General features: G+C 38.3%; 1 protein-coding gene and 5 long non-coding RNA genes across 8 annotated transcripts in view; 4 read left to right on the plus strand and 2 right to left on the minus strand.

The window, feature by feature from the left end:
• The first annotated feature begins 14697 nt into the window (after nucleotides 1-14697).
• LOC122990509 lies at nucleotides 14698-20027 on the plus strand. The gene is made up of 3 exons (XR_006405387.1): nucleotides 14698-15018; nucleotides 15307-15442; nucleotides 16042-20027. It is a non-coding gene; the product is annotated as an uncharacterized LOC122990509 (long non-coding RNA).
• A 10227-nt stretch (nucleotides 20028-30254) lies between these two features.
• LOC122989811 lies at nucleotides 30255-38652 on the minus strand. The gene is made up of 3 exons (XR_006405173.1): nucleotides 38640-38652; nucleotides 35990-35992; nucleotides 30255-30387 (listed from the first exon to the last, which is right to left on the minus strand). It is a non-coding gene; the product is annotated as an uncharacterized LOC122989811 (long non-coding RNA).
• Nucleotides 32312-41123, plus strand: LOC122989810. The gene is made up of 3 exons (XR_006405172.1): nucleotides 32312-32322; nucleotides 33664-33673; nucleotides 40732-41123. It is a non-coding gene; the product is annotated as an uncharacterized LOC122989810 (long non-coding RNA).
• A 2426-nt stretch (nucleotides 41124-43549) lies between these two features.
• Nucleotides 43550-47482, plus strand: zgc:113176 (uncharacterized protein LOC554708 homolog). The gene is given in 4 exon segments (XM_044364536.1): nucleotides 43550-44637; nucleotides 45006-45178; nucleotides 45787-46051; nucleotides 46927-47482. Coding segments are annotated over 3 exon segments (603 nt in total). The 5' UTR covers nucleotides 43550-44637; nucleotides 45006-45010; the 3' UTR covers nucleotides 47097-47482.
• A 6503-nt stretch (nucleotides 47483-53985) lies between these two features.
• Nucleotides 53986-59299, plus strand: LOC122991041. Its single transcript, XR_006405518.1, has 3 exons — nucleotides 53986-54083; nucleotides 58799-58952; nucleotides 59095-59299. It is a non-coding gene; the product is annotated as an uncharacterized LOC122991041 (long non-coding RNA).
• A 6151-nt stretch (nucleotides 59300-65450) lies between these two features.
• LOC122991040 overlaps nucleotides 65451-72089 on the minus strand; it is a 7993-nt gene continuing 1354 nt past the window's right edge. The window contains exons 1-5 of one of the 3 annotated variants that reach the window (XR_006405517.1): nucleotides 71920-72089; nucleotides 70977-71292; nucleotides 70702-70833; nucleotides 69907-70028; nucleotides 65451-69801 (exon numbers count right to left, since the gene is read on the minus strand). The exon at nucleotides 71920-72089 is cut by the window's right edge and continues 1354 nt beyond it. This is a non-coding gene — a long non-coding RNA (uncharacterized LOC122991040). Of the gene's footprint in view, nucleotides 69802-69906; nucleotides 70029-70701; nucleotides 70834-70958 lie in introns of all 3 variants that reach the window. The other 2 variants (XR_006405515.1, XR_006405516.1) reach the window with 2 other exon arrangements.

Consider the following 72089-nt stretch of genomic DNA (forward strand, 5'->3'; position numbering starts at 1 on the left):
GAACATAGATCGATAGGTAATTTGAGAGCTTTGCCCTCAGGCTCACCTCCCTTCACCATGACTGTCTGATACAATGTCTACATTATTGGTGATGCTAAATCAATTTGTCCATCAATCTCCCAAACCACCTTAGACCCCGAGATACTTCAATCCTTCATTTGGGGCAGTAACTCACTCCCCACCTGAATATGGCAATCACATGCTTTCCTGTAGGGTACCATGGTCTCTATTTAGAACTGTTAATAGTAATCATCAGCATCAGTCCGTGTTATATTCCTGGAGTTTGTAATTTTTGTTAGAGTAACATAACATATGTTTGTGTTAAATCCACTAAATAAGAAAGTTCCACCATCTGCTGTCTTAAAAAATTACCTGCATTGGGTAGTGAAACCATGGGATTATGGGTAATCCTCAAAGGACCAGAGGATAAGCCCTTGAGGTCACATGACTCTGAATGAGCATGGAGAGAAGTACAATATGTCAACTTAACTGTAAATCACATAAAAGCTGAGTTTTACTTGGATGAATATAGTTTATTTCAGAATAAGTTTGTCATGGTTTATTTAGGTATTTATTAGTTTTCTGGATTTTATTGAAGAGTAAAATTTCTGCATTCCCAGGTACTCGCTAGTGATCATTAATATCTGGTGCTGAATTAACATCCTGCTGTTTAAAGCAGCTGGTTTAATCCACTGGAATAAACAGGAGAAACCACACAGAGGTCACATTAAGTCACTCACATACAGTAAATTACATGACAATACTATAACCAACACTAACTACGTTGCAATAGAACAGATTGTTGATTAGCTAACCACACTTACAGGTAATCTGCCTCACATTGATTATCTACTGCTTATTGTTTTAAAAAAGTGCTTACCTTGTGTCTCACTTGTGCTCTTCTTCATTCTTTAGGTAACGTAGCTAAATTCTAACAAACTCCTTGCTTCTTGTTGATTGCCGAAGTTTTGCCACTGAAAACTGTCAGTCAGTACCAGTTGGAAACCACAGTGGGAAAACAAAAAAGGACCCTCCACACACAAGCACACATAACTTTGTTTATGTAAGTCTAAGAGTTATATCACCTTGTTTTTGAATGTGAAGATTAATCAGTAGACACCAGTCAACTGGGCCCTGAATACCCACCTCTTAAGTGGTTAATAAAGGGCTACACTGCGTCACAAGTCCTCCGCCTCAACAAGAGCCCTTCAGCATTTATGTGAGTGCAGCAGTTTTGGAAAAAAGCTTTTGAATGTGCAATTCAATTTAGTTCAAGGTGGATGATCCTGCTCAAGAGGAGTGACTTCCACTTTGTTTGAGATGAGGGTGACATGCTGTGTTTTTCCACAACTTTTGTGAATAAAACTTTGTATGTAAATTCCATATGGATGGATGAAACAGCTGGCTTAGGAAAAGCTCTGCCCTAAACACAAGCACCAGCTCAACTTCACACAAGTGGCCAAAAACAGCAGCAGGAGACATGATGTGATGCTGTCGTCTGATTTACTGAAAGCTGGCTTCATTTCTGTCCAGCTCAATCTGCATTTTACACTTTTGTGTTAGATATAATTCTGCGCGAATTGTCTTAACAGAGACCAGTTTTACACCTCTAACCTGTATTTTGAAATTTGTGGCCACTGAAGAGTTTGCTCTTACTGAAGTCATTTCAAGTTAAATTAATCTTTTAAAAACATTTATTTTGATGTTCACTTCCATAAGGCATTCCTTAGGCACTACCTTTATCACCATGTGTTCTTGTAATATACTTCAGCTTGCTTGATAGCTGAATAATTTGATACAAATACATTGTTTAGTATACAGTATTTATAATAGAGTTAGAATAGAGTGTTTTTCTCCATTTTGTGTTCCCATTTCAGTTTTCTTTAAACAACATCGAAACAACATGTGTGCAGGATAGTGAAAGAATCATTTGGTCGAAAATGGCAAACTGCAATTTGTTGTGAGCAAGAGAGTGGCTATTAGGCTGTTTTGTAATCCACTTTATCAGGTTTTAGTGCAGAGCCACAGTCCTGAACTGATGTTTGCCTCACTCTGGTGAATTTCACTTACTGTGTTTATATATTTTACTTACTCCTTTGTAGAGTCTACAGTCCACGTTGCTCTCATGTCTCCATCCACCATCTCATATTAATGTATTTTTCCTTTTCCACACAGATTGCAGTATACATTAGCATAGCAAACTTTTTAATGGATTCCATTTCTATACACTTGAGATTTTGTTTTCTAACTGTTGCCCATTGCCCATACCTATGGTTAAAGTTGCAATAAATGATATTTAGCCGTATTAATTGTCAGAAAACAACCATTTGCTATGCAGAGATATCGCAGAGTAATGGCGTCCTTACCAGTGAATGAAGTCACACTCCCTCTGTGTGTTGTTATATAAGCATCTCTGTTTTTTGTTTTGGTAGCCTTAGTAGCCGCGTGTGCATGTGAGTGTGCATGTTCGTACATGTGAGTCCCTCCATGTCCATTTCCAAGATGATTCTCAAATTACAGCTAACCAGTACACTAAAATATGTTTATGAAAGCATTTGAGGTGAGAAATGGGCAATACAGTAACAGAATCTTGATCCATATTTGATCAGCACCGCCTAGTTTGACAGTTTGATCTGAGTTTCGTGAGTTGTCGGCGTTCTTTTTTTCCCAACTTTGAGTAAACGCCACACACATTTGTTTTGATCTGAGATGTTGGTGCTATAGTGCAACATCTAGTAGCTGAATGACGTGTATTGCAAATTCTAGCTAATTTTTGTCTCTCATGACCTTAAAATCTTTATATGTTGGTGGAAATAGTCATTATGTGTGGGTTGTCTTTTCAATACTCTTAAGTCTGAAGAGTAACCACTCACTAATGACACTATTGATATAAGTGCTACATCATGGTCACCTATCAGGACAAAGATTTGCATGTCTTCACAAGGCTAATTACCTCCCTTTTTACTTTTGCCCCCACTAACGATTTCTGGCTGTCTTCTGTGACGTCTGTGAATAACGCTCAGACTTCCCTCATTGTTTCTTTTTTGTCACTATTTTCAAAAAATGTTCATCCAGGTGTTTACTCTCTCTTTAACTTAGAAACTTTCTCTGTTTAGAAACCCTATAATGTAAAGAAAACTGTTACAGCAGCTTTGTTTTATGTGTGAGCAGCAGAGATGATAAGAGGTCAGTCACTATTAAGCTTGCATAGTCCATGTATATGCAAATACAAGTCTTTTTTTGTGATCAAAGTTTTATTGAAATTCAAGTTATGCATTGATAACCAGTAAAGTGTTCAGCGAGGGAAGGTCAAAACGTTACATATGGAGGAGCAGTTATGATACAATTAAGTTACAAATATTCTTGGATTTTACTTAAGGCTCTTGTCTAGGATAATCACATGACCACTGAGATTTTGTGAGAGTATCTGAAGGACTCCAACGCAATGCCATTTCTCTTTTTTTTTTTTTTGTTGCCGTTAGGCCGAATAGTAAGTTACTTTTTTATATTGTGATATACTTAGCAAAGACAAGTCATTCAGGAGCAAAATAGTGGGGGTGCATGGCACTTCACAGTCCACAATCTTTGTCAATAAGGAGCAAAGCACTTTCCAAAAGAGAGACACATCCTTACAAGTCCAAAACATGTGCATAAAAGAGTTTCATTAAGAAACTTTTCTTGGGAGTGAGATAGGTTTGATGTAAGAAGTTAAGGTGGATCTGCTGATGATTGGGATTTCTGGAGTTATCAGTTACACATTTCCAAATGGTATTCCAGTCCAGTGGCTCATTCTCTGTCAGGTGTTCAAGGTCTTTGGCCCATACCTGTTCGATATACAGAGGTTTAAAAGAAGATACAGAAAACAACAAGTACAGTTTTGATACTAACCCCTTTGTTTGACCTCATGTATTCAAAATAGAATGCAGGTGATGTGTTTTCAGTGGTTCATTCCATGGAACACTGTATGCTTTTAGTGATTGTCTTCATTGAAAATATAGAAAAAATGATGACCCAGGTAAGTCATAGGTAACACAAATATTAAATTACCTCAGACCATTCTCGTTTAAGATATCTGCTAGTTTATGTACACCTTTGCTTGACAATGTTGCTAATGAACAAACCCCCCGACAAGGAACTGAAATCTGCGAAGGTACTTATAATGTGAGGGATAGATGTAGGAGCTTTATCGACATAATAAAATGTCGTCAGCATATAGGGAAATTGCGGGACTGGTATTATTACAAGTAATTGGAAAAATAGATTAATGTTCTCTAAGAGTTTGTGCAAATGGTTCGAATAACAGGGCAAATAGAGGGACTGAAGGGGCAGGCTTGACAACAGGAGCGTATGATGTGAAATTGGGGGGAGCAATACCACCAGTAACAATCATAGCTGTAGGGTTTTTATAGAGTAGTTGAGTTTTTTTAATGAATTTTGCCCACAATCCAAATTGTTTCAGTACTTCTCAAAGATAAATGCTTTTTCCACATCAAGGCTAAAAACAGCACTTGGAGATGCAATATCTTTTGCAGCATGTATAATATGCAGAAATCGTGCATATTATCAGAGGGTAATCCGAGCGAACGCTTTGATCTTGGTAGTAAGGATGGAGAGAGGTCTACAATTGCTACATAGAGTAGGGTCCTTTATAGGGGTTTATTATACAGATAATAGAGCTAAATTTATATTTTTAAAAAGCTATCTTTTCAATAGAACAGTTTATCATATCAAATAGAAACTGACCTGACAGATCCCAAAAAGTGGAATAAAATTCTGAGGGAATACTGTCCCATCCGGGTGATTTACCCTATTTCATCCCTGCAATAGCTTAATAGCAAAAGGGAATTTCAGAGGATACAGTTTAGAATAAAATGAGTGAAATTCTGAGTTTATCTCTTTAAGATCCACCAAAACTTTCTGGTCTGGATCCACTGAAATAAAAATTTCTTCTGGATCTGTGAATCATAAGTCTGGTCTAGCTCTTAAGGGAATTTAATTTAATTTTATTAGATTCAATTTGTTTTTTCTTATCCTCTGAGAAGGCGATATTTTGCTGGTCATGCTCCAAAGAGTTTAGAGTAGCCTCATAAAATTAATTTGGCAAAGTCTAGTTTTATTGAGATGAGAGGAATAGGAAACTGTTGTGTTTCTTATACAACCTTTAATGGCACTCCAAAGAATATGTGGGTCATTAGTGGACCCAGCATTTTCAGAAATAAAATCTTGTGGCTCTAATGGGTGTATGGTCAAGCAAATACAAGTCTTAGCACTGTGGCTGCTGGCTGTGTTTATACTAATCTTCTTCTTTCAAACTGCCAGCAGCTTTTGAAAATTAAAATCAACATGTAAAAAAGTGGAAGTGAAAAGAAAGTATCTGATTTGGAAAATGTTGCACCCTTGGCATGTTTTAGTGCTTTGTGAGGAAAACTTTACCCTTTTCTTTAGCAGAGCACTACTGATATGACTACAATTCTGGTGCCAGGTTTGAGCTCAGTAAGCATAATGTGGACCTACAAATGTTTGCTTCATGCAAGAACAGTGCAATAAATATATTCTATTTCCCCAACCACGCAACTTCATTCCACAAATTTTATGAAACCATGTTGAGAAATAATGCCAATTGTGTGCCCAAATTTGCTGATGAGCAATGAGCTTTGTGGAGAGAAAAATGAAACAGACCATTATTTCTCAATTAAAATCTGTTTTATGAAGGATAATAGATAAAAAGAGAGACAAAATAAATTAGTTACTATACTGTAATAACACAGATGATAAACTCAGCACAATCTCCATTCCCACAGCGTGAACTGACTCAGCTCAACAACACAATCATGTTATACTCCGTTCTTTCTGTTGAAATTAGTTTCTCACTCAGTGATTCAATCATTATTACCGCTTTGCTTTTATTATGTTAAGCTGCTTTTAATCAGGCTTAACAATTCCTTCAGTTTTGTATTCACAATGAAAGACTCTGAGCAAAGGAAAGGGAATATGCCCCCTAAATTCTTTAAGAGGCGTTCAATGTGAAATATAAAATATAGGAAAAATGATGGAAGTTCTGAGGAGGAACTTCCAACTGAAGTTTTGAGTCAATATTTTAAGGTACCCTGTGGAGTTTTGCTTATGCTTTCACTGTTTGTGTGCATTGTTGAGGCTTAATAAATGTGTTGAATGTAGTTCATTCCTCATATAAGTTTCGAAACCTCTATTTGCTTCTTTTCCTTTGTTGAAACATATGTTTGGCTTGGTACTTTTCAGCTGTTTTCAGTTAGTTGAATACTGAGAAACCATCAGCAGGACTGTAATGCATCTGTCTACATTTACATCATCTGGCACACCATTATCCTCACTATGATCAACGCCTGGCTCCTCTACAAGAGGGACTGCAAAGCTCTCAAGATTTCTAGGAAATCGATACTGAACAAGGGGCAGTTTCAGGCAACTAACATCTTCTCTCATCCTGGTGAGAATGCATTTCTGCTATTTACCATCATACTTTATAATACTATGATAAATAATAATTTATAATACTATGATAAAAATATACTTTACTGCAAATTAAAACAATTGGCCTTCAAATGAGTGCATGTTAATTTTGGGCAGATTATGTCTTTATTTGAGGAAATAAAGGCCCCAGTATTTGAAAATCTATGTATTCAGAAATGAAGGGCAAAAACTCTCTCCACTCCCATTTTCTGCAATACAGTGTCTTTCACTGTCAACTACCTCTCACTGTTTCTTGGGCAGACAAATCATGTCTAATTTAGCTGCCTTGAAAATGAGGCTTCTTCCTGTTTCTCACTCTGTTCCCTCTTTTACCACTGCTCTTCTCATAAATACAGAAACAACTTGATGTCGCAGACCATTTTAGTCAGCATCTTCTTATTCTTTGTGTCTTTGGGTTCTTAAGCAGCTTCATTAATTTTTAAGAAACATCATACAGTGCAGACTCTCTCATAAATCAAATATGTGGTTAGTTGAATAACTGAAAGGGTTTGACTTACAGTTGTTGTTACATACACCACATATGAAGACACAGGAGGACATGCAGGACTTAAAAAACTTTTTAAAAAGGAAAAGGTCAATTCTGGTATGTCATTATTGTTGGGTGCATTTAAAATAGAAGAAAGAGAGCTTTAAAAGGACTGGTTTATAAAAGGGGTCTGTATTTTTTAACAAACAGATCAAGTAGAGCGTCCAAATCACAAAAAAATAGAGATTATATTTCTTTTCTTTTTATTTACATTTATAATGTGTCTGTCTCTCTCTTTCTCTGTTTTTCTCTCTCATAGACACAAAAAACAACAACAAAGGACAAGTGTTTTTCTTTTCCTGTTTCTTTACTCCCTGGTTCTTAAGAAGCTCTGGGCTCCCAGCAAGCTACTGTATCTGCGATTGTGCAGAACACTGTGATGTCAGTGAAGAAAACAGGAAGTTAATGATCACAAGTCTTATTATCTTTTGGGGAGAAAATCTTCAGGGATCTGCTTTGTAAGTTTCTAAGTTGATGTCTTAGACATTAATCTTTTAACTGGAGTAGGAAAGTTAAGAATGTACTTTTTTTTATTTAATCTCAAAAATGTCTGACAAAATCCTTATCTCTAGCTATTATTTGGACTGCGCTACAAAGGAGATCTTAATGGAATGGAATTTAAAGTTAATCTTAAGAACATACAAGCCTATGTGACAAAGGCTGCCACATCATGTGAACCATAAGCACATTTGAATGTATGAGTAATACACACAATGGTGCCTTGTCCTTTAGGAAATTTACAGTTAGCAGGTGATGGTTTTGATCCATCAACGTCCAGGTTATGGCCTAGCGCTCTGCTGTCAGTCTGCCAAAATGGGAGTAGCACCCACAATACCTCACTGACAAATCATTTAATTACCTTTTGGTGCAATCTGGCTTCTAGTTTCATGCCGGCACAGAGTTTGCAGTGGTGACAATGCATTCAAAAGGCCATTTTCCTCAGTCCATTATTTTACGCTTGCACCTGTTAAGTCATTTTCTGGCTCCAAAACAACCTATCTCTGCCAAGGTGGGTGTGGTGAAAAACCATAGGTTTTCTAAGCAGATCAGACCAGATCAGATCAGTGCAGTGTAAGTGCAAAGAGCAATTTTCATGGCTCTACTTGGCAAAAGCACAGACACAAAAATCTCCTAAATCAAATAAACATTAATAAATACATGTTTCTTTTGGTATTTTTTTTTTTTTTTTAGCAAATATCTGTTAATCTCCCAGATTTAAATTGTTCAAGGCAGACTCTGTACCAGGAGAACTCATCGCTCAACTAAAGGAAGGAATCTCTGTATGTCTGTATGTATGTCCTTTGCGTATCTCTTAAACCAGTCATCCAATCGACTCCACACTTGGCTTGAGTATGACTGGAGACCCAAGCTAGTGCAGTGTAATTCCATAATTCCAGAGACATGGGGTGGGTGTCTCACCCAAGAGATGAATTGACCTTTCCAACTCTCCCACTGGGGGTTGACCAGTGACACTCACCAGATCAACCCAAGTGCTTTCAAAAATCCTTCCTAAGAGACCATGGCTGACAAAATGAAAATTATCGCCTGAACTAAGAGCATTTCAATGACCCTTGGGTCCAGAGAAAGGACACTAACCATATCTCCTGAGAGACTGCTGGACTTTTAAGACTCCCCTTTTTGCTTATGTACACATGAATTGCAATAAACTTGAGAAATACATTCCTTAGTTAACTTCTCACTGGTAAAGATCCTATTTCAGCCAAGTTTTAATTAATGCAAATTAAGTTGTATAATCAGTATGTAAATCAGATAACAGTGATCAGCAAATGTTTTCCTACAGAATGATATAATTTTGATAGCTGTGGATAATATGTGGATGAAATATTAAAATTCAGATTTATTACATTTCTTATCATGTAACAACACTTCCCTCTATTGATTAAGTCTTTTTAACACTAAAGAGTATGGATTGTTTCATGAACTACCTTCATGTTATTTGGGATCACCTATTGTTTTAATCATTGTGCATTTACTATAGTGTTAGAGATATAACATGTTTCTGAATGTTTAATCGAGTCACTAATTAAGAATGTCATGCTGAATGTTTTAATTTTATAAAGTAAGAGTTATGTAGAAAGTTTAATCTAGACACTACAAAAATGTTATGTTCAAAGTCACCTAATTGTAACTTCAACTTTTATTTCACTATGGTACTAGATGTCTAGATTGTTTGAAAAGTTAAATCAATGAAGGCTGAATGTCTGAATATCATGAGATAAGCGTTAACGTGATGTGAATGTGTAATGGGTTTTTTCTGAATGGTTTGACAATATACTGTTGTCTATAATTTTGACATGAAGGTGGGCCATAGTGACGCTTTAAGTGTGATCATGTGCGTAAACCCTAAGTTTAATTCCCTAAAAATCATAACTCTGCCATTTCAGTAACACCACATTTCTCCTTGGAAAACAAAAATTAATATTCATTTGAACTTTGGTGTGAAAATCTTTCAAACATGCCCATAACTCCGTCTGCCTTGGCTCCACAAAACTAAGGACTCCACCTCAGGCTGACCCTCCTCATCAGTAAGAAATTATCTATTTTATATTATGTTTTCCTTGAACGTCTTGTTCTTTTGTTTTTTAACTAAAATTATGCAAACTTTTAATCTTCAACTGAAACTCATTCAGTTTATTCTTTTTCATTAACATTATAATTTTTGTAACCCTAAGTTTGAAGCTATTTTTCCTTTTGAAGTTGTGCTGACCCATGTAAAGTTTTACTAAAGCCTGAATAAAGATTGTGTGTAGTCAGAAAAGTTTATACTCAAAGATCACCAAGGCCCTGTTTATACCTGGTATTAACATCTGTCTTGGGTGAACTGATCACAAGTGGACAGCTCTAAATACAGGTGTAAATGCACCCAAGACGCACTGAGGACAGATTGAGATCCGATCACTCAGACCACATTCGGAGCTGGTCTTGGCCGCATGTGGCCACATTCATTTAGCAATGTAAATGCAATGCTTCCCGGACCACATTGAAGGACCGCCTACTCAACTGACGTCCTTTACTTTCCAGCAGACTAGGTGGGGAATTGCATTGCTTCCTCCCGGTCCAAAGCAGTTCAACTTGTTTGATAACAGAATAAACAGATTCATTTGTCTTTCATGTGAATTAAAAAATGTAATCCACCTCCCGTTTTTTCCTTTTTTTCCCTGTTCCCCTAACCGGTTTCCCTCTTCAAATCGACAGTTAGAAGAGATGGATGTTAATACCAGGTGTAAACAGGGCCAAAGACTCAACAAAGCCTGAACTCAGTCATGGCCCATTGCTCCCCTTGTGTTTGGGTGTATGGTCTTTAAGGTAGACAAGCTTCTGTCTCAGCGTGTTTCTGGGTTTGAAAAACACATGGGTGCAGCGCTTGTTGAAGATCCTTTTTAGTCTCACTGATACTCCAGCCACGTATGGAATGACAATGTTGTTGCATTTGTTCTTTTCTTCTCTACATGCTGTTTTGGCATTCTTGATCTTGTTTGCATTTTTCAAGTCCAGTTTGGGTAATCACATGCTTTTAGGGCTTCCTTGCGGTATTTGTGTCATGGAGTAGCAGGGACAAGTGGACCCAAATGCAGAGACTGGAAAGCAGGGCTGAAGAAAACTATTTTTATTTGGCGTGAGCATCAAAACAAAAGCTGACAGAACAGGAATCCGCGTGAACAGGACAGGACAGAACAGACTTGACTAAACAGGACAGACCAAGACTCAACAGAAAACCAGACCTTAAATACAAACTAAACTAATCAGGGAATGGAGGACAGGTGACTAGACACAAGGGCAGGCTGGGAGTGAACGGCTGAGGGAAACACAGGGAGCAGGGCAGGGCTGACGAGACTGATACAGGGCAGGTGTGGGGAGGACGCAGAGCAGGGCCGGGCTAACGAGGGTAACGCATGGTAGGTGAGAGGAGGAGCACATGAACACAGGAGGAGAAAACACAGGGAAACCAGAAAACCAAAAAACACAATAAGCATCGTCTGACCAATAAAGGCAACCCAACTGACAGAAAGTCTCTCAGAAAGTCCAACTCAGAACAGAAAAAGTCTGAGGGCATCTGATGGATAATGACAACCATGGAATTCAAGAGAACAAAAACACAGAGTCCGAACATAACAGAATGTCCTGGCAGGATGTGACAATTTGTGCTCCCTCTATTTGGCCTCGCATTCACAGCACATTCACATTCTCAGCCTGGTGATTCAGGGTTGTGATGACCCCTATGTCTGTGTTCCAGTGGGTGGTGAGAGTCTGGGTCTCTTCTATACTTCTATGTGAAAACTTCTGTCCTCTTCAATGAGCACTGCACAGTTCAAACTACTGTTTCTAACATCCTCCTGTGTGCACTTGATGTTGCTGTTCACTGAGTTGATGTGTTCTGTGAAGATTAGTACTTCCTGGGTTTTTATTTTGACCCATGTGTCATCCAAGTATCTGAACCAATGGTTAGGTGCTGTTCCCCTGAAGGAGTCCAGGGCTCTGCTTTCTACTTCCTCCATATTGAAGAAGCCTTTTGTATGAGAGGTGAAGTTAGCTTGGATGACCGAGAATCTGACATTTTGAAAAAATAAAAGTTTTCCCAGAGAGAGTCAACAAAACCATGTTTATAGTAAAATCGACACAGCATAATGACCATTGTCTGTAACAAAGGTAAGACACAGGAGAATGTGAGTAACGGTTAAGAAGTTGTGGAAACCAAAGATGTCTTGTTGATGGGTAAAGTTTATAATAATTATAATAAACTTTATTTGTATAGCAAATGTTTTTTTAAACAATGTTTACAAAGTGCTTTACGTACAATAAAACCCAAGAAGAAAATGATGTAAAATTACCCCAATACAATAAATAATAGAGCTTAATAACAGAAAAATAGAAAATAAAAAATTAACAAAAATAGTATTACTAAAAATAGGAATAAAAGGTCATACGACAAACAAACAGATGGAACTTTACAGAAAACACAAAGACCACTCATTTGGCTCCCGATACCCGAACTGCAGTGCATGAGGAGTGACTCACATAAAGGCCTGTCTATATAAGTGTGTATTAGAAGGGATTTAAAAGATGAAACTGATTTAGCTAGCCAAACTTCCTCAGGCAGGTCATTCTACAGTCTAGGTGCCTTAATAGAGAAAGCGCAGTCACCTTTAGTCTTGAGCCTGGACTGTGGAACAGCCAAGAGGGCCTTACTTGAGGATTGTAGGCTAGAGTTTAGAGGATGTTTCGCTCAATCTAACTCTGACTACTGGCCGATCTTACAAGCCTCGTTTTATTTCCTTGAGAAGAAGAAACACAGGTTGTTTCATTGTCAATGTTTCCTCAGCTTCCTCTCAATTTCCTTTATTTTAATGTTAAATTAGGTGCTGTGCACACAAATTTGAGGAGGATTTGTTTACACATACACACAGTCATGTCATGTGACCCACACAGCACACTGTTCACCACCCACTGCAATGTTTTCACATCCCAATTCCCTTCTAATTTATGGTATTCAGCAGCCCGCAAAAGGTCAAAGTCAATATGTCAACAATTCATTCTGTCCATTCATCAAGTCAAATCTCACAAACACATGGAGCTTGACCTTCATTTCCCATACAGTTTCTATTAAAAAACATAATTCACCACATATTTTCATTGCTCTGCCCCGGTGTTAACTGACAAAATCCCATTTAAAAAAAGACAAAATGTTGCTATATTTTACTGGCAAGTCACCTGGCAAATGCCAGATGAAGGTGTTTTCATTATTGTTTATCTGGTTAGTATAATAATGGTGCTGAGATTCAGTTTGTTATGAAGAGCTCACACCAGCACACACACACACACACACTAGTTTTTGAACATTTAAATTTGTGCACATTTCTACTTTGAAATTCCAAATAGCACAAGCTGCTTTGTGACTGTAAGTGTTCTCAATATATGAAGTAGGTATAGCCAATGGAAAAATAAGATTAATCAACCTACAAACACTCCCCTCCCACTACACAGTTGTTACTTCTACACTACAGTCAGTTGTTGGAAAGATGGCAGTGATATGTGTGCGTGTGCATGTATGTTCATTGAAATATGTCTGCAATCACATTAACATCGGCTGAGTTACATAGTTACAATCTCTTTAACACAACTGCTTTGTTTTATGGCCAACCTGCTATGACAGACCATTAATGGAAAGAGAGAGAGAGAGAGATGGACAGCTAAGACAGGAGAAAGAGATGAAGAGAGAAAGACAAAGGAGGAAAAAGTAGCAATCAACAGAAAGGGAGAGAGAAAAGCAGATAGAGAAAAGGGAATAAACAGGGAAGTAGAGAAGGGTAGGGACTCAGACAAAGGGTAAGACAGATGATTAGACCATACTTTCACATTTCTCTGCTCTATGTTATTAATATTTGCTACTGCAACTATCCAGTTCCCCTACTGATAAAAAGAACGTTTCATCTTTTACATTCTTTCATGTTTGAACCCATGTTACATGTTGGAGGTTGCTGTATGATATTAACTGCAAAGTTATAAAGTTGAGCGACTGTCATTTTTTCCCCACATACTGTCTTTGTTGTCGGGTTTTATACCGACCACAGTGGCTTACACTCCACAGTGGCCCGCCAACTACCACAGCTTGAGGTTGAAGCCGATGTGGAAGTACCTTAAAGTGCAATGCCAACAACGTCCACTAGATGCTGGCTCTGATTGACTCTCATTCAAAAAGCCTCAACCTCTCTCTACTAACTCAGTCTTTTTTTTGTAGCCTCTGCATTCATGCCCTTTTCTCAGGCTGGAAAATGTATAAAGCAACACTAAACTGTAATCATTGCAGTTGATCATGTAAATGAATAAATATGGCCAACAAAATAATCCTTATGAATTTAATTTTCAACTCAGTTCCAGTTGTTCCTGCTTGTGAATTGTGTTTGTTTTTGTGTGTGAATGTGTGTGTGGACTAAGACAGATGGCCAAATCTTCCCACATTACCTAAGGGTTAGCAGCAGTGTTGTTACCAGGCATATTTTAAAAAGAATGAGGGGGGTGGGTGGGTGCTTTTAAATCATGATGTTACAGTGGTAGAGGGCTCAGTGGTTGATGACTGTCAGCTATCAGCGATGCAACCCTATTTCTCACTGTTTCGATGCAACAATTGGTGTGCAAATGAATACTTCCACTTATGCAGAGGGCGCCAATGTGACTATATGCAGCCCAGACCACCTCCAAATGTGGTCTGAGCAATCAGATCTCAATGCGTCCTCACTGTGTCTTCGGTGCATTCATACCTGTACTTAGAGCTGTCCATTTGTGATCAGATCACCCAAGACACATTTAAATGCCAGGTATGAACAGGGCCTTATATTAGGTAGAAATGTTACACAAACTCTGTGCATGTTTGACCTATTTTACTCTGTAGAAGCACACATAGAAAGGAGAAGGGCAGTTAAAGAAAAAAGACAGAGGATGAGGAGAAAAGAAAAGTGGAAAAGAGGGAGAACACAGGAAAGGAGAGAGCAGGACAGGGAAATTCTTTAAAAAGTGTCACAACCGAGAAAAGTAAGAGAGGGCAGGAACGAACGAAGAAATCATCTCAGTAGAAATGATTACGGGAGCGAAGGGGCTACAGTGGATTGAAGGGAGGGAGAAGAGTGGAGGGAGGGTAGTGACTCAGACAAAAAAGAGTTGAAAGGGAAACAGGGATTGAAGGACAGTGATGTAGGTGGGATAGAAGATGCATTGAGCACAGCAGGTCTTCCCTCCAGTCGTTTCAGTTCAATAACTCACTGGAAAATAGGATAAAGTACTGGTCTGGACAAGGCAGGAGGAAAGAGATACAGAGAGGTGAAAAATAACCCAAATGCTTTATAGAAAAGTACAGAAGTGCACTGCATTCACAAAGCAGATCAGGATTTTGTAATTATGATAAAAATTGGAAAGGTGCCACATACTGGCCACTCCTTTGCTCAGTAGAACCACTGATCAGCCCCAAAAAGGTAAGTTATCAGCTTGGTTAACTTGATACTTCCAATGTATAGGCTATAAGTTAATGTACATTTTGTTGCTAGTAGAGTTAAGGTTTATAGATAACAGTTTTACAACTGTGCTTTTTGTTACCTTAATCTGTGGAGGTGGTGTTGCCTCCATGGGCAACGGAGATACTTAACTTTAGCTAACAGGCATGATTGAGTTGTTATTAACGTTAACGTATAGCCAAGGTAGCCTAGCTAACCAGGGAGAATTGTTGATGTAGCCTAATCTGTAAGTGTTATGCCTTTCTCAAGTGTTCGGTCACTGCAGCAGGAAACTGAGGAAATGGCAGAATAAACACCATATTACAAACATAACGATGATCTGTGGTATTTTCTTCAAAAGCAAAGTGTTGCTGAAGAAAACATTAACAAAATGCAACAAGACAAGGTAATTCCACTTTCATGGCAAGAATACACACAATATTTCCATAGGAATGTTTATGTAGGCTAACTAAGGTATTAGTCAGTAGAAGTTTTCAGAGCAAATTTGACTAATGAGCAGACAAATACACTGAATAACTTAAGTAGCCTATGGAACTTTAGGAAGTTAGAAACTGGGCTGTAATTAGGCTTGAATTTGAAGATATCCTGCACTGTTAAATCTATGGACTAAAAGTCTGTGGTTTTGTAAGGTCTATTAGCCTTTGTAGTCTGTAAGAGAAATTAAAGTTTGTGAATGTGGAGAAAAGATCTGGAGGTGTAGAAAAAATGAGGGCTTTACTGAACATCTGAAATTGCAAGTTTACAAAGGCCTGTATACAACTACTGACACAATGAGGCACTAATTACACCAAGACTGCTTAGGTTTGCAACTTATTTGCCTTTTGTTGGTAAAAATTGTGAAATAACACTGTTAAAAAAACAAAAACTTGGAAAAGTCATGATTAGTCATGATGCTTACCACATTGTAACTATTTATACTCTGGTACAAACAAACTGGCAGTTCATTTAAAGCTAGCTCTGCTAATTTTTGATGTTTCTTCACAGATCAGACACATCACTTAAAATAGAGACGTAGAGGATGCCTACCTTGCATGCTATATACCAGTGTATGGGCACAGGATTGTTACGAGGCAATACTGTCTGGACAAAGAAAAACACATTCAACACTATGACACCAAATGGACTTAATGATGACTTCAGCTTAAAATGGTTTCTAGGTTAAAACTGTTTGTAATCTATATGTCCCTTTATGACCATCTAGTGTATGTTCTTAATAGGGAATCAATGATGGTCAGTAACAGTGTTTTGTATGTAATGGGATTTAAATCAGATTTCATTGTATACTTGAGATTGGTCCCTGTATCTAGAACCATATGATAAGAAAAGTGATTGGTTCCTAAATAATTGGGTCCAACTCCCAGCTGTGTACCAACTCTGCCCTTGTTTATATATGACTGAACTGAACCTGTATACTTAAATGCTCTGAAGAAGGCTTTGTGTCCTCCTTGACTAGAAAATTTGAAATGTGCCACCTTTTTTTACATTTTTGGAACATGCCTACTGGATTTTGGGTTTAGCGCTGCACTGAGAATCCCATTGTTTAAGCGCAACCTCCTTCTCCAATTCAATAGCTGAAGCATGTCCCTTCTTGAAAGACTGCTAAAGAAAATGAGGATAGCAACACGTGCAGTGATGAGGAATCCGAACAGGAACTTTGACCCGCAAGAAAAGCAAGCTTTGATCAAGTTCACCAAAAATTGAGTTGGGGTGGATGCATGAGGGAAAATAAGTGCGGAAGCATTCTGGTGGGGGTACCAGGGTACTTGATGTATCCAAGGATTCAACCAAAAAAGACCCTATGTCTCATGCAAGAGAGCTGTTTTTTCCACATGGTGAGTCAAAAAAAGGAAAATGGGAAGACTTCATTCACGATGTTTATGAATTTAAGGAATCAGAACTTGATGAGAGCACTACTGTGGCTTATTTGTTCACACTGCCAAAATTTGGGATTTTACAATATACCGAAGCACAACATGTCACATCGACAAATTTGACACAGAAGTGGACAGCAAGATGGACAGACATAGTGACACTGTAGGAGAGCAGCAGAGACAGAGATTGGTCTGATCAGCACCTGACTGTAAAGTCTAATTAGTTAACCTTACTTAAAAAAAAACCTGTAAACCAATTGCCTTAAGTAAAGTGGAATAGGTATTGTATGTTGTACTAACAAATACTTATTTAGTATAGTACAATTAAACTTGAGTTTAAGTAATAAAAAACCTGTATAGAGTACGTGATAATTTACTTTAGATGTACTCTTGACTTAGTATAGACTACTGTGTGTGTATTCCAGCCAACACATTTATTTCAGTTGGGCTAACTAATGTGACATTTCCTGCAACTTATAATTTCTCAGTTGTACTTACTTGAAGAGCAATCTGATTTACTTGTTAAAACCATGCAAACCTTAAAAAGTCCAAGTAAGTGTTACTTGTGTAATTTAAGCGATTCAAACATCCATTATACATGAATGAAAAACAGGTTCCATTCTCCTAAAATCCCATTTACAATCACACATAATAAATCAAGGTAGTGACACAGTTCAAAGTTCAATTATATGCATTTATTATTTTTTGCACAAACAATACAGTACTTTACTAAACTCAATTTACTAGTAAAATCAACCTTTGAAACCTTCTGAATCTAGTTAAAATGGAACAAAACCAGTCAGGGATGTGGCCAATACCACATAAATGGTTCCATTACAGCAGCAACTCCAGTGTTACCTCCAGCATTACCTTGACATTTGTAATTTTATTCTGCCTGTATTTTATCAGCTTTGCCTGTAATTTTCCAGATAAACCATGTTTTCTCTGTATATAACTTCATTTTGTTAAAATTTGTAAGAATATCCCAACAGGCAGAGAGTTTATTGATGTTGTCTCTTTTCAAAGCAAAGTAATTGTATTGGGCAACTGGCTGTGTGGAAACTCATTTATGCCAGGAAAAACATTTAAAAAATAAAAATACTCAATCAAAATTGTGACTGAAGTAAAAATGAGTCAAATTTTTGAACTAATAATTCAAATTTTGGCATAAGCATCTCATGATTTTGACTTATGAGTAATATAATTGTTAACTTTCCATCCTTTTTTTTTTCTTTTCCTGGAGGAAATGGGCCTTTTATGCAGCTACTTTTCATTAGTGTTACTTAATCTTCTTTCAGTGCTCTGACTTAACATTTCGGTGAATCCACAACATTTTCATGCCTGTGTTTCCCGTACTTTAAGCCACTACAAGAACATTTACACATGACTTTCATCTCATCCGGAAGTCTAATGTAAAGGATAACACTGAACAATCCAGTGTGTATATTTACCACCATCTCCCATGAGGTGTGGTGTAAGTGTGTCCGGTACAGAGATGTTCGGTGGTGAAAGTGCTAGTAAGCTCAGTCAAATCAGCACGTTAGATAACTGATGGAGATACCAATTGGTTTCAAGGAGGACAGATTAAAATGTAAGTTACTATTAGTGATATTTACCAATTGAAGAAAATATCCAGACTAAAATGATCAATGTCAAGGTTTTGGTGTCAATCCCACGATATCTGCTGCTGTAACAGAACCAGCGCACACACACATGCCTTGGGAGCTAAAATTCACAACCCTAAAAAAATAAATATTCTTAAAAATGTACAGCATAAAAGCAAATGTACAGCGTAAAAGCAAGGCCCAGGGATTGACAAGACTTCATTTCACACAAGGCTCATTAGTTTCTGCATCAGCCAGACATTTCAATGAAGTGCTTTGATTTTCCAGCATGTACTTTCACTTTTCTCTCCTCAAATGACTGTGTGCATCCCCAGCATAGGAGTGTTGTGAACAATGGTAGACTGTAGACTGCTAGACTGTCTTTTTTGGCCTGTCTGCCCGCATATATATAGTATGTACAGCCAGTACCAAAATTGTTGATGGTACAATAAGTAATACTTGCCAGCTGATCAGTTGGGCTTTATAAAAAGAAATATTATAATTCTGGGGGGGGAAATCCAACCCTGACCTTTAATTTAACACATAATCCTGTAACAACAACTTTAATTTTGTAATAACAATAACACGTAGCTTATAGACCAAACTTGGTAAAGAACTAATGGGCTGACAAGTGCAAAGTGGCTTCATTTAGTAAGTGTAACAATATGAAAGAGTAATGACTGGCAATGGATCTCACACTTTGTATGAATGAACATAAACTGGCAGCCTCTTGACGTAACTTACTGATGAACCAATGGGCTAATAATTTGAAAGGTTTGCCTTAATTTAGTTAACATAACAACTGAAAGCAACTGAATCCACTGTCATAAACAAGTATATCTAATGTTGAACGCCACTCTTGAGTATTTACATGAACAGGAGATTTTTAAAGGTTTGCAGTTTTGGTGGGATTTTGTTCCCTTGCAAACCAAGCATCATTCTTTGAATGAAGGTGAAGGTGTTTTTCATGGCTTTAGGGTAGTCCAGATGTAAGGCATAAAGCAGGCCAAACAAGACACAGAGTGCTTGAGATAGGTTCTGGAGATCCATTACAATACCTCCCTCAACAATGATGGCAGTAGACACTGGGTCAAGGCGGAGATGATTTGGAGAGAGAGGCACATCTTGACACTTGTGCCCAGGCCTCATCATTGTCAGAATCCTGTATAAAAACCAAACAAAAACAACATTACAACAGGGAAATGTTGATAGACATGATCAGTTGTCACTGTCATCTGTCTTGCCTACACTGCTTTCCAGCCTTGTCCATAAAGTTTTCACTTCACACACATCTGCATTTAGCAGTTTTATCGACATTAGGAGGCCTAACATATTTCTCGACCAGTTTACAGATGTCCAGTAAAGAACATGAAAGAAATCATTCACATTTCATTCAATTTCCTTTGCTGTCCTCACTGGCTTGTACTATAATAGTGTATGCGAGGGAGAGAGATGTTCTACCGCTTGCGCAGAATACACAACCGTGGCATGGCAAGTGGGCTTAGCACTGTTGAGCTCAGCAGTGTAACCCAGTGACATGGACTGCAAACAGAGTTCGTTGTATGGCAGCTTCATCGTATGGGTGATGCTACAAGCCTAGCTCATGTGAAGTGAGAAAAATACACCTTTCACTATCTCCATATGCATCTAAAAAAAAAAATGTTAAGATTTTTTGGAGGCATTTCTGCTTTATTCAGTAGTGACAGTAGAGAGACAGGAAAGGCAGGGGAGAGCGAGAGAGATGATGACATGCAGCAAAGGGCTCCCACCACTTTGAATCTTGGCCGCTATGATTAGAAATCAGCCTTGATATGTGATACGCCTCTACCAGGTGAACTACCGGGTGACCTAAATGCAGCTACATTTAAAACTCACCTAAAACCTTGTTAATTTTTTTTTTATCTTGACTCATCATAAATATGCAAAGTCTAGTACTGAAATAACTCAGTTTTGGAGATAAAAGGTGTATTTCACTCATTTCACAGGAGATAGGCAGTCCTCCTTCAAGCAGAGCACAAACAAATAATTCAGTATGCTCTCGATAACATGTCAGCAGTTGCAGGAGAACCCCTGAGGACCACCATAACCACAGCAGTAAAAATACATGTCATGTATGAAGACAAAAAACCAACTTGCAGGAAAGTCCTGAAGCTGATTGAAGCAAGTCACCATTAGGCTCGAAGGCTGTTAACTTTGCCGACTTCTGGTAATGTTATAGTAAATACAGAGGCCAGTTGTCAGTCATGGGTGGGTATTTAAATTTCATTTAGTATAACAGAAAAGAACACACTGTGAGAAATATATGTAATTCCAAGTCCAAGTGACTAATTCCAAGTCAGGGTAATTCATAATTGTCTACTTGTGCCCTTGTCAGTATGTCTTTGATGTGCCACTGCCCCTCAAACATTGATGTGTTACTATTCAGTGTTACCCAGACATTGAACTTTGCTTTTTGTGGTGGTTTCAAGGGTATGTGGCTAGCCCCTCACATCGCATCACTTGAGAATTGAATAAGTAACAGCAGTACATTCTGTGATTAACTTTTAACTCAGGATTACTGTTCCAAAAAGTATCTGATTTTCACACAATGACCCCCTTTACCTCCTGTTCTATTCCAATTTATGAGCAAACTAAAAGTTATGTACACCTGATTATAAATGCTGCTCTGGGTGGGGCCAATTTTATTTTGTTGGGCTGCCCCAGTAAATTTTTATGTTCATTTTGGCTATGCAACTATGTCCCAGATTTAATGTATTCAATTTTAAAATACTATGGTCATAGTAAAGGCAAACCCAGTTATTGGTTGTTGTAAAGTGATTTAAAATGTAATGCACTGACTTTGTACTTTAAACCTGCAGTGTACAACTTTTACATATAAATGAACATCGGTTACATTGAAGCCTTTGCCAAACAAGCCCACACCATGCTGATTAAGCCTATCACCTCCAGATAATGTCTCTGTATTTCACAGTATATTGAGTTTTAAAATCTCATGTATGGGGCGGTATTATCACGCTGGCCGTTTTCACACAGCTCTTCTAGACCTTCCAAATGTTATTGGACCGAATAGATCAAATTTAATGAACGAGTAAAACGACTTCGAGTTTTTTGGGTTTTTTTCAGCTAAAACACAGTTGAACAAAAATATTATATGAAATAGTAAGTTTACTTTATTTATTGTTAGTTTGTCTAAAATCTAAACTGCATTCAACAAAATGTCAGATGGCTGATATTACTCTTCATCCATCATTTGCCGTTTAGTGTAATTGCTAAACATTTTTTTATGTAACACATAATCTTCAAGATGAGTACCAGTGTTTGAACGTCAGTGTTATATTAAAAAGCTGTGGGCACTGGTGCTACCAGTTGGTACTCTTATAAATCAGGTAAAGTGGTTTACAAGTGTTGTTGAAATGTTGAATCAAAGGCATGATAGGGCCTATAATTTGCCATTCCCACAGTGTACATACATAACACATTCCTTAAATAATCAAGGCTATGCACCTACCTACCTGCCCCATGACTTTCAGTACAGTTCATAATATGATGATAACAAATAAAAAACAGATGTAATACATGTAGGATTGCCATTTACCAGCTGAACACATGTTGATAACAGAACCATTAATTCAAGACACTGTAGGAATCATTTAGACACATTTAAGATAGATAGTATCACATAATATGCCAAGGCAATTATGAGATTTCGGGACAATTCCAGTCGTGCAGTCTGGCAGATCTGAAAGTCGGCATTCTTTGTGCAGTTTGCCGCTGTCTTTCTGGGAACAGCCTGAAACACAATAAAGGACATTGTTAAACTCTCAAAATGATAACCATAAAAATCTGAATGTATTCAACCTTTTTTGTCTTAGTTGGATTATGGGCAGTTGATTAGTCACAATGGAAGCACACAATAAAACCAAAAACTCAATCAAAACCTGAATAGAGGGGTCATTTGACCCATTTTGTGAATAGTGTAAGAGCCATCATAACATGCTTTATTACTGTTGATACATGATAATTGTTGACTTAATGTACATTTTCTGCTGCTGTAGTGTGTCTTCTAGTGTAATAATTGAGAAGACGGCAGTTAGTGAAAGAAGGAGGTTGCCTTACAGTTAGTTGGGCTCAATACAGCTTTTTTGATCATTAATTTGGGATATCTTGGTTTACCTCTCCGTGGAATACAGTTTTTTGGATACTCCTTTGGATTATAACTTTGTTCTACAGAAGGATTTTACTTTACAAAACATATTCTTTTTGTGTAAAAAGGAGGATTATTCATGTCAGTTTGGAGTAAAGTCAACTATTTTTCTGACTCTGAGTGGATTTGTGATTCAATTTGAGATGGATGCACAGTGGAATGTTAAGAAATAGAAACACATCAAAACAACAAACTAAATTGGCAACCTATTGGCTCAAACTTCCATGATAAAAATTGCCACTACAAATATGTTCTCTATAGATCACTCTTCACCAAAATATTCTCCTTACAGCAGCAGTATACTTACTATTACCGCTAAGTATGGATGTAGTCTCATAAAAGATGTAAAGTTCAATTGCTTCCTCTGGAGTGTTAGATGGGTGTAGATTGTTTTCTGATATTGCTAAGCAACAAATGTGAAAACAGTCTCATCACATAGGTGTGGGCCTCTTAGCAGGCATTCCTCTCTACAAGCTTGTTGATTTGTTGATGGAATACTGCCTTGAGGTCTGTAGTGCCAAACAGGTTGGGAAGGCTGTACATCATTAGTGGTCGTCCACTTGGAGAAACTGCATTGCTTCTGAGGTGAATTCTGTGGCAGCTCCACAGATGAGTAACTTCCTACGGCTCCCTCTGGAAAAAAGGTTAACTATTAACATTTATTCCTCATAAATCTTTTCAAATATCCCATGCCCATATGTATCTTGAAAGAGTTACTGGATACTGCAGTCATTCTTTCTCTCCATAGAGGCTGTAAAGAGATTCTAATAAATTCTTATGTTTAAATGTTAAATTCTTATGTGATGGGGGACAATATACAGTCCTTCTGTGCAAAATGCGTTCTAAAGCTCAGCTGAAGCTCACATGAGATTTGAACAGGAAAAAAATAAGCTGGTGCCTTTAAGAGTTAGTCTTTGTGCTACAGAATTTCTTCATTTTCTTACTATCCTAAGCAGCTCAGCAAGAAGTCAGGTTCAGCGTAAACATAAATTGGGAAATTTGAACTAAGAGGAGTAAAACTAGAAGACAACTACTCCTAGATTTGTCTAGCTCTGACTGCTGAAGCCTCATATTAGTTTAAGATTAATTTTGGAACGCATTTTAGCAAATAAGAAGGACAGTGGATTGTGTACCAGGTATCAGACAGTTCTTTGTGACACGACTAAACCAGCTTGGATGCATTTCAAATGCGTGAATTTATATCCATGAAGCATCCGATATGGGTTTAACTGCGACTTCCAGCAGGTCAGACTGGGCTTTCTGCCTGAACAATCTCAATGACTGGAGATGCCTGCGCAGTGTTGACATACTAATATTAATGAAATCCACATGATGCAACGTTAATATTTCCCAGTGTCTCATATCAAGAAGGAAATAAAAGCAGATTAAATGCAATAGCACCATCCTAGGCAGTCACTTCAATAGATTTGTCATTGGACCACACTACGGGTAATTTACTATTACTATTACTGAAGTAGAGACTGGTTTAAGACACATCTGTTGTATTGCAGTGGTCTACTGGCACTACAGTCTATAGAGACATTTTATATTTCATCTGTACTGGCAGCTCTATAAGGGGATATTGCTGGAAAAATGTATTGGCAAACAACAAATTGCCTGCAGAAATTAAAGGTACATAGCGGTTGTTTTGTTTTTTTTAACAAGCTGGATTTCTCATTTCAGATGCCATCTTGAACACCCACAAGCTATAAGGTCATGTTTTTAATAACTTGGTTTTTAATAGCTTGTCTTTGATAGCAATGTCCCGGTTATTGGCTGTCTTATATATTTGTTGTTGTGCAATATGTAAAGTGAGTTAACCCAACAACAAACAAAGTCATATATTATGTCCTTTATCATGACCTACCATGTCGTACTGCCTTTGCTGCTCTGAGGTCAAATTTAGTTCTTTCAAAACATTATTTTCTTTCATTCCCCATACAGTTTACCACTCTTCACTCATTTTCATGAGTGGAAGCATGGATATTATTTGAAAACCTGTAGAAAACCTCCTTATTCACCCCATTCTTAGTATTTGTTGGTCAAACGGTTCCAGTGGTTGATTGTTGAACTTCACAAGCATCCAAGTGGCAGATGGTTGCTGCACAAGGTGCTGGCTGGCCTCTTCTGGCTGATTTGCCTTCCATGGAAGTTAATTAGAACCATGACTCTAACTCAGACAAAACTGCTGCACAATCCAGGCACACTACTTGTAATGGCCATTTGCTCAGGCTTCTGAAACCTTGCCATGTGATATATAAATGACGTAAAACAATTCTGGATTACCAACTGGGACAAAATACAGCCAATGGTGCTAAATGTTGAGACATTCGAGGGGGACTGAATATAATGAATATAAAGTAACAAACAATATAATGGTAATGTGTAGCAGTGACTAATGAAAAATGAAATTTACAGTAATAATTGCAAGTAATGGCAAGTGAAATCATTATCTCTGCTGCATAGGCACTTGAAATATGATTCAAGTGGTCAGATTGTGTTGTATTTTCAGATACACGACTTTAATCACATTTCAAACCACCTATGAACATGGTTTAAATCTGATCTGGGAGTCCAAACGCTGCATAGCAACTCATAATGTAATACCTGCACATAATGAGATAAGAAATGTAATAAAACCTCATTTTAATGTTTATGATGTAATAAAAAATTGAAGACATAATCAATATCCAACTAGTATCAGATGTGCAAAAAGTCCGATCTGAATTTTACTGCTGTGTGTGTGTGTGTGTGTGTGTGTGTGTGTGTGTGTGTGTGTGTGTGTTTTGTGCCTGTAAGCATCATTAAAGCTAGTTAATGGCCATGTTTTGTTGACAGACAAAAGTGCTGTTCATTCTGGTGGAAAGGACAGTCAGACCTGTCTATCTGTCTTCTCCATCCCTTCATCTCTGTAATCTCCTCCTTGCTCTCTCTGTCCTTCTTTCTCTATCTCTCTATCCCTCCATCTGTGTCTAGACATTTGTTTGAGCAGACAGTTCATGAAGTTAAATGGCGATTCTCGCTCTCTTTCTCTTCACATTTTTTCCCTTCATTGCTTCTTCTCATCCTTGTGCTTTCCTTTTTAATCTCCATCTTTTATACACCCTTCCTTCAGTCTCTCTCAAACAAATTTCATTTCATTTATTCAGGTCTTGATCTACTGACAAAAATATTTTCCAGATAATCTTGTTTCCTATATATATCAACTTGTTTCAAGACATTATATTGCAGTGATGCACTTTCTTCATCACCATTTTCTTCTTACTAGCCCTCCCTAACGCCATTTTTTTCTTTTTTTTTTCTCACATATACACAGACAGGCACTCCTCTTCCAGAGCTATAGTCTGTCAGTGAAGGCACCACCTCAGCTGAACTCCCACAAAAATGATAGATAGACAACTTAATGGGTAAGTTTGGCAAAAGCATACTGCAAAGTCCTTTCACACAAACTTCCTAGAGCAAATGACACAAGAGAGAGAGCAAGAAGTGGGGAGATATGGAAAGACACAGAGCGAGTACTTAACGACGGATACACCCACATTTGTCTTATTGTTAATTTCTTTACATCAGCCAAACCTTATATAGGAGCTTACAAATTATGTATGACAGTATCTGGCAGCAGTAAACTAGTCAGGGTCTTCAGACCTTGAGCGACAGCGTTTGTGAATGGCTCATTGTTCTTCTAAACACACACTGGCTCTCTCCATAGAATTCAATAAACATGACTTTATTTATTTCCTACGCAGGCATCGGAGGGAGCATTTTTTTAATCTGTATCCACAAATTAGTAAATTGAAACCTAAAATTAAGTGACTTCATTCAAATTTGACAAACTAATACACTAGCCCTGTAGTTCATCCTATCTTTATGATGCTTACCAGTTTTTTTATATTGTGTCAGAAAAGACCTGACTCAATGTTTTCGGAGATATTTTCAACCAACACCCACAATGAACACCTAATATCCAAGTACAAGGAAATATACTCACTTGCCATTTTTTGTCCATCCCATTTATATGAATTGGGGTAGACAAAATATTAGAAACACCTCTCAGTATAACCTTTTCAGTTCAACAGCACCACAAACTACAGCCTCTAAAATGGCAATAAAATAAATCAGACCTCTCTAGAACAGATTACATGAAAACCAAACAATATAACCTTCCTGAAGGTTAGACTGCTATTGCAGGGCTGCTGAATTATACTAAAGCTGTGAGTGTGAGTGTATTTCCTTGTACTTGGGGGATTAGAACAAGCAAACAGATTCACAGGTTCTGGAAGTATTTTCCCTACAACAAGTCACATATGAGTATTTCATCTAAATCTTCTTTTTGCTGCTTTGAAGTCTGTAATTGCAAAAAGTTGTGAATACTATGATGCATATGAGCCTCTGCAGCCATTATAATAGAGAAGAAATGTACCAAAGTTGCGAATCAGAAATGAAGAACTCTTTTTAATTGCAATCAAGAACAAAACATAGTGGCCAAAAACTAATATGCGACTGCTGTGAGAGAGAAGACATTTGTGGTATTTTGCGTATTCACAAAATTGGCCAAACTAACTGCATGAATGTATTACCAAGTCAGTGCCTGAATCAAGTTCAAGTTAAGTCATGTCAAGTCAGTTTGTATTTATATAGCCCAATATCACAAACACAAATTGGCCTCACAGGGCTTTACAATCTGCAGCAATGCAACATCCTCTATCCTCAGATTCTCAGTTCAAATGAGGAAAAACTCCCCCAAAAAAGATTAGATAAGAAGTCACATTAAGCCTTTGTAGGTGTCACAAATTTCCACCCTTATGGAGGTCTGGTGGAGAATTAGCTTTATACATACATATATATGCTGGGCAACAGTGGAAGAACAAGTCTTTTGTACTGTTTCAATCCCGAGCTTGGTACATACTAGGTCCACAGTGGCCAAAGTGAGACCAGGACTTCTGGCTTTTGTTCCAGAAGTGAGAAAACATCAATCAAAATCCATGTGACAATCATGATAATGCAAAAATCTAAAAACTCAGACATTTTTATGTCAGTGTATATAATAAATTAGTAAGTGAGTATATGTTTGTGTGTGTAAATACTTGTACATATGATATAATAGTGTAACAACGTATGTGTGCACACCAGTGTTGCTCCTCACTGTGTGTGTGTGTGTGTGTGTGTGTGTGTGTGTGTCTTTCTATGTCTGTGTGCAAGAAGAAGATTGTTTTACAGCTGCTTACGGGACACTTTGACAAAATGGCATCACGCTCAGCTTGGCTTCAGGTGTGCACCATTACACACATTTCTCTTACTCTCTGTTTCTTTCTCTTTCTTTCCTTATATCTCAATATCCTCCATCTGTCCCTCACACTGTACCTCTCTCCTTTCTTGTTTCATTTCTCTCTAAATTCATCTCCCACCTCTGTCTTCCTACTTACTCTGTGTCTCAGCTTGTCAGGAAGAGATCCACCATTATTCTCTCTTCCCACCCTAAACAACTGCCCCCCCCCCCCCCATCCTACACTTCATCACCCAGGATGGCAGGAAGGATGGAGGCTGGAAGAGAGGGGGATTTGAGAGGAGGGAGAAGATGAGACATTTCAATGTAAACTAAAGACATTAATCTAGAAGGAGCCAGCAGCTCTCTAGATGATCTACTTTACAGGAACATGTTTGAAAGCTGGGTCTCACACACTTGCACAACCTATAATTTCCATAGAGCTTGTTTTCCATCATAAATTTACTGAAAAAACATATGCCAGTACATCAGCCTGGGGAGCCGGGGCAAACAGGATGAAAGTGTTAGATTTTCCTTTCTCTCAGACATGTCTTGTGACATGTTTTGTCATTAATATTTGAAGTGACATTTTTCCATAGGAGCAACACCGATCAGTTAAAGTTGTCAAAGCCTCACATGGGTTCAATAAATCTTTGTCTTGTATGATAAAGATTACACTTTGGAAGCACAAAGTGTGTCTACACAGGCTAGGTTGAGAAGAAGTGGGGACACCTTGAGCTTCGATTAGAAAGGAAAGCAGTAATGTTCTTTAATCTTAATACCAAATAATCTAGCTTCCACAGACCTAAAGATTTAATTATCACACAACCTCTTGATGCTGCTCTGCGTTTGCTGTGTTGATTGTATAGACTTTATGTAAATGATGTTCACACAAAAAAGGAAGAAAAGTCCGGTACAAAAGTAGCGGTCAAAATGCAAAGTGACAAATGTAAATTCTGCACAATTTTCATATTGATTTTTCTTTTGCATGGCACTATCCTTTCATTTAACACACATGTACATACAATACAATAAGCACATGTTCAGCAGTAGCCAAGTGGAAACCCTCTACCACTGAATGTTGTGGCCAATGGTAAAGAGCCTCAAAGGAGAAGAGGAGTTTTCTTGCAGACAATCAGTTATGTTTAAATTCAGTGCACAAGATAACAAAAAAAAAAATGGGAATAAAAGCATCGCTCTTACTAGTGGTCAAAAACTACCTTTAAGGTGCAGTTCGGCTAATGGCTCTTTCAGATACTCTGGAACAAGACTAAGAGTCTGCAGCCATGCTAGAGGCTCTATGAGGCTGTACTTAGTCACTGTGGTGCTTTGAGCTAAATGCTGAGATCAGGATGCAAACATGCTGAAAATGACAGCAATGCTGGCATGCTGATGTTAAGCATGTGTAATGTTGTTTAGCATGCTAACATTTGCTAATTAGCACTAAACACAAAATACAGCTGAGGCTATTGGAAATGCCATTAGTTTTGCAGGTATTTAGTCAGTATTTGGTAAATTGAAATTTTGACCTGATAATAATGCTAAGGGAAAAGTTAAAGGATCATCATCATTATTACATCCGGAGGGGAACATGAATGTGTGTAGCCACTGCCATGACAGTCCATCCAATAGTTGTTGAGACATCTATCTATTGAAGGGAGGAATCTCTGTCCGTGTGTCTGTGTGTCTGTATGTTTGCGTGTATGTCCTTTGCATATCTCTTAAACTGTTCATCCGATCGACTCCACACTTGGTGGGTGCATTGCTGGGGAAGAAAGGGAGTGTAGTTTTGAATTTGGTGCAATTTAGACACATGATATGTTTAATATTAATAAACTTTAAATAAACCAGAGATCAATGAGCCTCAGGGCTCTGCTGACTGACTCCCACATGTCAGGGAGAGACCAGAGACGAGGCATGATACCAGTCAGAGAAAAGTGCTCTAAAGAGAGAAAAATAGACAGCGAAAACAGAGCTTTTAATTAAGAATGGATACTCTTACCCTGTGTCTAGACAGAGAGCATAGCAACACGTTTAGCAGATGAACAGTGAATGACTACACAGGGGGCGTTTAGGTACACTGTTGAGTGTAGGGCACCTGCATTTTGGAAGCACTCAGAGCTCAATACACAATGACTGTAGTTAAGCGTGTAAAACGGAGCAAATACTTTCCACAGGCAGTTCACAACCAGTTTGTCTCATATGTTTTGAGATGTAGCGATTGTGAGGCGCCCCTACAGACAAAGCAAAAATCTTTGGAGTAAACATACCCACTCAAATCTGAATTGAAGGCACAGAAAATAGGAACAATCTAAGAGGCCAATGTGATCGATCCACTTTATCTTAGGATGCACATTATTTTATTTTTAAATGCAGCCTTTATTTTACCTGAAATGAGAAAAGAAGATTTATTTACTATTAGAATATTATTTATAACATCTATGTATAATAGAATGTTAGCTTCTTTCATGTTTTTGGTGTATATGCTCATTCACACCTCACATTAACTATATTAATTTTTCTACACATTGAAGTAGCGGCTGGAGGCCAGGCAATTGGCCAATTCCGAACAGGCACATTTTGAACGGGCACTGCACTAGTTTCACTCAAAACCACAAATGTCAATCTCACGGTAGTACAAAATATAATCTGCAAGCCATTTGTTAAATGGAGACTTTTTTAAGGTGAGACATATGTAATCATGAGGCACCTTTAAGAGACGGGTTTCTAGTTGAAGTTCAAGTTTTAGTTTTGTTTGTCTCAATGGGCAGTTGGTTCCGTAGGAAGTACAACACATAAAAACCAGTCCTTTTCCCAGAGATACAGGATCTTACTCATGTTTATCCTTGTTGTAGTGAGACGTAACATCTGGCCAGAGGGTTTTAGTGCCTTAAACACATAATGGAGAGAATGACCACTGCTTAAGATGATGTCATCTGCTTCACTTGCCTATTTTACATGTTCCTCTGTTTTATCACCAGTCAACTTCATTACAAGGCAAATTAAATAACAAAAAAAAGTTCTGCTCAGAAACAACACAGTAGGGAACCCTGAACTTCAAACAATATACAGCATTACAGTGCTGGCAGAACCCACTCCAGGCATCAGTTTAAAAAGCTGAAACCAAAGTGTACATCCCCAGTGATGAAGAAAATGTCTTCCAACTCAAAGAGCTCTCCTTGTCCGGCCAAAATGAGAACGTCTTAGTTTATTGGCCCCCGTTATGAGCAGACTTGACATAAAGTGAACTGCAGATAAAGGGGAAATTGTAACTCTTGATGGCTGGCTAGGTCTTGGTCAGCAAAATGTTTTGCCAGAGGGAGAGTAGGGGCGAGGGAGAAGGGAGGGTATGAGGAGAAATTCTGCTTAGAATGAAGTTTCTACTGATGACGATCATTCCTTTAAAAGTTGTGAGGTTATTGTTCTTGTAGCCAGGGCAGAGAGCTAATAAGAGCTGGATTAAGGGAGTGTGTGGCATGTGGATGTGTGTGTGGAAGAGTGGGAGTAGTAGGTAAGTCAAGGGTTGGAAAAGAGAAATGTAACAATTGGTTAATGCAAAATTATTTTTCATTGTTTTGCTTATCTTTACCATGTTATAACCCTGTCTGCACTGGATCCCTAAAAATAGGTCAACTTTGATGCTATTGTGGAGTTTGCAAGAGAGATTCAGATTGTTAATCCAGACCAAGGTTAAAATAGTTTTTTTTTTTTTTACTTTTTGTTTTCAATTTCAGTTTAGTTTTAATTTGTTTTAAAGCAGGTTTGCAGTTTAGTTTGGAAATGCTTAGTTTTAGTTTAGTTTTTATTTGTTTCAGTGTAAGTTTTAGTCTTTTTTTTTTGCAATATGGGGTATTTGTCAGGGGGGAGATTCAAAAAGGTGAGAAAAAGTATTGTGTAATAAAAACTCAACAAAACATCACACCATTTAAAAAAATGTATTCACTTAGGACAGATGAAAAACCATCCACAACATACCATCAAAATACCCGGTAGACTAAAGACACACATGAACAGCATCTATTAAACCAATTCATGAGCCACATATGACACATGCTTGGGAGCCAGGAGTCTCAGGGAGCTCAAACTGAGAAACACAACGTGAAAAAACTCAAAAATCCAATAAGCCAGACAGCTGGCTCTCAGCTGGAAGCTGAAGTGCTTTTCTTTTCTATTTTAAGTTCACATAGCCTTGTGTCCAACATTGTAAATTAAAAAAAATTCAGTCCTTGCATTATGAATGAATCAGCTGTTTCAAATATAGCTTTTCAAGATTTCATGTGTGTGTGTGTGTTGTGTTAGAAAGAGAGAGATGGGTGTACTTCCGTCAAGCAACAATTTCTTGTTGATCTTGAGAAAAACATGGTGCCCCAGAGATGTGGTTGTTCTGTTTCTCAGGCCAGATGACAGCAGTCCGCACACAGAGAAGATCTACTCAACAGAGACTTGTGAGGCAGGGGCACTAATGCCACAGGGGCCAAGTTTTGGATAGATAGCCTCTCTTGATCTCCAGAACCGCAATAGTGTCTCATTAAACACACCCTGTTTTGACGTGGTGCTGGTGCTTTTCTCCTGACTTTGACCACCATGATGCCAGGTGTGGACGGATTGGCAACACAGACATGTGAGGTGCTTGCTTGTGCGACTGCGCTGACAGAAGGAGATTAGCCATCTGCTGGTGTAAAACTGGCACAGCTTAAAAATTGGAAGATAGATTTCATATCCACACAAAATACTAGACTTATGTATGAGAATAAATTGACAAAGATGAAAACTAAAGATATTTCCTCTATAATTTAATTTTAGTTTTGTAAACACACAATACAGTTTCAGTTAGTTTATTTGTAAAGCCACGTATTCCACACCTTGTTTTCATTATGTTGTTAATTTCTGTTAACGATAATAATCTTGATCTAGACTGAGCCTTAGCATGGTTCCTGACCCCTTAATTGACAAATCTCTTTTTTTTTTCAGTGATTCAAATAGGTCTGGTGTTTGGTTTGGTGACACCTGTTTCCTAGGTTGGAAAAACAAGCCAATCAGTACTTTGTAAGCAAGATTAAGGCGTCATCTTCCTCCACCAAAACCAGAATCCATTCCAAACATAAGTGATGATAAGTGTAGGTGAGATTGACACAGCTACACAGGCTGCTGTAAATCAGCTGACAGAAATGAACATTTTTCTTTGATTGACATGACAAAGTTTAACTGGTTCTGGCACTCCCTACTGCAGCTTTTTGCGTCATCTGAAAATGATGTTGACAGGATGGAAGTCATTCACTACTGATTGGTTAGAGCAAAACAACCCCCAACTCCACCAAAGAAAACCCAGCTGAACACAATGTCTCACTGAATAATGAGGTGAAAATGAAAAGCCATTACAGTCTGACTACCAGGATAACTGACCAGCCTGCTGTTAAAATCAAACAGTAAAAAATTAAAAATTCAAGCATGATTTTTCTTTAATTTTTACTATTTAGCAGCAATTTTCTCTGAATATCTATGTATATCTATCTCTGAGCATAAAAATCCAGGATTATGCACAATTTAGTTTGTTTAATTGTTAAGTTTGGTAAGTGTGAGTTTATGTTGGACCAAAAACTAGCAAAATAGGTGAAATATTTAGCTGAAAGCTTCCCACATTTCTTTTTTCATGTTTTTTAAAAGAGCCCAGCAGGTGTCATTGTGTGGGCTGCCTCATAATGCAGGTGTGGAGAGCTGACATCATAGACTTTTCACAGGTTTTTGTTTTGTTTTATTTGCTTTTTTCCCCACCAGACATAATTACTGCACAAACTATATCCACGTATCTCCATCAATCAATCAAATCATTAATAAATAATTGCTGTAACTACTGTACTTCCACTGTAGCATCACAGTGGTGTACATAGAGAGACTGGAATGGACAAGGACAAAATGAAGGCAGTGACCTAATGATATTAATGTGATGAAATAAACAAAACAAAACACAGTTGTAAGCCTGAGTGTTCCTGCATTACTGACCAGAGAGGCTACAACAACCTACAGTAACTAGAAATTCAAAGGCAAAAATTAAGAAATCTGAGAGCACAAACGACTCATTATAATTGGGGACTTAGTGTATTTACCTCTGACACCTGCCAGGCTCTGCACTTTTTCAGATACGGCTTCTAAATAAATTTCCTTTGTTAACTGAGTAACAGTTGTTGACTGGGTGCTGCACTCACCACAGCTGTGAGATTAGGTAAGGTGAGGCCAACCCTGCTTTGTTAATCTCTTTGACACTGCTTTAATGGGTTGAGCTGTTAGAAGTGAAATACACACTACTCATTTCACATGGGCTTCTCCCTTTCTGTCCTATTCGCCTTGAGTCAGCCAGCTCTTTTAATTACTGATTAATATTACATGAGTCTGTGAAGATGTAGAGCTCTCTCAGTTTTTTTATGCTTGCGACAGCCGTGGCCAAAGGCATTATGTTTTCAGGTCGTCCATCCATCTGTCCCGTTCTTGTGAATGCAATATCTCAGGAACGCCTTGAGGGAATTTCTTCAACTTTGGCACAAACATCCACTTGGACTCAAAGATGAACTGATTAGATTTTGGTGGTAAAAGGTCAAAGGTCAAGGTCACCGTGACCTCACGTCTGTCCCAATCTCATGAATGCGACATCTCAAGAATGCCTTGAGAGAATTTCGTTACATCTGGTACAAACATCCACTTGGACTCAAGGATGGACTGACTAGAATTTGGTGGTCAAAGGTCACTGTGACCTCATACATTTTTGCTCATAACTCAAGAATTCATACGCTAATTATGACAAAGTTTCACACAAATGTCTAATAGGATAAAATGATGAAGTGATGACATTTTATATCCAAAAGGTCAAAGATGAGCTTCACCGTGACATCATAATGTTCTGCAAAAATACTTTTCTGGCCGTTATTCAACACCATAACACAAGAACAGAAGGGGAGATTGTGATCATATTTCACATTTAGTCAGCTACTGAATTAGTGACACTAATCTTAAGTGCCCACCTGGAAACTGTGGTAATTGTTTAGATCTTCTGTGCTGCCAGGTTGAAAATGTGTATGAAGCATCCACATTTTAGAATTTGTAGTTTCTTTGCGGCAACATCCATATCAGAATCAGCTTTATTGGCAAAGGACAAGGAAAATACACTTAATACCCTTTATTAAATTCCTTCAAAGTCTTCACTACAAATATTAAATGAGTCTGGACAGACATGGATGTGAACTGCAGCTTGACTGGCTGGCGGAGGCCTACAATCACAAGGCGATATTTCCAGTTTCACTTTGTTTCTGTGCTTCTTTCATTGCCTTCCACTATCATTAATGCCTCCTCTCTTATTGAATTTCTTGGGTGCTTGGTTGGAAAAAATCACTATTTAAGACATTATAGTTGTATGCATTAAAATAAAACATTACAAAAGCACAAAACTTACAGTATTTTTCTTCTTGGCCTTTCATGTGTCAAATGGAGAAATCAATGCACTCGCAATGAAACTTTGATCACTTTATTTTTGCTTTGATCGTTCTTTTTTTGCTTTCTCTTGTTTGTCTGTGGAAACTGGTTTCCCTTACTGTCTTGGTTACAGAACCTATTTTGTTTTCCTATGAGCAACAAATTTAAAGTAACAAACTGCATACTGTCCTGTCCCTGCAGGTTTCCAATCACTACCACTGAGCCGTGGCGGATTGATTAATAGAAGTGAAATCTTACCTGTGGTCATACTTGTGTTTCGAGATGTGATTTTTCCTTACTTTTTTTCACTTTTTCTTCCAATTATATTTTAACAAACTGTTGTAACCCATCTGCAATACTCAGTCCTCACTACTAAATAGTTCTCAATTATTAAGCCAAGGCAAGGGTGTTTCTCATTTCCAACGCTCCGCTCCCCACAGATCCAACCTCCTCATGTGACATACAGCGCTACGTATTAGTAAGCGCCAAGGGGCAAGTGAAAGTGGGCACGTCAAAGAATTACTGAAACGCTCTACAGCAGAGCTCTGAAGTCCTCAGGGGCAGGATTGAAACCACTACTTTTAAGAAGATCAACAAACATCTCATCCTCTTTTCCTCCTCTGAGTCATTTTCCTTCCATCTCATCCTGCAAGTCCAAACCTCCTTCTTCTAATTTACACTTTTAACTACAGAATAACACCATTCAGGATAGAACCTTTAGTTGGAAATGTAATTATTTTTTCTTTATTTTTTAATGTATATATATTTGAAAAAAGTTGGCTATGGTTGTGTTGTGTGGAAATTATTTTTTTTCTTTTGAAAAGCACCACTGTGACATGTTAAGTTACATTACCTATAATCAACATAAAATCCCAACCTTGTCTACAAATGGCACCACAGGATTCTTTCACCATGACACTGCAAAATAAAGTGATATCTAGTTGTGCGCTATTACTCATTCTTCACTATGCCAACACATGAACATAGGCTTTTTGATGAACAAGGAAAATAGATAGCAATGTTTCTTGGTTGCTTGCATAACTGCCAATCCATACTAAAGTGGCAGTTTGAAAGCGCTCTAAAGGTGTGATCAGACAGAGAGCAAATTTTTGCCTTTTCATTCACACCAATTTGACTGATGAACCATTTGTGTTTTTTCGCCTTAAACAGCCAACATTAGCAGTAAACTAGCTAGTAACGGACGTACCGACCATGTTTTAAACTAAGCTTCTGACTAAACTCAGAACTCACTTTTCTTTCACAGTCACTATATACTACTGTAGTTAAGGTGCCAGCTGCGTTTTCCCTTTTGTAAAGAAAATCACCAATTTGAAGATTATTTTGTAATACTTTCAAATGAAACAAAAATTAATTTTAATTTTAAATTTGTCTCATTAGGTCGTGAGCTAATTGGTTGAGCCAAAGAAATGCATCACGTTATCTAAAATTTGGATAGCATCACTGAATAGTGTCACTAGGCGCTAATTAGGGTGACCAGATGTCCCAAAAAATTTGGGACAGTCCAAAATTACGAGCACTTGTCCCTGTTTGTCCTGAAAATAACCATTAAGATAATAGTAAAAGATAATATGATCAAGCTAAAACAGGAGCTGCATGTATGCTGTGAGACTCGACTTGACTTGAGACAAAGGCAAAAATGCTGAGGAGACCTAACTTGATGACACAGTAATATTGAATAAAAAAGCAGGTGATGGAGAGTGCAGCCACCACTGTGTGAGGAATTTGTGATAAAAATATCTAAAAAATAATGGTTCACATGTCATCTTCAATGCCAATCTATCTATCTCTCTATTTTATTCATCTGCACAAAGTGATCTTCGTATAATTAACAACACATTATCAGAGTTAGAGTCCGATGTTACTCTAAATTATTCTACAAATTTTAATCCTTCTGACATTTAAAATTAAGCTACCCGTCTGAGTCATTTGTTTCGACATGAAAATGTGAATGACTGCAGTAAAATTTATCTGAACTAGGTATAAATATTGTGAGTGAGGTATTATTGAGCTTTCAGAGGTAAACATTACTATTGCTGCTCTAGAAACAATATGTAATTATTTATTGAAATATATTTTACTTGTAATACTGAAATGCACATAGCGCAATTTGCAACATAGCCTTGCCTATGTGAAATTTCTTAATAACCTAAACTCAGGTGTGGGTGGATGTGTTTTAAGGCCAGGCACCACAGTTGAATGAGGACAAAATAAATCTTGTTCTTCTATCAGAATGGAACTTATGAACCCACATACAATATATTTCTGTATTGTTACTTTCATTTTTTATCATGAAATGATGCAAATTGGACAAACTCATGAACTAAGTCAGGACAAATACAGTGCTGTCTTCCCTTAACTTATGTATAATAATAATTAATTAATAAGAGAAATAAAAATGTATGTACTGAAAAGTTATGTAGATGGTTGATTATTTGAAAGAGTAAAAACTGAGAAAAGCTTTGCAAAAAAAAAAAGTATCAATTACATTTCACCGATTGAAAATGGCATTGAGATGACAAACAAGAAAACTGGCAAAGCTGTTCAAAAAGCATCTTCTTCCCATAAAACACTATCGATCAAGAGTATTTAAACTTGATGGCTGAATTAGAGAACAGCAGCAGTGTTGATGTTTGGAACAGTACTATAATCTCATAATTTTATACATCGTATTATTTGTTTAAGTAATGTAACCTATAACATGTTTTACTAATTGTAGATGGGGAATATGACTTGGCTGTGGCTTAAATTAATAAGTTAATAAGTTAATTTTTCAGTCAAAACATTATTTATTTATTTATTTTTGCTTTGATCTCTGTGAATGTGACCTCCTCTATGGAGAAGTTGCTGCTTATAAACTTATAGTATGACTGTTTTCAGAGTAGCAACTGAGCCAATAGAAGTAAGACAAGAGATTAACAATAGTGTAACAGTATTGTTGTTACACCAAAGACGGTTAAGGTTAGAGACAGTGAGATGTGAATAATCTTGCTTCTTCACTCTTTTTCCACACAGGCTAGTTGCCAGTAATGGCTAATCTGCTATTGTTACTTTATGGCCTGTTTTTGACATTACTTTTATTTAAAACTGATTCCATCTGAGAGGCCATGCAGTCTTGTTTTATAAGAGGCTATATGGCCCCACTGCTGTAAAAAAAGAACACTTGAAATGAGAAACAACACAGCTCTGCGGTTACTAGCAGGGCTTTCCACAAAGATACGGAGTAACCTGCCAGTGGGAAAAAGTGGCTAGCTAGGCGGTCTGGGGGCATGTTCCCCTGGAGGAAAAAAAGCCCAAATTTGGTGGCCTCAGGCACATTCTAATGCCACTATTCCATCATATGCACTGATCTTAATTATTGCATATTTTAATGAATTTGCCTACCCGTTGTAAACAGTTATGCAAACTCAGGGATGGCTGTGGCTCAGGAGGTAGAGCAGATCGTCTACTAATTGGAAGATCGGCAGTTCGATCCCAGGCTCCTACAGTTGAAGTGTCCTTAGGCAAGATACTGAAACCCAAATTGTTCCCTAAGGCTGTGTGTGTGTGAATGATTAGAAACTCCTCCTGATGAGCAAGCACCTTGCATAGCAAACTCTGTGTATGCCATGCCATCAGCATATGAATGTGTGTGAATGGCTGAATGTGACAAGATTGCATAGAATAAAGCGCAATAGAAAACTATCTCTGCAGGTCAAAAAACACATAACAAGGGAGCCGGGCACCTTTCTTGAAGGGAACACACCTCTGTCAAAGTTACCCTCAAATTAACCCACTAATCAATTACAAAACATGAATCCCCAAACTACTAAACTCAATATAATTATTACATAAACAAATAAAATCTAATTAGCCAAATATTAATTGTCGTTCATTTTGTGATTATTTCTGCTACATATTGCTCAGACATTGAGCACCTTGGCTGTGCGTTTCCCACAAACAGCATTTACGGAATGTTTTATTCTGTTTGCAGTGCACACAGGTCATTCTCCTGCGCTCTTCTGCATCTGTGAAGGGCACGTCCACGCGTGGTAGCTCTTTTGATGCCATCCACTCAATGTACAGCTCCTGGGCCAGCTGGAGCATGAAGTCCCTACTGGGAATGTTGTCGTTCATACAGCTCCAGTACAGCACCCAGGCATTGATGGCAGCAAGATCCAGCGCATTGTAAAATGCAGCAACGGGCCATCTATGCGTGCGAGAGAGAGAGAGAGAGAGAGAGAGAGAGAGAGAGATTATTATTGAAATTCTAATCAATTTCAAAATTCAAAGTAGATTTTTACCCAACAAAAAATGTATATCTGATCTTAATGATCACTTTTGCTAAACAATAGGCTACACTGAGGTTGAAAACTATATACTCCCCGCAGCTCAAAAAACACATGAGGGAGCCGCACACCTCTCTTTATGGGATTGCAAAACACTTGTGTAAGAGGTTACTAGGAATCAGACAGAATTCCCCTCAAATCAACCTACTAATCGATTACAAAATATGAATACCAAAAATATTAAACTTAATATACTAATTATATAAAATAATAAAATATAATCAGCCAAATTTAATCAACAAAATAATTAAGGCTTTTAGGCAAGCTATTTGGTCCAGCACGTCAACCTTTGTGTGGTCGTAATATGTCACCATCTCTGACTTTCTCTTCATGGTGTTGCATACTGATGATGATGACATTTCTCTTTGGCCTGCATTGGTACATGGACAGCACCATTTTGTCATGTTTCATCACCTTGGTGCTGAACAGCTGTGCTCTCCCTCGCACAGAAGGTGGGAGCTCCTGCTTGTTCCTGTTGATGGTGACTACCAGGCTGGTATTTTTGGAGAGAAGCACTTTGGTGAGTAGGAGGGAGGTGAAAAAATTGTCTGTGGTGACATTCTCTTCCTTACCAACAAAGGACTCCACCAGCTACAGCACCGCATTCTCCCCAAGGCGTTGCATGGCTGGCTTGCTGTCATCTTTTCCCAGGTATGGGAAGCTATTCAGCTTGTACTTGCTGTCAAGATCGACGGCGTGAAGGGGCATCTTGCTTTTGTTGGGAACAGTTGCTCATCCAGTTCTTCATAAACCTATTTATATAATGTATAATTTGTCAGTGGTCAACCAGAAACGCCAAGTCTCCTTCTGATCAAAGCGCAGGTAGCACATTATTTCCCAAAACTCGTTCCTCTAAAGTGTTGTGATGAACACATTGCCCCATTGGTCTGCCCAGAAACTTTCCATGTCTCTGTTTTTCCAACAGTATGCACCCCTAACATACAGAAGCACAATAAAGGCCTTCAGCACTGCAAGAGAGACATCCCAGGTGGCTCTTTCTTCACCCACTCTGCGCACTTCAGCAATGGTGCATTCATAAATGTGACATGCTGTGCGTGTGGTGTAGGGCAAGTGGACTCAGTCAAGACGTTTCAGGGTTTTCCCTGGATTTTTTTGAGGCAAAGGTGGCAAAGGCTGGAGAACGTATGTAGTGCAGTGTACACAATATGTGGCAGTGACACAACTGGCAGATAAGATAAATGGTACACAACCTCTTTAGATGAATCCTTGCATGCAAGTGCAAGTCGATGAGCTAACCATGTTACTGAAATGAAGTCAGCAAGTTGCTTTGCAACCCCATTCACCCAACCTTTGTGAAAAAAGGGGTTGTCAGATAAGACATAGCAATATTTTCATACAGTGTAAAATATTGATTAGTAATAAATTCAGTACCTGTCATTACTGCTGCGCTATCGGTCCTAAGACCATCTGTCTGTTGGGAGCTTCTTTTTCTGGATGACGTCCTTTGCAGCAGCAACAACTGTGTCAGCTGTACAATTTTCCAGGGATACCATGTCAAGGAACTGGTTAAACACTCATCCCTCTTTGTCCAGGTATCTGAAATAAAGTGCTGCTTATTCGCAGATGATTCCAAATTGGCATATGAATTTTTTTTAAATTCACCTTTCAACAGCTCCCACATTCATACCGGATATGTATGTTGAGCTGAAGGCTTATGGAGACATCTGTGATTTCATCTATTTCCAGGCTAATGGCTTGAGATGACTTATCCTCCATATCCTCCAGAAGAGGCTCCTCAATTACTCTTAACAGGATTTCCTGCATCTCATCTACTATTCTGTGGGATCTGTAATTGTTTCTCTGATCCACCTTTGGATTAAAGAATTAATTATTTACATGTACATCTTTTGTAATTGTTCATTTACAGAAATAGTTACCATTAAAATCAGGTTTACCTTCAGTTTGGTAAAATAATCTCATCCTAAAAGCTCAGCCAGACTTTTTTTGGGTAGTTGGTGTGATGTGCTATTTCATTTTTCACAAGCCAGTAAAGGCACTTAAATCCTCCAACAACAGCTTTGTGCTCAACGATGATGCTGGAGTCAAAAGCTTGCACCACTGAGTAGCCTATACACTGAGGAAAGGACACCTTGTTATAAGGATAACTAATTTGGTTATAGATTGCCAATGTGTTATTGCATAAGATAAAGAAAAATCAGAGCATACCAGATGCAAGTGATGCCTGCTTTTCCAAATTTTGTTTATGAGGCTCAGAGGTGATGTGGCGCTCCAAATAATCTTTGTGAAACACAAGAACCCCAACTTCAATAAAAGTACTTTGGTAGGACCTTTTTTTCTGTTGGCTTGTGCTGCCTGCGCGCATGACAAAATATTCCTGAAATAAGTAATGCCACTGATCAATAAAATATGCTGAGACTTAAAAGCTTAAAGCAAACAGTAGCTTACAGTCCTGATAAAATTGTGGCATTTGAGACCATTCAGGGTTCCACCCAGATTTGCAGTGCTTGGGATCATCCGAAATTAATGCATTATATTTAGAATCGATATTATAATACTTGACTGATACATTGTCCCACTAACTTTCTCTAGGATAGTGGGATACCTGCAGCTGGGAAAGCTGCAGATATCCCACTAAAGCTTCACTCCCATCTGCCTACACCACCTCTCTACTTGGCCCTGCCGTTTCTCTACTAACTGACATCTGGGATTGAAAATATTGCTTGAATTCTCATTTGGTGTCTAATTTCCAGTATATTCATATTAAAATTAGTGTTGGCTGCCATCTGAAATGATATCATTTTGTTTCCTAAATGAAAATACACAAAGAAATTTAGAAGCACAGTGAAAACTGTTCAAGCAACACAGAGTTTATTAACTCAGTGATGGGCTGACTTCTCTGCATTGGGTGGGTGTACTCAAGTCTTTGTCAAACAGACTCAAATTTAAATACACTGAGGGTAGCCTGATGCAATATCTGCTCGCACCCAAGGGTACCTGTGGTGCTCTTCGGCTCTTCTCATCTTGCTGGAGCTTTCCTTTTTGCTGAAGCTAGGATTCAATGTGCTTCATGGCCGGTGAAAGACAGAAAAAGTGTCAGTCAAACTGGTTATGGTAGTCCAGCTTTCCATAAAAATGTTAGTTGTACACTCTTGTTAACGTTACCTAATGTTAGTTAGTTGTTGTGTTACCTAGCTAAGTTATTGATACATCACACTTTGCACGGTATCAAGGCTACCAGCTAGCTAGTCCAACTACCCTCATAAGCTAAAATAAGATTAAGATAAGATGTAACATAATATAACCGTTTTGCAATTGCATTTGCTAGATATTATTACATGTTTTACCAATCATTTTGTGTCGCTAGCTTGAAGTTACTGCAAAAAGCTTAGCTTCTATTGTGGTTAAGCGGTTAGCATTGATAATTAACATATTTTTACATGTCTGCGGTTTTCAGTGATGTTAGATTGATGTTATTACAAAAATATTAGCTTTTGATAAACCAAGTAATTACTAGTTAAGTATTAAGTAAATTTTCGCATTAGCTTTAAAGTTAACGTTAGTGTATAAAAATGACTTTTTCCACAGGTTCCAACACTTCATTGAACCTATATCATACTCATATTGAATGAAATATTCAAACCCAGAATGTTGCACCGTATGGCTGCACCAGTAGCACTGGGCTATGTTGGGACTTAGTAGGAGCAGGTTTGGTTATTAGTAATAATCAATAATTATTAAAGGGGGGGGGGGGGGAGATGGCGGACATAAACCATGTGGGGTTACGTCATGCGAGAGTTACAGTAAAGCTACAAGGAAGAAGTTATCCTTCGTCTCTCTTCTGCAGGAAAGAGAAAGCACTGGGTTGCGCGGCGGTCTTCTTCAGATCCGGTAACGTGCTCAGTTGAAGACAAAGAAATCTCTACTCGTCCAGCGAGGCTGAGATTCTATGGCCTAGTTACAGTCATCTACGTGCAGGAGTTACTTCCTTACGTTAGCTGGCAAGGAGCTGGGAAGTGGAGTTCAAGAAGCAGCTCTGGTGTTTATACCCTCAGTGACATCAAGGCCAGGGACGGGGAATCCCCCTGGTTTCCAATGGGTCTCGTCCAAGAGTTTGACTGCTGGATTTCACACCTAGATATGAGTTGAGCAGAGCATGATGGGAATTGAAGTCTGTTTGGAATCCTTTTGTTTGACTTGGTGCCTTTCTTTGTTATCAGGATTTGTGACAGGATTTGTACAATTTTATACACATTTCCATGTAATTCAACCTGACATGTTTGGTATATTTGGAAACCTTGCGATCTTGACTAGAATATAAAATAAACTTATACAGGTTTAAACAAAGCTTGGCTGCATTTGATCCCACATGAGAAACCTTAGGGTAGAAGTTTAATTGGGCTGCTCCTCTACTAGCACCACTACCTGTCACCTGTGTAAGCTAGAAGCTTACATTGACATTTACATTAATGCAAAAGATGAACACTGCCAAATTATTAGAAATACTATACTGTACTGTATAATAATTGAGCAATGACGTAGGCTAACATAAACATTCATTGCTGTCCTCACCCATAATAAAACCCAAAGGCACAGGTCTGCCTGCATAATACTTCTTTACCTGACTTTTTTTGTCTCCTTTTACAAAGTGGAACAAGTGTTTTTGTTAGAATTCAGCTTAATTGATGTAACATCATTTCATAATTTTTGTTTTCTCTCTTTAAGAACTGGATTGGAAACTACAAGAGGTCCTTTAAAGTTTCTTCTGAGCCCCAGCCCTCAAAGTCAAACCGTCACACATGAGAGCTGTCGCCATACAATCTTCTTTGTCGGAACATTGTCAGAAACAAAGGTGAGAGACAATATTTAATGGATGCTTTTAATTTAAGTTAAGTTATATTAAAAGGTTTGTTGTAGTTGTACATAGTGGCCCTGTTTACATTAGGGGTTCACAAGGGTTGTCAAACTGATTTTCAGGATAGTATTTGGCAAGTACTTCACACTGAAGTTGCATTCATCAATGTAAGACTGCTGTGTATGTTGAACAGAATCAGGAAATTTACATGTTATGTTGTTTAACAGAGTTGTTACAGAGAAATGTGTTTCACAGCACAAGTGTGAACCAGTGTGTTGGACAGATTGTCTCTGTACGAATGTACTTAAAAAAGAGATGCAGACTCCAAAGTGTTAAGATTTCTGTGCATCTATTTTTTTTCTCAGGCACTATGAACGATATTAAGGGCAGGTGGTCCACATTAGGGAAAGATGAGAAGCAGAAATACTTTGAAGAGGCAGTAGCACTGAGGGCACAAGGGTTGGCAAAGGACCTTAGCTCTGAGATGAGGGAGCTCAAAATGCATCTGAAGCAGCTGAAGTTTGAGATTTGGAAAGAAGCTTCATTTGCTTGGCATCAGTGGTATCATTATAGTATTAGATGTAAGGATGATTGACAGCAGTTCTGATGTGAGCAGAACACCGTGACAGACTACTGGAGTGTTTATATTTAGATCCTTTCATCATTTCAAATGAATTAATCCCAAATAAATATTCCAGCTGATTTTTTAACAAGTAGGGTATACTAAATGAAATCATACGATGATATGCATACTCAAAGCATGTAATTGAAATGTATGTAATTATTATTTAACATGAGAAGGCAAACATAAGAGGCACTTAATTCTGACAACAGCTACCCTACATGAAAGAATATGCACAGTAAGACCACATGTAGTCTGTAAAAATAAAGCAGTTGTGTCAAGTGTTTGCAAGGCTAACAGCATCAAATATTCTCACACTGAAGAGATTGTCAAAGGCTTATAACACCCTAAACTCAAACTAAATTCCTACTGGTTGGGCTAGTCTATTCACATCCACTATGATTATGAGTTGTTTCTTCGGTGTATGTTGGATTTGTAAATGTATGTTTTGTCTAGTTTGTGTAAAGTCCATTATTTACTATTTTTGTTGCTGTCTTGTTTACCTAAATATTATACACTATAAGATGTCCAAGCTTCAGGCTTTGGGTGTGAAAACGGCTATTTTGTCATTTGACCACCAATAGTCTAGTTTAGAGGTGTATGAACTGAGCAGCAAAGGAGCCACTGACTTCCTTTACTCAACAAACACAGTGAACAACTTTGCACTGCATTTTAAAGATGATATTGGTTATATGAAAATCCATACAAATGGACTCAGGCCCATAATAGTGCAAAGATACATAATACAGTTTATGAAATGGATTGTTGTTGTCTGTTGTTACATTTGCAGCTAGCTCTTCAGTTGTGCTTCTGCATGCCATTTGGCTCTATGCAAAGTGGGAAAAATCAGGTAACTAAAGAATAATACAGGCCTACATGTGAGTCTTTATATAGTGCTGGGCCATTGCAAACATCCAGAACAGCTTTGCATGCTTTGCATTTTGTTATAGATTCTATATGTATCTTTAACACTTTGTTAGGGATGTGACACTATTCCTCAGTGGGAGTTTTCATGAATATAGTGGAACACATTTCCTAAAGTCCAGTTCAGACCAAAGATTCAGCTCTGTACATCTTGGCAGATAGTGAAATCATATTTGCTACTGTCCTGTGAAATATTCAAACTGTGGGGCTCAGAGGCTTAATGAGGGGTGTTTGGCTGTTTGGATTCATTGTGCTTTAATCATTACTTGTGCAAAAGCTTGTCCAGATCCGAGTCTTTGTATTAAAATTTTTGAGAGGTAAAATGGCTGACCTTAACCCAGATTAATTCAAATATATATATCTGTAATATTAGTATTTAGGCTAACACTCATGATGTATATAAAAACTATGCATTATGAGGCTTGTGTGTCTCACTTAATGGCTTTTTCATGTAGTCACTGTAAGGGATATGACATTTTAAACAAATACGCCCAGTATTATATTTACATACAATAAATATTTTTACCAAAAACAGTATGTCAGGAACTGTTCTTTGATACAGTGTCAGCAGGATCTGAGATGGTGGGTGTCAGTTCTGGTGGATTGATATGCAATACCCCAATTTTCATTTGGCATCAGTTATAACAGAATAAGCTGCCTTTGAGACATTGCTTTGAATATGTTGATGATTTCATCTAACTGGCTTCACCTCCAGAATATTTTTGTTTTTCCTTCGGTAGATCAAGGCAATTTGTGCTGTGTCTGCCACATCCTTTTTGATGACAAGAAGAAGAACGCTACAAAGAAGTGGCGTTCATGGTCTCATCAATCATTGTCACATACTGTATGTGGATTTAAAAGCAACATATGCCTTCACTGCCAGTGTCAAAACACCCTGCAAACACCCTGAAACATGTATCAATGTTTACTACATTACTTAATTTACCACATTCCAGGTTTTATCTTTTGAGTTGAGTTGTTTGATGCCCCCCACCCCATCCCTATACACACACACACACACATATATATGCACACTTCCAACCATTTAAAGGATTTAAAAATGTATTAAGTGCCTATTCATCTGTTTTATTAAAATAAACTTTATATGAATCTTGCTGCTACATTTCTTTTGTAATGATTACACTGCAGTGTAAGAAGAAAACTGTGAAAATTCAGTTCACCCTAATTAAGATTCTAATTAAGATTGTTTTGGTTTCTTTGCACCATAAATGTTGTGCCCTTTAAACTGGGATATGTAAGGAACAATAGAGTTCTATTGTATTGAACTGAGTACACATGTTGTAAATAAAAAATATTTGTTTATAAATCTTTGTTTCATCATTTGCTGAGTAGGGCTGGGTGTCGGCAAGGACCTCGCTATGCTATTCAATACAGCGGGTCACAGTATGATTTGATGTTGATATGATGAGATGCTTCACATAACTTGTCCTGCTGTTCAGATTGTTAGAATTCCCTTTTTGGATTGTAACTTGTAGGTGTTTGGCAAAATGGATATTGAAAAGATGGTTTATGGGCAGTGGTGAAACTTATGAAAACTTTGGCATACAGTTAAAGACTAAGAAAACTGGTGGACATTCATCTTATTCTTTGGAAAATGCAGTATTTTAAGATAGTTTCGGCATGAATGTATATGATCTTTACTTTGTCAGTTATTATGAAAATTCTTTCAGGTTTTTGATGCACTTTTTGATAATAGAAGGCTACGGAAGTGCATTGTGTTGTGGGCGGACTTGGTGCGTTCCACTACTGTTCAGTGGGCTTCATTCCATTTCAAATTGCCGCTGGTCGTCCGTAGCTCGAATCCAAACACCACTATCTCTGTTAAGAAATGATGTTTTATAGCCTGTGATTGTAAAATGTGAAGTTGCTCATTTAAATTTATATTTCCCAGAATATGTGGCAGAGGATATTTAATATGAAATCATCAGAAGGACCCAAAGCTTTGGCACTGCGCTCACAACTGTTTGTCACTGTAACTAAACATGAACACAAACGAGACGCAGCAGGTTTCCTGTGAATGATACACATCCACTGTGTTTTGGAGTCAGTTTAACTCTGAATATTGAACAAACTGAACAAATCAGCTTTCTTTCAGCTTATGAGGGAGTCTCATTGGGGGAGGATAAATTTCCATGTTTCATATATTGAGGTCTAAACTGTGTTGATGATCGGTTTAAATATCACAACATTATGAAATTAAGACTGTGTAACATGTAAGTATACTGTACTGGCCCAACAGAAAATATAACAGAGTGCTGTGACTATCTCCCAAATAGTTTCACGGCATTTCTCTGTTCCCCCATCGTGTGCGCTTGCCAAGCATGGTTGCCATTTTATATTGACTTGACCAAAAGTTGCAAAAGGAGCAAAAAGGATCAAAAGCAGCAGGAGACCACTGTTTGAGACCACCAACCGGACATCTTCAATGTCATGTTGGACATTTTAACTGCAATTGGAATCGGAATTTGAAAATGTAAAGTTGTGCTATTTGTATGCAGATTGTGAGACCAGGTTGAGAACATATATCACTCAAAACAAGTGTTATTGACAAGTAAAGAAACCATGTAAGATCTAGTGGTGAGGTTGCAGATTGCAACCAAACGAATACACCTCCCCTTCCAAGTGTGTAGGAGAAACACGGTGGCCTCACAAAAAATGCGAAAGGCCCTCTCTAGAGCCAGTGTTTGGATTGTCTCTTCTGAGCTACTGTAGAAATGGCGGTACAACATGGTGGCCTCCATGGAAGAGGACCCGCTCCCTCTGTAGATATAAAGGCCTCATTCTAAGGTAACAAAAACACAACAATTCTTATTTTCATGGGGTTATACACTAATCAAATCATACTTATGAATATTATATTCCATTTCTGCCAAGTGTGTTCCACAATATTCCACTAAATCTTACATACTGATCCTTTAAGGGAGGAGATGGAAATGAGCAAATACCATAGAAAGAATTTTGATGGACTTCCAATTAAAAGTTAAAAGTACAAGTACAAAAAAAAATAAAAAATACTGCCAAATACTCGCCTAAATACATGCAAACACACATTTCTTCTCTCTACTGATGATTCCATTAGGCTGTCAGCTCAGCAATCATGATGTCTGCAGCTCCTTTTATCAGCTGTCAAACTGGCTGTACAAAATTATAAAAGCAGACAATGCTCTAAAGTTTCATCAAGCATTCACATTAGGTTGGGGCACTTTGTAAAATATTGGTTTAAGCATATCAACTCAATTACAAATGGAACACATCACTTTCTCACAAAATCCTAAAACACACATGCAAAAATCAACCAGTTACCACAAACAAAGATGAGAGATTATGTTCACACAAACACACACACACACACTGACTGTGAGTTCATTATGTCTGTCTATAATTAGCAGCGGGTTGGAGAGGAAGCCATCTTGCCTCTGTCTGTCATATTATCAGATGACTGAGCACCTGACAGTCACTATGATTTATCAGCCGGATATTACATTTCCATAATCCCACTCTGACTCTGACTGTCTCTCTCTCTTTGTTGCTTTCTTTTACTCCGTCACTGTCTCTCTCTCCCTGTATGCAGCCCTCTTTTTTATTTCAATCCATTTTATTTGGTGTGATCATGGAGGGGAATCCTATTTTCCGTTGCCACCTCTCCACAGGGAGGTCAGAGGTCGGTCTACAGCTGGCAAGGTTCAGTGTCTCGCTCAAGGGCACATTAACAGGGATGATGCTTGTTAACACAGGGGTTGTTGTGGTGTGTGATGCGTGTCTAAAGCTGTCTCTGACTTTGAGAATGCACACGCAGTGAGGTGCAGACCAATGTGAGCTTCAATGCAAGTCAACCAAAACTAAAGCACATTCTAGAGCACCATGCTTTATTCGCCAGCTGTTTTCATGCCTGTCTTTCCTTCATCAGGGTGGTGCCTGAGGTTGTTTCTGCTTCGATTAATAAGCAGTCCATCGATCAGAAATGTGACTTATAGATCACAGTAGATACCAAGTGTACAAAATGACATTATCAAGCTTTACAAAATACCATTTACTCTCAGTGAATACAATTTTTTTTAAAGAGAAATAGAAATGGCAGTAAGTAACATGTAATATTATAACTATCTTTTCAATATTTTCTCTAGAAAATACAAATTTTAACCAATCAGTGGGTTTTAAGGTTGAATATGTCAATTTTTTCAGTATAACAAAGTGAGGGGGAGATTTTGGATATTTTCACGTCTAACCTAATTTGGTTCCTTTCAAACAAACTGGTGCATTTGTTTTAATGGTCCGGTTCGTTTAGGCTGATAAGAAAACAAGAATAGATATTAAGTCAAAAGCTGAACTTCTATTAACTATTATCAACTGTTAAGAAAATGATCTCCAGATCTGTTGCCTATATTTATATAAGATCGTTTTGTAACCATGGTAAGACATGTGCGTCAGCACATGAGTGCAGGGATTTTACCCAATCAGTGATAACATGAAAATTAGTTAAACCAGGGGTGTGTGTTGAACTTGTGTCATGCTCTGTGAAATGAGTGAAATGTAGCTACCACAAAGTTACTATCCTCCTCCCACGCCCACACCCTGTAGTATTACTGTACAAAATGCCTATTTCTCGCCCAGTCTTTTCCTCATTATTAAAGATATACAGTGTCAAGTTGTGTATTACCCCACAAAGTTACCGTCAGACTCTATAACTTCAAGTTCACTTTCCTTGGTTGGTTCGTTGGTTGGTTGGTTCGTCATTGTGAATACGAAACAGACCAGATCTAAAAGACAATAATGTCTTTCCCGTGGCCCACCAGACCAAATGAATCAGTTGCTCCTTGAGATGGCTATATGAGAAGCCATATTTTCACAGCCTAGAGTATATTGTTATATTTGTTCTCAAACTGTAAATGTAGTTAACAGATTGGTGTGTTAAGGTCAACTGTAGATTGACTTTATCCATATGAAGACATGGAAGAAACAAATAGCTTTCAATGCAAAAATGTTAACCTAATGTTAACGTAACCCATTTCCCACAATCTACAGCCTTTATTGTAAAGTAGCAGTGTATACCACTTTCGTCAGCTTTACTTTTAAGTTTTGCTTGCTGCACAGAAAAGAAATGATTTATCTGTATTGAAGGTTGGTTGTTTCAATATTTTGACAGTAACAAATGGATCATAATGAAAAAAGTTACTGCCATCCTCATAATCAAATATGTTTTTAATGAAATTGAAGAGCAGCTCTATAGTAGGTATAATGTATTCAAGCAGGCAATGTTAGAGGAGCTGGCAGTCTTATGAGCTAAATTAAAACAGCTCTGTGTGTGTGTGTGTGTATATGTGTGTGGTTACATCTTTGTGCATCCATAGTTGCCTCTTAATGACAGTGTGTGTGTGCGTCACTTTAGTGCTGGAGTCAGATTAATGAAGTGTGAACCTTAGAAGAGGCTAAATGAACTCACACTGTTTACAATTATCTATGTGAAGCCACACAGCACAGCGCTGCTGCAGAGTGCTTTATTAGGGAATGTGGCAACTCCAGGCTTCAAAACTATCTCTCAATAACTGTCAATTAAACAATGAAGCAGGGAAGAGAGTAAGGCGTTGCTTCAGCTACATTTGTGATGACTTTTTTTTTTAATGAGTTTTTAGATGTCTATCCATACCAATCACAACATGTAATCCATATCTGATTCCATCATGAAGTGACAGGATTGTTGAAAGGACACATGTGAGCAGAACAACATTAACATTTGTTGTACTCACACACACATTTAATGTATTACATGTATGTGTTACATAAACATTTTTTAATTGTATGTCCATACAGACTTTCTATTACTTTTTAGGAAATTTCAGATTAGGTCAACCCAAAAAAAACAAAAGAAACTAAACTGTAAATTACAGACAGTAGCAGCAGTCAACCTAGGGGAAACACTGAACTGTTTATAGGTGCATTACCGCCCCCTTCTGGATTGGAGTGTGGATCAAAACAGTTACTATATTACTATATTAAATTCTTCTAGTCCTGTGCTTTCTAAAAATTTAGTAAAATAACCCTATACCCCACATCACCTGAACTCCTCTGCAACATTTCTCGCAAACCAAGTGTCATGTGATTCTTTCGAAGTGTAACTTTAAGTGTCTGTCTCTCTTGCTGGTATCTAGGACAGTGCACAAATACATGCTCCACCGTTTCCTGTAGCCCACAATACTCACAAAAACCAGTAGAATACTTATTCATGATGTTCAGTGTACTGTTCAGACTGGTGTGACCAAATCATATCCTTGAATTCATGTCCTCCTCTTTTTCTATTGCTTCCTCTCATTTTCTTTGAATGCTGTAATATTTATTTTCTTTGTCCCACTCTTCCTGCCATTTCTTTTTCATTTCTGATTTGATTATACTTTTAACCTCAGCCTTGCTATATTTTACTGCCATATTTATTTCTTTTGTTGTTTCTGTTGTTGTTGCTCTTTTTGGCTATTTATCTGCCAACTCATTTCTGTCTACAAATATATATGCAGGAATCCACATGAATTTAACTTGTATTCCTGCCCTCTTAATTTGAATATCATTTGAGCTATTACAAGCACCATATCATGTCTCTTATCTGACTGAATGTATTTGATACTTGTCAATGCACTACTGGAATCAGAATCTATTAAAACTTTTATTGGTTAGATTATAGTGGCTTGGCCAAACCACACAACATACAAAGTGGTAGACAATGTACACCAACTACAATGAAATTCAAAGCAAAACTAACCAAACCCAAATCCCCCTATAACATGGTAGCACATGGTTCAGCCCAAGGAGTTGGCTTCAGCATTTAAGACTCCTCAACTTTCAGCCAAACCTTTTGTATGGTGCGGCAGTCAAAACACATTTAAATAAAATTGATAGAGTGCTAAATAAAGCATTGAGGATATGTGGGGCAATGAGGTCAACGTGATTAAGGCAATCCAAGTCGAATTAGGAGAAGCACCCTTAGATATAAGAAAAGATAAAGTTATGCTTACATATTGGAGCTGTCTATGGGGTGCTGTAATGAAAAGTCTACCAAAAGTGTCATTCAGGAATGTTGGGAATACGGCAGATTTCAAGGTGATGGCTGTGGCTGGGTAAAGGCTAAATCAGAGTAATATAGGCTTGAAAATATTTGCTTTAACTCCCCTAACCCTATTTGTAATGTCCCCCACTGGCTATTCCTGAGACCTAAAATAGACCTAAACATGATGGATTTAAAGAGAGAATGGGAAGACCGTGGGATAGGACCTCTGGTAAGTCATTATATAAGAAACAAATATTATAGTTATTAGATATGTATAAAGACAGGTCCAAAGATGAAAGAGATAAAGTAGGCATAGGAATATATATACCCTTAGTGAATGCTAGAATAGGAAAAGGGAAGTTTTAACGAGACTAAGTTTCAACTGTACAGGTCTAAATAAAACATTGGTTTTGCTTGGGAAAGTACATTAGATGAATGCTTGGAATGTAGAATAACAGAGAATGCAGAACATATACTGATGCACTGTTAAAGTACAGGGAAGAGAGGATAAGAGTAACTTGGAATGGAACCTTGAGGGTATTCTGGGAACAACAGGACGTACAGGACACACAGAGACTGTTACTGAATATTTGAAGGAGATAAGACTATACCATAGTGTTTAGTGAAGGTTTTTTAAAAAAAAAAATTAAAACTAATATTCAAGAATTATTTATTTACCTAATGATGTAAAGTAGTCCAAGGATAACATCTCATACTGCATACTCCAGTACAGTAGGTGGCATTATGCACCTTATAAGCAATGGTTGCAACCCACCCTAAAACCAAAAGAAGAAGAAGCCACACCTTCTGCTCCACCAGGAAAGATGTCCTCCAACAATCATGGTAACTCAAAGACAAAGAAACAATATTTAATATAACAGAAAATTGCATGTGTAACCCAACAGTGTTAAAATGTGTGCACTCCATATAAAACAAAGTAAGGTTAAAAGTGTGACTAAACTGATTCCAAATCAAACAAACTGTGGTGTTAATTGTTTGTATGTAGTTGACTGCAAATTAAATGAACCTGTGTGTGAAAGCAAACTAATGAGGTGGGCGAGTGTAAATTGGGTGAATATTACCATGGCTGGCTGTGGCCATCACAACAGGATATAATGGCTCACACTCAAGAAAACTCTTGGAGCATGTTAACTGGTTGGACTTTTATTTTCCTCAAAAATGTCGGAAGACAGGCTAAGCAGTACAGTAAGTGCTGCCTGAGTTTTATACATGTGAACTCAGAGCCAAAACACTGTAAAGACCCAGGGTCAATCTCCAGCAGCTTCACCTCTGGCTTGATTGAGATTTGGTCGGGAAGCCAGTGAGGGATCATGCAGGGTTGAATCGGTGGGGGATTACATGAACCTCTGCAGTTTTTATGCCCTCTCAGTGAAACTCCTGACTATCAGGTGAAAAGAGGAGTCATGAGCCTGATTTTACACTGCACTCTCCAGGCAACCAGAGGGAGCTGACTACAACAGAATTAGTTGATTTACATGAAAATGTGTGCAAATATAAGGGTTACCTAAGCATTTTTAAGCTTTATTTGAAATAAGTTTTTCCTCCAGTTCTCTTGTGACTCAGGTTGCCATCTACTGCACATCTTCTCAGTGTCCATTCTGCAGGCTGGTCAGGGGAATTATTAGCAACGACAGTCATGAAACAGAAAATACCTGAAAAACAAGTTTTTGTACCCAAGCAATTATTTGGTATGCATGCAGAGAATACAATAATGAGAAACGGATGAGGAGAAAAGGCTCCATTTGAGCCCATTAGGCTACTTCTTTAGAACCTTAATTTATTTAACTGCAGGCTGAGTAAGGTTTGTTAGATTGGGAGTATTTGTTAGGAAGTAGCTCCCTTTCCCAGAGATTCAGAGGCTCGTCTTGCCCTCTCTCTGGCCCATAATAATCTTTCCCATCCTCAGGGCAGCGCCAACCTTTAGGCTCCAAGATACATGGTGCATGCCAATATGTGTGTGTGTGTTTGAGCATGCTTGTGTGGGAATGTGCATACACATACCAGTATAAGCAGTAGCTAAATCCAATTGTTATGCATAATAAAACCCCAGTAAAACTCCTGCTGAGGATAACTAGCTTAGCAGATCTCAGTAGCTGCCATCTCAGCTTTTGACTCTGGTGGAATGCAAATAATTTGTTGGTTAAGGTACATAACCACATAAATCACATATTTAAATGCATTAAATGTTAAATTTGCTATATTGATTTCAATGCAAATCAATATAATAAGGGAGGATTTTCTCTCAGTAGAACTCAGTGAGTGTAAGGACCGTATCTTATGCCCGGCACAAAGTGGCACCAAGCGCAATTTAAGTGTCTTTGTTAGTTCAAGACTGACGCAGTTGTCATTTTCCCATCCAGTACCCACGTTGTTTAAATAGCAAATGCACTTGCGCCCATCTGAGCAACCATGAGTGTGTCTTAAAATGAGGTGTGCTCAGATGCATTGTTATCTTGAGGCAGCGGAGAGCAATTGCGCAATTGACCAACAAAAACCTGGTTTGAAGTCAATGGTGCAGTGTTTCACTGTGATTTTCAGCGCACATTATCAAGACAGTAATATGCGTCTACATAGGTGGGTGCACAACATGCATATACTCTGCTTGTTATACACATACACAGATGCACAGCAGTGCACAAACATGCAAAGGATTACAAATAAAAGGATTACAATGTGAAAGATTATTGTTGTGTACATCAACATATTTTAAAAAATATGTCATAATGGTAAGGCATAACATTTATCAGCATTAGCTAATCGCAGTAATGATGGATGAAATTGTATACTTGTTTGATCAAATCATGGTGATACATGTAGGTATTTAAACAGACCCGTCAGGTTGAGGGTCTCTGTCAAGACCCAGCACATGGATATCAACAACAGATCAGACATGGATTGACTTTCCTGCTACATCAATACATGAGGACATGAGGAACACATGGGGAAATAAATGATGTAAAAACAATGATTAAACTAAAGAAGGAAATAAATCTGGACAGCTCCTACCTGCTTCCAGCAGCAGGATCAGCACCTTGGAGAGCTGATCAAGTCCTGACAACTGTGTATGATGATTTTTTACATGATTAAAATTAATGATTTAATTTCTGAACAATATTTAACAAATATTCTTTGACAGTGATCAGGTTTCCATACTTTCAGCAATTAAAACCTTGCTGATTTGACATGTTACTCCATGACTGAACAAAACGATATTAAAGAAACCAAAGCTGTAATTAAAAAAATAAACCTTCAAAAAACAAACGAAAAGAAATTTGCAACAAATTAATGAACAGGATCTTAAAGTGGTGGTCTGGGGCCACGGGAGGGTCCAGGAGCAGCAGGGGCCACTGTGCTCATTATGGATCGTGCACTTCCACTTCGCACACAAGCAGATCCATTTCCTGTGCAGAGAGGCGCTCCTTCTTACTACTTGGCAAATGCACCATTATAATAGCAATCCACCAAGGTGCAAGCACACTGGGCTTTTAAAGGGAATGGGAGATGACACTTTGATTGGTTTATTGCGCGTTACCCTCCAAAACAAAACATAAACTAGCAAAAGTGGATTTGGACACACTTCGATATGCACTTGCGCCGTGCGCTTCAGACCATGCGCTTTGGATCATTAAAATAGGGCCCTAAATGTCCACAATATTAGTAGTAGACAGAGAGACAGACACCTAGAAAAACAAAGGTACATCAAATCCTTTTAAGCTACAAGCTGAAAAGGATCAAAATAAAGTTTATTTTATTCAAAAATTTAAAAAATCTTGATAGATACTGCATTTTCCCTAGTATTTCATGATGGTGGTCCAAATGCAAAGTGCAGTATCTGCCTTTTTTTTTTTTTTAACAAATAATACAACTAAAAAGGCCATAAAAATGAAGGCATTCCATCCTCTCTATTTGTTACACAGTTTGCCAGCCAGCCAGCCAGAAAACATTCAACCATTTTTTTCTCAACTTCACTGCCTCTATAGTTATTGCTCTCTGCCTTTGTAGAGCAGAGCTGGCTGCGATTTGCTCCAGTGGATAACTGGTCAAATTTAGATGATATGACTTCACACTGAGATGCCATTATTTACTATATAGATTCCTCAGGCCAGACAGCAATGTGCTGGTCACAGGTTGTATTGTATTTTCATGACTGGAAAAAATCATTCTCATACTCGGCTCCATCTGCTCTGTCCACCTCCATACATCACCGACAGGAGAACACCTGTTCTTTTCAAAGAGTATGCTGGCAAATGTAGAAAATTATCAAATGAAGTAGAATTAGTTGAGTCATATATAGAGACAGACAGTTTTCTCAGTAAGGATTGTAAGAAATCATACACCAAACCTGTGTGTTTGTGTGTGTGTGTGTGCGTGTGTGCTCTGCTTGTGTGCAGAAGGAACATCTTGACATACCCATTTATTCCTGGTAAGCTCATGAGCAGAGCTATTTGGACATCTACCTCTATGGCAGAACCAAACAGACTAATCTGTCACTCTGTTCATATATTTATTCATCGTGAAAGCTTTAATTTGGCTGATTGCACTTTGTGATGAAAAAAATGACACTCAATGCTGTTAGATTCCACCATTATAGAAAGTGATAGATAGTGCACAGTCTCCCTTCAGTCTCCAACTTAAAGGGTAATAATGCTAACATTTAATGATTCATATAATTACTTCTATGGCTATGGACAGCCAAATCAATAATTGTGAACATGAACAGCTCTGGCCTGAAGCAAGAGTCATCAGAGACAAGAATCTAATAACTGGTGTCATCAGAAGAAGAAGCCTGGAGCTGCTACAAAAACAATGAACAGGAAGCTAATGTTGCGGAAACAGTCGTAGTACACAGTATGATTGAACTGAGACATCAGCACATATTCTGCCTTGTTACATTTTACAAGTAAAATAAAACTCAGATGGGATTTAATGCACAAAGAAAACTCTGTAGGAACACAAAAGGTCATTATACTGTTTTACATGAGTAAAGCAGCATTTGAACTGAAGTCATTTCTACTTCTGGGATGAGTTGCCTTTCGTTCATTGGAGACTTCTAAGCCAATTCACACAAAATAAAAGAAGTCTTGCAGCTTTAAAGTGGTGCTGCAGATACTTACAGTGTCTCTCGACATCACCGTTCATTCTTGAATGTAACCATTAACATAATACCATCCCAGCCTGCTACTGCAAATCATTCACTATTAACCAAAGCTGTTTAAGTGCCCTTCTAGTCTTTGTAAATAAATTGCAGGTCAGTTGCAAGGCTTTCAGGTCTCTCAATGCTGAGGCTTTAAACTTGACATTTTTCCTTTAAAAGCTGTTTGAAAAGTGTGCACAGCCAAAACAAAGTCATTTGAATGCATAGGCCTAATACTTAAATAAATGGAGGGAGCATAGCCTACAAGCTAGTTCAGGCAGTCAACCTGAGCTGTACTGCTACATACACTCATATGATGCCTCTCTCTCCATATAATCTACCAAATACATCCTCCCAAATTGGAGGTCTATTTAAGCTGCAAAATTTCCCATTTCTCCCTCAGCTATGCCTATGCTGCTCTGCACCACAGTATTGCTACCTGATCATTCAGACCCACCACCACCCCAGCATCTACCTGCAGGCTCCAGCTACATGAAGATGTTTACTCATCAATCCCCAATATCTCCGTGCAGATGTATTCTGCGGGGAGTGATGAGGTCAGGGTCTAGATGCCAAACTCTAACTATGTTCTGCCTGCTGTAAATAAACATTTGAGACATGAGCTGTGTGACTGAAATAAGGTACATTGCCATACAGGCCTCGTATGTTGCTGTCTTATTTATTTTCTATTTGTTCCAGGATGTTACTCAACACTCAAGTTCAGTCAAGTCTTTAAGGAGTCAAGTCTCAAGTAAGTCGATTCTCCCCACTCACCACGCACCTCACGCATTCACCAGGCGTACACATGTTTTTCTAAAGCACTCTGAGGGTGATGTGATGAGGTGGAGATGAAATAGAAGCTGAGAGATGGAATCTTTCAGTAAAACACTGTTTAGGTTGATAACCAGCTACTTTTTTTTTTTTTTTTTGCGTGTGTTTACAGAGAGATTTGAAAAATGCCAATTAAAGGCATATTAATAAACATATAATTGATTAATTACTTAATTTTATCATTTTAATTTACATAGCAGTCAACATTTTATTTTGCTGTTAATATTCTTTTTATTCTATCTTTAGTTGTGTCACACCTTGTAAAGTTGGTAAAGATATGAGCGTTACAAACTAATCATTGATTACATTTCTGAGATATCACTGCTGATGATAGTTTACAGGTTCCATGTGATGAATTAATGATATAGATGCTATAAAGAGCTGCACAGCTGTGTGTAATGGTCATGTGTAATGACAGCTGTTCTCTTGTTGCAGAACCTCGCTGGTGCAACACAATCGGTGAAACGGCATTTCTTCTTTCTTGTTTGTTTCATTGACAGCTGTACAGACTGGTGGAGCAGGCAGCGAACTGATATGAAAATGGCTGGTTAAGGGTGTGTCTTCATCCATTTATAGCTCATTGTTGGAGTGGAAATGAGGTTCGTGCAGGTGTGTCCAGTTCCTCAATGACTGAGATTTATAAAACAGAACTATGCATACGCACAGCTTTATAAATCTGACAAAAATCATGCATATGCATATTTCTGGCTTTGCACGTGCACACAGTTATGTGAGTTTTATGCACTTGGCCCCAGTAGTTAAACATGAGGTTGAGGTTTGAATGTTTGAATCTTGCAGTCTGACACAGCTGTCAGTTGGTAGGTTTCTATCCACCTGTTTTTATTCACATTCTCAATATAATTGGAAAAACTGAAAAAATCTCAAAATAACTCCAAAAAGTTTTACGCTTCACTGAGGTGGAAAAGTTTGTGTGTCAGTGAAAAGAAAATGTGACAAAATGCAATTGAAACACGGTGAACAAAGCATGACATACGTGAAACGTGTGACTTAAACTTACAATGAAGCTCCAGCTCCACTGAAGAAACAAAAAATATCGACAGATGAAAACATCAGATCAATGTGAAGCGATGAGACTGTTCCAGCTGTTTATCTCAACAAACCAACAAAATCAACGCCATGCTATATTCACATGACTGTAGTGGATGGAAACTTGTATTAAAACAGATTTTCTTTTGCTGATCTTTTGGAAATTGGGTTTAAATTTGCACTACATTACAACCTCTGAGACATTCATTTTGTCGACAATGATGCCAATATCGTGCAGATACGGTACAGGCTTACATAGAAAAAACAACAATGGTGTTCAGACGCATGTTGTATGCCGTGAGTGTGTTAAAAGATGTGAAAAGTGGAAGAAAAACATGAAAATATTTATGAGCAAAATCCACACATATATTCATATTTGCAAAAGTCGGCTGATGCATCTCACAAGTGTAATATATGCAGGCTATGTGGAGTCACAGGTCTACATGAGCACATTTGTCAATCTCATCCTGCAGATAAAAACACAATCAGAGACTAAATGAAGTTTGTACTACTATTCTACCCACACTGTGGTAAAATTTCCAAATGTACTCCCACCAATCACACAGGGTAAATTTAAACTGTACAACTTGGTCTTTAATCTGCAACTTCATGAGGATTACATTTCAGGATCTCAATTGTCAAAAAGGCATTGGGGCATAGAAAGCTATCATATTTAGCAGTTAGCGGTATTGAAGCTGGGGGGTTAATTATGAATGCAGCTGGGGACCGCAGATCCACAGGACAGATAATAGTGGAAGTGAAATACAGCTAATGTTGAGAAGAGAAACTAATGAATGAACGAACTGACCTCATCCTATGACAGATAGAAGCTGGAGTTAATGATAAAAGCAGCAAGGTTAAAGTAGTGCACAAGATCAGGACTCTGCACGTGTGCATTTGTATGCATGTGTGAGTGTAATGTACTATATGTGTGTGTCAGTGAAAGTATGTAAGTATGTATGGGAGGGGGGGGGGGTGGGGTGGGCACAGACAGGACTATAGTGCATCGGGTATTTTTACAGCCAGGGCCCATTTTCAAAATGGCCTGGCAGGTTAAATATCATTAGAACCACAGTGAATCAGATAGAGGAAGGCTTTCAGAGTAATGGACACCTCTCTAACACACACACACACACACACAGATGCACACACACAAACCATGTAAGGGCTGCCAGAGAGGGTACAATATGTTCATCTATTTAATCCTGACGGGGTAAAGATAGTGTATATGTGTGTGTGTTGGGAGGGTCATCTGATGGAAGCATAAAGGACATATACATTACTACTGAGAGGGAACACTTCATAAATATGGAAAGAGGAAAGCCGTATGCTCTGCTACATGAATACTGAGAAGACACATAAAGTGTTGTTCTGTGTGAGTGTGTGCGTGTGTGGTATAAAGGTGCAAAAGAAGGGTAAGAGAGGTTTCAAAATGACAAGGAGAGAGAGAGAGAGAGAGAGAGAGAGAGAAAAGGCTTATGTAGCAGCACATAAATCCAGAGCCATTCAGAGCTGGGACACAGCTATAAAAAGCCAGAGCCCAAACTATAGCCGGGGACGCTCGTTAGGACCTTGGCTGACCTTACAGTGGAGGGGGCCAAAGTGATGATGGGATTTAAGGGAGCACCTGAATAATCCAGTTGGGTACCAGGCATATTCTCTTATACTGACAGGATATAAAATAGCAAGATAAACTCAGAGCAAGATTGAGAGCCACAGACTGAAGCTATGTTTTACACTGCAAGTTTGATTTTTTTTTTTAATAGTTACAGCTTGATTTTTTTTTTTTGTTTTACTTTGGAAATAGGTAAAACAAATCATAGTTTGACAATTTTAAAAAAATCTTAACTCAAGGTCCTCTTACTAACTTTAAATGGAGCTCGTCTTCATTGGCGTTTGTCATGAGAACCTGATTTACATACAGTATGTCTACATGGATGGAACTCCTTCTGTTGCCCTCCACTGATGAAGACAATGATATGCAGGTAAAAACTCTTAAAAGTACAAATTTCATTTTGCATCCAAGTCCAGCTTGATAAAATACTCATTACCTTTGCTGATCGGAGAACAAGCTAACCTTCGCTTTTACTGAGTGAAATGTAGCTAGAAATAAGCTAGGAAATTATTTTAATAATGGCTCATTTCTAGCTATAACGGCTTTGACTTGACTTGACACCATTATGACAGTATAAAAAGAACAGGAAATCATAAAAAGTGAATTCAGTGTGGCAGACACAAGGTTTCATTTATGCTCCTCAACTCCATGGTCCCACTCAAAATCTTCTCAGACAGAAAAAGCTAATTACGGATCTCAAGTGAATCTTTGAGTTTTAGTTACTTATAACTCATGAATTGGAAAGCTAATCCTAAATAGATTTAACAGGGATTGGGCAGGATTTGGATTTGATGCAATCCTGAATTCAGATTTAGTCAAATGCTAGTTAGCATTAGCCGTGAAGAAGTGACATAAAAAGCTTCACAGAAACTCCATGAACAGAAAATCCAGATTTTATGACTGGATGAAATGATTATGGACGCTCTGCAGCATACTGGGAACAGCTAACAAGGTCACAGTTGTCATTTGATCAGTACATATTAGCATAAAAGGTTTTTACACTCTGATGACAGAGAGTACAATTGAACACAGATTATTGTGATTATTTTTGACAAGCTAAAAACAACAAAGACGTAGAGAGTAGTAAGTAATGGTAGTTTACCTTTATGAGTCTAAATGAGTCTTATGAGTCATTTGGCTCTTGATATGAAAACATGTCAGCACTTTTAAAATACAACCAGTGTTTTATGTCCAGGCCTCTGAGCACACACAATTGCTAACAAGTTAACAGCAGCACCTCACATCGAGACATCAACCAGTAACCTGTGATTTGAGCAGTCACTTCCCAATCCTTTCTTTGTGTTTTCACCTCTCCTTCTGTTTGTCTTTACTGCAGACTTTGTTTCAGTCCTGTCTCTTTCTCAGTCTTTATTCCTCTTTATGTTGACTACTTTCCTCCTCATATTCATGCAAACCGAGTGCACACACAAACACCGACTAATACCCACACACACACATACACACATTCTCTCACTCTCTTTTCCAGCAGGCTCTTTTCTGAGTGACAGAGTATTAGGGAAGTGTGTGATTGAAAGAGGGAGTGAAGAAAAAATGAGGGAGGAGGGCAAGGGACACAGGATCACCTTGGGAGAGCCAGTAATTGAGTGAATGGCTGGAAAAATGGATGAAAAGAGAATGAAGAAAGAATAGTTTGTTTACTCCTCTTGTTGTTTCAAGTTCAAGCAGTTGTGAACAGGTGAGGCATTTGTTGCATTATGATAACATATTTGTCTGAAAAAATCATAATATCTTAATGAATACTGTGATCTTATTGTGGCTTAATGTCATGTGAGTGTTAATCATAGTCTTTACTGTTGGTGTATTTTGAAGAGTACATTTGTATTTCACAGCAAACTGAATGGTTGTTTAATGGCACAAAAGCAGACGCAAAATGACTATACTGTATGTGCATTAATTAATCCCCATACATTTAAATGTGATTTTGAGTCATACACTTGCACTGTATTCCAGTCAAATCAGTGTAAGATTTATGTAATCCATAAGAAAATGGTGCCTGAATCATATTTCATTCTCCCAAAGTCACAGTTAGGGCAGCTTTTAAGGAATTACAGGTTTAGCCTAACAGTGCCAATTAAGTAATATAGGACTGACACAGACTGAGGCCAAAAAATGTATATTTGAGTATGACAATTTTAATAAATCCATTTAATAAATCCAACCCTACAAAAGTATATTATTAGACAGAAACTTTGAAAATGCAATAAGACTAGACAGAAAAGTAATTCAACTTGTGAAAGCCTCCTTGAAACTCTTTCAGTTTGCTCAGCTGGAAGTCAGGTTGTAGAGTTCACTGCACAGGGCTTATTGAACACACCTAAAGACATTTGGGGAGTTGTAGTGTATCTCATTTCCTGACTGTGACAGACCAGGATTAGCTTTGTGCTGTAGAACGTAAAGGCTAGACTACACAAGAGAGATTCAGGAATACAAGGTGTAGACGTCTGGATTAACACTGGATTAAGTTGTATTGCAGGTCCTTCCAGGTCACTCTGAGTGTGTGTGTGTGTGAGTGTGTGTGTGTGTGTGTGTGTGTGTGTGTGTGTGTGTGCCTTCAACAGAGTCACCTTCCCCTGGGCGTCAAGGTAGGTTTGTTCACATAAAGTAATAAAACCATACATATACCTATGGAGCCTTATTTAATTTGAAATACAGGATAGAGACAAGGCTAAAGCTGAAACGACTGATTCTAATAAAATGTCTTTGGGAGTGCAAATTCTGAAGTTACAATTGACAATACTCATGTTATAAATGACAGAATTAAAAAAAATACTCCTACTCACGGTGAGGCTACAGACACACTCGGTTCCTCGCTAGCCTCCTCTCTTAACAATCTCTGCCTTTTAACATCCAAACCTTCTCGCATCAACCCCCCCCCCCCCCCAGTCCATGGCTCAATGAAGTCATCAGAGAACAAAGGGCAGAACTCAGAGCAGCAGAGAGAAAATGGCGTAAATCCAGCAAACTCACTGACCTCAGTGACTATCAGTGTCTCCAAGCATGAAAAACTGCTAAGACCACTTACTATCAGAACAAGATCTGTGGTGCCACAGACACTTGGAAAATTTTAACTCGCTCTTCAATCCGCCACCTCCTCCGCCCTCCACTCTGCTCACTGCAGACATGTTCACCTCATTTTTTACTGACAAGGTCTCTGCCATTAGTAACCAGTTCTCTCAGCCTGACCAACTGCCAGCTAACAGGGCCACACTCTCCTCATTCTCCCCTCTGACTGAGGAGAAAGTCTCCAAACTTCTGCTGGACTCTCATCCCACTACCTGTCACACACATCATCAACTCCTCACTTACAATGGGTGTGTTCCCTGACGCATTAAGGCAAGCTGAGGTCACCCCACTACTCCAAAAAACCTACGCTCAACCCAGCCCAGGTTGAAAACTACAGACTGGTTTCAGTCCTGCCCTTCCTATCAAAAATACTTGAGTGCACAGTCTTTAACCAAGTCTCTGAATTCCTTTCTGAGAACAACCTGTATGACCCACATCAGTCTGGCTTTAAGCAGGGGCACTCTACCGAGACTGCAATCCTGTCGGTTATGGAATCACTACACTCAGCTAGAGCTGCTGGTCAGTCCTCAGCTCTATTGCTAAGCCTCCTCATATCTCATACCATAGCTATGCTGACGGTATCCAGCTCTTCCCGCCATTCCTGCCAGAAGACCACAGAGTCTCGGCTCAGATCTCATCATACCTTTCTGATATATTGGCATGGATGAAAGAACACCACCTTCAACTTAACCTCTCTAAGACCGAGCTCCTTGTCATCCCAGCCAGTCCCTCTTTACAACAAGACATCAGCATCCAGTTCGAATCAACCCAACTCCTGCCCACAAAATCTGGATGGTTCAGTGCATCACAACATGAACACACATCAACACAAATCTGCACCCAAAGACAGATGGAGAAGGGTTTTTCCTCAGTTAGTTACTATAACAATAGAAATAAAATAAAGAAATTGATTTGGTAAAGCTGTTTAGATAATTATATCAGACCGATGATATTTCAGCAATAATTCTAATGCATCTCACCTCAAACATGGTCAATGTTTACACCAGCATGTGCATGCCCAGTGTATGTCAATGGACAGGTGATATGCATTTTCAGGCATATTAGTAAGGACAGAGATTAATTCTGAAATGATGCTAAAACACTCATGTGGACAGAGATCACTTTTGTTTTAAACCATCTAGACATTTCCTGAAGAAAAACGTTCTGTTTGTTGAGCTGTCGTTATCACGCTTAACTATGATTGGCACAACTGTTTCGGAGCTATGGGAGCAGTGATGTGACTGGCTGAGAAAGTATTTAATAATCACCACACCCACTGATCTATATTCACTTTCACTCAAGTCCTTTGCATCTTGCAGTGCCTGCACATGAACCAAAAAAGCAGGTGCACATAGAGATGCCCTCAAAGTCCATGCGCCTCTGCACTTGGCATTTATTACTCAAATTTCAACTGAGAGTGCAAAATATTAAACTGAGAGTGCAATGCATGCTTTTGCAGGGCCTGTCTGCATCATCTTTTTCAGACAAGCTCTCCCAGCTGCACAGGCCTGACTCGACCTGCAGGTGGATCACAAACTTCCTGTCTGACAGGAAGCAGCACGTGAAGCTGGGGAAGCATGTCTCCATCTCCCTGACCATCAGCACCGGTTCCCCTCAAGGCTGCGTCCTTTCTCCACTTACACCAACAGCTGCACCTCCAGTCATCAGTCCGTCAAGCTCCTGAAGTTCACGGATGAGACCACCCTCGTTGGGCTCATCTCTGGTGGAGATGAGACTGCCTACAGGAGAGAGATTGACCACCTGGTGACTTGCTGCAGACAAAACAACTCAGAGCTCAATAATCTAAAGACAGCCCCACCCACCCCCATCACCCTGTGTGACCCGCCAGTCGACACAGTGGAGTCCTTCTACTTCCTAGGAACCACCATCAGCCAGGACCTGAAGTGGGAACTGAACATCAGTGGCCTCACCAAGAAGGCTCAGCAGAAAATGTACTCCCTGCAGAAGCTTAAATTGAAATTCAACCTGAAGCTGAAATTCAACCTGCCAAAGGCAATGATGGTGCACTTCTACCCCATCACTGAATCCATTCTCACCTCCTTCATCACCATCTGGTAAACTGCTGTCACTGTCAAGGACAAAAGCAGATTGCAGCATATTATCCGCTGTGCTGAAAAGGTGATGGGATGCAATCTGCCATCCCTCCAGGACCTGCACGCCACCAGGACACTGAGTAGAGCAAGAAAGATCACGGCAGATCTCTCCCACATAAACTTTTCGAAATGTTCCCCTCCAGCAATAGGCTGAGGTCTGTCAAGACCAAAACCTCATTCCACAAGAAGTTTCTTATCAGCTGCAGCCACCCTCATCAACAAGGCCTGGGAACCCCAGTGACATGGACTCTACCTCCTCTCCCAATGGACATTACACGTTATATTAACGTAACACACCACAATCTCATAGCACATCAGTGATGTTGGTCCTACATGGCATGTTACATTAATTGTATTTTTTATTATAAATTATGCATTCTACATACACTGTTTACTTCTGGTCAATACCCTGTACATTCATCCCATTCTCCTTTATTTAATATTAAATATTTAAAATTTTAATCTGTAGCTGCTCCTCTCACCATAATATATTTTATATTTTTATTTTATATTTTATAACTTGCATTTTCCTGTATTGCCCAGGACAAAAAAGCTAAATATACTAGCCTATGTAGCTAACATTATACCTTGTTAAGCAGTGTGTCCATGCTTCATAAACACTTGCAGATGCAGCTGCTGCATGGATTGAAATAAAAAACAAAGTCAGATTGTAGAAGTTAGACTATCACTCTAAAGTTGATTAGCTGAGAAGTCCTCTCCTCAGCCCAGGTAAATGCATACTGTGAGTCAGGAGGAATTAGTGCTAAAATAAATGTTTCTGTGTAGATGCTACAGCAGCTTAGTGATGTATGATCTGAGCTGTGAATTAAAATCCCTCTTTTCCCTCACATGTGTCCTGTAGTGATGCTGTGGTCATCCTGCTGCCTGCAGATCATCTCATCTCAACTCAGGACATTCCTTCAGCAATGCAACAAACACTCAGCATTTACATCTTTCTTTTTAAATATGTTTCAGTACAAGTTTGTCCATCACTTAGCTGGTAACTAATGTATTGTAGTTACACATCGCAAAAGTGACCCACCCTTTGTCCTTTATACGTCTTTTAATGAGGCAGTTACTGAAAACAGTTGCTACAGCCTCTGTAAGACACTTCAGTCCAAACGTGTGATTTGTTTGAATTTTCTCAGGTGAAACTACAGTGTTAGGCAGACACAGCCTTTGATTTTGTATAGATTTTTCCTCAGTAAAAAACAAAACAAAACAAATGTAATGATGCCTCCAGTCTCATGCCTTTTCTTTCATCCTGTTCTGAGCCTTGTTCAAATGCAGCTGTTTATTCCCTATTGTAACAATTTAAATTAGAAAAAACATGATGTTATTCAGTTTACACAAATGTGTATGACTGATATTCCCACTTTCTTGGTGAGTGTTACTTGTAAGGTAGGTCTTCAGAGCGTGACTACAGACTAGAGCTCCATTTCCTAAAAGTATCTTAAGGCAGAGACTATCTTAGTCCCACTGCAACATCATGGATTAAGATCATTTTAGCCTGAAGATGAAATAATGGAAATAATGATTCATTATTATTAATACTTTTCTGTCACACACAAAGGGCAAATCTTGCAGTAAACACGTTGAACTCTGAGGCAGTAATATCCAAGTAATTAACATCAGACTCAAGTAATTAACAGCATATTCAAGCAATTAACATCTGCAACAGCTTGCAGTAAGGGTTGTCATTGTAATTGTAATGAACAACAGTGAACACAGTGACTCAAAGAACAAACATTTTATGGGATTAGATTTGCTTCATAATAACTGATCAAAATCAAACAAAAATCAAACAAAAACATTTATTGAAAGCGATTAAATATCATATGAACAAAAAAATAACATAAAATGAAAAACTGACACTAAAACTATACAAGACATTCGATTATAAAATTCTACACTTTTTTCAGTTTTTCAGTCTCACTGCTTAGATTTTTCAGTTCAGTGGTCTGGATGAGCAGTAAGTGGTATGAAACTGAAGCAGTAAAACTGAACAAATGGACAGCAAAGATCAATCATGGTCAGTTAAAGAAAAATTTAGAATTTTGCAGTCAAATGTTGTATAGCTTTATTGTAAGCCTTGCCTTTGGGCTTATTTTTTGGTTTCAATTTTTTTTCATTCACTTCTAATTAAATGTACTTTGTTTCAGTCTTGGGAAATTTTGTTCAATTATGAAACAAATCTAACCAATAACATTGGTATATTGGAACAGATTTAGTGGTACTGACAAGTGAAATGACAAGTGACTTGTCATTTCAGGAAAGTTTAACAAGAAACTCACTCATCCCTCTTGGGAAAACCAGTTTAGTTCCCAAGAAACTAGCATTGCACAAAAGATAGCTGTAGTTTGTTTCCAGATGTTTTTGTACACATTCACCACCTCCGATCAATTGGCCACAACAGGAAGCCACAATGACCAATGTTGCAGGGATGCCAGTGCACATTTACAGTTGAATGTCTCCCTAAGACAGCAGGTAACTTGGGCCTCTAGAGCCAAATATTTGATAGATTGGCTGAAGGTCTCTAACATGTCAGCTTGAGTGACCTTCGGCTGATTCATGAGAGAGGCGAGTTCACTTGTCTTTTCCTCAACCTCTTCACGAATATTTGATTCAGCCCGCTGAACCTCCACTTTCAGACTCTCCTCGACATCGCGCAGACTGCTCCTCATGCTGTGTTCTGGAGTCTTGGCAGCATCTGATCTATGAGAAGAGGAAATGCCAACTTACTATCAGCCCTACGTGTGTGTCATAGACAACCCACTTGTCTCAAGCAAGAAAATCTGTGTTAAGAATATGCACACGTACCGTCACTCCTCGCCTCCTTTTCTGTGATGATGAAGTCTGTTTTTGAAGCTTCACTAGTTCAGTGCTCTTGATAGCATATATCTTACAACTTGAGGCTTTCCAGAACTATGCATCTGCATACACTGAAGAACACAGACAAACAAATAATGTGTATGGTCATTTACAAAATAAACAGTGAAGATTCAGTAGTTAGTATTTTTCAGTTTCCATCGTTTGTTGGAGCACTTGCACCTAAAGTACAAATGCTTCAGGAGGTATATTGGTGTGACTTTGTGGCTAAGATGTTGCTTGTTGATTGGAGGGCTGTATACACTCGCTTGCCAGTTTATTAGGTACACTTAATAAACTAATACAATATCATATAGGTTTTAGTTTACTAATTACTCTGGTTATACTGAGAGGTGTTTCTATATTGTTCATCCCATCCCAGTGACACCTTCAGAACAACGCAATACAGCTCAGCATCACTGCAGCTTCCAAAATGACCATACAAGAAATCAACACCTCTTTAAAATTGAATAAATAAAAACTGAGCATTATAACCTTCATGACGGAGGGATAATTTGCAGGCCTGTTATACAGAATTGGTTTTATCTAGGTGTATCAAAACACTGGCAAGCGAGTACAGTTTTCTTATTCAGTTACATTTTATTAGCTCTGATAAGCCAATTATTATAAATATAGACAGGACACACACAGGAATTAGAGAATTAACTACTTTTTGTTTTTCTAGTATTATCTAACAATTCCTACATGTTTTCTTAAGTAACCTAATGTGAAAAGTAGGTATCAAACCTTTTGTCTCAGTTGTGCCAGACCCCCTGCAGTCACAAGTGGTGAAAGAATCTGATGAGTTGATGTATTCTTGCATGGTGTTGGCAATTTCCAGGACTCCAACACCTTCACCGATGGTCACATGCAATGAAGCTGAAGGTAGAAGCTTTTTAGTGAGTAGTTCTATTAGCTCACTCATATCCATATTATATGTCAGATGGATGATGAACAAAAACATTACACTTATGCAGTCTTGATTTTTAATAAACCCCACTTACAGTATTCATTTATCTCACCATTATCCTCAACATCAGCCAGATAGATTTTTCTTTTGAAACTTTTGTTTCTCTTGCTGGGGTTTTGAAAGATGTTGGAGGTTTGTTGTAAAGGCTGAGGGCAGCAGGATGGTGGCACAGAGGAGGACATACTTGGTTGTGAGAACTGGGACCCAAGACCTGAGTAAGTACTGGGGGCAGCCTGGACCCTTTCTGTTCCACATACATTAAATGTGCCTCAATCATGCATCAGGAGAGTTCTGAAAGAGCCACTAGGGTGAGGAATAAAGGTTTCCCTTGTGATGTCATCTTCAAGATAGATACTATCCTCTTCCAACTGTGGATGAACACATTTTTTAAAAAAGTTTAATATTACCTTCCATAGCCAGTTCAGCAAAATCCCAATCAGTACAAGATGCAAATTAAGCTATTTAGTTGACATGTAAATTAGTGGCTGACTAAATATTCAACTTTACTCTGCAGGTCTTGCATTTTTTGTGCCAGAATTTCATTCCAAAACAGATTTCCAGTGATAATTAACAACAGGGAATATCTGTTTTCTGTACCGCAGCAATTGCCAAGCTGTTTAGATGACTGATTAAAAGTTTAAAATGCCCTAAAGATGTTTTCGTTAACCTGTGTCTGTGCAAAATTTCATTACCTTTAATGTTAGTTCCAAAATACATCTAATTCACTCCATTCTGGTGTCTACTGTCAGCTCTTGAAAGTTAACAGTAATGTTATGGGAACTGGGACTGGAAATTTGGCGGGATGTGAAATTTAGTTCAATCACACTTTCTCTGAGTCAGCTAAGTTAAGTTGCTACCACACATATCCTAACGTTAAACTTACTTTGCTAACGTTAAGTTATGTTCCACAGTGCTAGTCATAACTAGCCGCTGATAGTCGAAACATAACGTATTTAAAATATGCTACGTTACAGCAAAAGTTCAGTCTTTCTTACCTTGAAAATGGACTTAAAGTGTCCCCTTGACAGGTACTCTGATGTCATGGTCAGTCTTTTAGTTTCATGATGTAAATGAAATGTACTGCTTAATGAGTGTAGTAGGGGCTGGGGGTGGGGCAGGTCACGGATCATGCACATGTTGAAGTGGGTGGGAAACACTGAAGTGC

Source organism: Thunnus albacares, chromosome 10, assembly GCF_914725855.1.
Source record: "Thunnus albacares chromosome 10, fThuAlb1.1, whole genome shotgun sequence".
NCBI lineage: Eukaryota > Metazoa > Chordata > Actinopteri > Scombriformes > Scombridae > Thunnus > Thunnus albacares.